Raw genomic sequence first — 72,089 nt, 5'->3', positions numbered from 1 at the left:
GGAGCATTGGGACGGCGTGAAGTGGATATTGAGATATTTGAATGGCACTTCAAAGATGCATTTGTCTTTTAGAAGAAGTAATCTCACTTTACAGGGGTTTTCTGATGCTGATTTGGGAGGTGATTTGGATGGTAGAAAGAGCATAACATGTTACATTTTTACGTTGGATGGTACAACTATCAGTTGGAAGTCTAAACTTCAAGGAAGAGTTTCCCTTTCAACCATTGAAGCTGAGTATGTAGCCATCTCAGAAGCAATAAAGGAGATGATATAGTTGAAGAATCTTCTAAAAGAATTGGGGAAATAGCAAGATGACTCTTTGTTGTTCAGTGACATTCAAAGTGCTATTTGTCTTGCTAAAAATCCAATTCTTCATTTTAGATGCAAGCACATTGAATTGAAGTATCATTTTATTAGAAACATGATAAATGATGGAGACTTGTTTTTGTTGAAGATTCCAGGGGTAGAGAATCCAGCTGATATGTTGACCAAGACTGTCACAACAACTAAGTTGAGGCTTTACATTGCCTCAACTGGCCTTTGTAAAGCTTTATATACACCAAAAAATAAAAATACTTCCTAGTGTAGTCATGGACGTAGGCATACACATTGTATGCCGAACCACATTAAATTCTTTGTGTTGTTTATTTTTCTCTCCTTTATTCTTTCCTTTATTGCCTTACTCCTAACAATGCTCAACCTTTTGTATTTGTTTTTCTTTTATAATTTATTTGTATGAAGGTTGGAAGCTTTTTCTCATTGATGGACTTTTTCTTTTGGGTAATGTTGTTGCTTATGTTGAAGATTTGTACAACCGATGTGATCTTGATTAGTTATACTCAGTGGCGAACTTTAGTTATGGTCCAGGGGGCATTGGCCCCCAAATGTTTTCCCAATATTCATTTTGTGACATCCCATTTAATGGATAACTCTAATAAACAAAATATCACATATTATAATATGAAATAGAGCACACAACAAAATTATAAAGGATAAGCCATTGCAGTTATTCCAAAGTATACTAGAAAGGAAAATCTAAGGCACAAACGAATTCCATAAACTTAATAGAAACAAGAGCAACAATTTTCCAAAAGGATTGCTCGCAAAGCAAGGGATTACAAAATAACACAATTCTGCAAATGGTGCTCTAAAAGAGCATGAGCTACATGCCCAACCCAGACAGCAGCATCACCACCATATGAATGATCCCTAGGAAACTCCATTGCTCACACCAAGTAGTTGGTGATCATTACAAAAAGAAAAAGCCAAGCAGAGAACACATACACAAAAAGAAAAGAAGGGTAAGCTAGAGAAAAATAATTTTTTAACATATAAATGAGCAGGCAAATTATAAACAATTGAATCAGTAAGCATACAAAGCATGTGATAGCAAACAATTAAGACTCTCAAACTCAATTATCTGGATACATGTAAAGAGATCAGATTCACTAGATACTTGCACTTGTGGTGGCCTCTATTGCTCTGTAGAGCCATTACCAATGGGTTTCACCTTACCACGCACAAGGTTAGTCCATGATCATCTAAGGTTATTATCCTATCAGAGACTAGGACCTCCTGCTACTCTCACCACTTGAATTAGTCTTCTCTTTGTGAGTTTGACTAATTCTTTAGAGTGAAAGGATGCAACCTTGCTTGCATCTATATCTAATTACATACACTACAACACCACTATAAGGTCTCCCAAGAGACTCATGGAATTACGTCTAACTCATACCACATGCATGTTCTCACACCAAATCCACATGTTATCACAAAGCATTATAATCTCATGCCAATGCACAAACAACCAACCAATTCTTGTTTCATTTCATACCAAGCACAACAATTCTAGTTCATAACATCCCATAATGCATGCATAGTCATAAGTTCATGCTTCTAAGAATAATTCAATCAATCCACAAGTGAAATCACAAAGTTTGAAGCAAATTTGCCTCATTCTCACTTAAGCTAAGAGGTCTCACTCAGGCGACAGGGTCCCCTCACTTAAGCTAGACTCTCCTTGCTTGGGCGAGAATGCGAATAGAGGGTACAATTCATCACTACGAGTTCTCACTTAAGTTAGACCTCCTTGCTTAGGCGAAATTTCTCTCACTTAGGCAAAAATTCTCACTTGAGCGATAACTCACGCAGAGACAAAGAAGAGTTCTCTACTACTCTCGCTTAGGCTAGAGGATTCTCGCCTGGGCAAGAATAGCAGTTTCCCTCTTGCTCCTGCATGCAACAGTAGAAATCCAGCCATCCACACAAACACTATATTTTCACATAATCACAAGCATCATCGAAGCATTGAAAACGCGAAACAGAACCAAAATAAGCAAAACATTTTAAAAGCGCACAAAACCCTAGCTTCCCTTACCTTGACTGAAAGCTAACTCAAAGAGAAGAAAACCTATAGTGGAGAAGCACTAGGACCAAGAATAGCTTAAGGAGTTGAAACAGAAACATAGGGGGACAAAAATTAGACCATGACACTGATTAATGTAGAACCAGAGCTTAGGAACTGAAAACGAAGAGGGACAAAAGTTGGGGATTGACTTACGTGGAAAAAAATACGCTCAACTAGCTCGAAGGAGGTTCTCTCAAGGGCCCTAGCTAAGCTCCTACTTCAGAACTAGGAGGAAGAAGGTGAACTGTTTTTGAAAAAGAAAACAAAATGAAAGTGAGTGGCTAGAAGGGAGTTCCAAAGGTAACAAGTGGATCGACTATGGACTCTTATTCACTAAAGCTTATCCCATTTACCTAAAACAGAAAATGGGTCTTACACATTTCATTTGTACTTTTATTTTATATATAATATAATATAATATATAATAAAATATATTTTTATTGTTTTAATATATAATAATATATTTTTATTGTTTTAAAATATGAGTTTAAAAAAATATTTTTTTAGATATAAAAATCAAATAACTATTAAATTTAAAAATATGAAGTAATGTGAAAATATTTATAATGATTTCTTTACTTATTTGCTCACTTGAGAAAATTATTTTAAAAATTCAACTTGAATATTTTATCGTTGATACTCTTAACCATTTAAATTTGAAGAATTCATCGATCATATTTGAATTATGTCGATCTGACAAGAATAGGAAATATATTTTACTTAGGCTGAAATTTTTTTTTCTATAATATTTTTTATAAATAAGACTTCAAAATGAAACCGAAGATAATTTTATGTACACAATATGATTATTTACCTTAAAAAAAGAAATAACTTTAAATTTTAGTTTTTATTTAGTTATTGATGAATTCAAATAATGTGAGAAAAAAAAAAGAGCAATTTATGTATTAGATATATGCAATAGTTTAGAGTTATAATTATATTAAAATATACATTCAGTTTTGTTGTGTTAGTGAAATGATAAACAATATATAAATTTTGTCGGCACCCAAAGATTTTTGAATGATCGTTTATTTGTTGATTTATTACGATGTTTGAAGAATTTTTTTCTTTGAATGTTGAAGTAACTAATATATTTAATCCCTTTGATTAACAACTAAATACCATTTTCCATTGTCAACATTTAGTCCCAATTATTAATTAGGATAAATACTTGCCACCTCATCCAACTTTATAATTATAATTAGGGATGGTAACTAATGGATTTGGTCAACCACAAATACTATCTATATGTTAATTGTTCCGCAACAGAAAATCAGATATGTTGTCTGTCATGTTACATGTTGATCTACCTATTTAACAAAATATCTGCTAGTTTTTTAAAAGTTACAAAGAATTCATAGATACTCTTGGATATTTAAAAAATAATAATTTATTGATTTTTAAATTAAAATTTAAATAAAATTACAAAAATATATATATAATATAATGTAAGTTAAGTTAATTTTAATTTTAATTAAATTTAACCTAATAAAATATAAATTAAATTTTAATTTTAATTAAATTTAACCTAATAAAATATAAATTATTTTTTTTTACGGAACAAGAATACGTATAGATACAAGTATTATGATACTCATACTCAACCTTTTATAAGCGGGTATTAAATTATATGTTATCCACATATACCTATTAGAGGAGTCAACTTACCATCCGTAACAGATTTTATCTGCAAATACACACAAATATTAATATTTTTGCAATTTCTAATCATAACTATTTTTTCCTTACAAATATTATAAAGAACCCCACCAACATAAAATCTTTGCAATTTAGTGATAACAGAGAATAATAACCATAGAAAACAACATGTAGAAAAGTACCAGAAACACAAAATAAAAGTACATTGTAATAGTTCAATTAAGAGTTGTAATGTAAAAAACAAGATAGTTATGAACATAATAACTTTTGCATGCATATGCAAGGTCGATAAACAGATCACGATGATGTTGAAGAGAAACATATTTGCTCCTATTCCAGATTTAGGAAAATAAAAAATTATAATCGGTCGTTAAATTAGTTACTAATTAATTAGGGACTAACAAAAATCTTGGTAACTAATGGTTAGTGACCAATTTCTTTTGTAGCTAAATTTTAGAAACCAATTTAAAGATCAATTATAATTTTTCATTCATAATAGGGACTATTTTAGTAATCAATAATTTTTTATTTTGTAAATTGGTATATTGATTAATAACTTTTGGTCACTAAAATTAGTTGTTAATGAGATATTTTAGTGTAGTGTGCCTCTTTGATTTGTCTGATTTAAATTTTATTTAATGATTTATGTGATTCAAACTCTTGTTCACTTGTTTCCAATCAATTATACGATTTATTCGCTTTCCATTGATGTTTAAACATGTCTAGTCTTTGTATGCTTTCAGCAAGTCAGATTTTGCACTTTTGTTCGATGTGAATTTGATTGAGCTTTTGGAAAAACAGAGTTTAGGCAAATGCATAGTCATTACCTTGATTTAGTGAGCATACAGTGGCCACATTTTTACGCTCAAGATGCGCACAATAGCTCTTGAGGAATAAAAAGATAATCTGGTTCACTTGAAGAAAAAGCATAAACTAATTTGGATGTTAATTTTCGGGTTTATGTACTATTTCATTTGTGATTCATTCTTTTATGTGTTTTCTCTGTTGAATCGAGTTTGTTCTATGCTTAATAAGCTTCCATAAATCTCTTGAAGTTAATTCGCAGACACTAAAACTCATAATTCAGTGAATTGCATTTTTATCGTTATTATCGTTATTAGGGTTTCCAATTGGGGATTTTTTTATTTGATTAGAGTTAGATAGAATTATGTGATTTGTTATGTGTTCATGTGCATATATAATTATTCTGCATCATATCCTATTATTAATTAGCCATCCATTGCAGCAAATTCTACATTTTCGATTCAGGCATCCACCTTCATGTGTTCATAGTTTGATGTTCTCGAGTTTTAGTTCGAAGTAGGAGTTTTAGGAAATTTTATACAGATTTGAACATCTAGGTCTTATATGTTGGAATTTTCATCAAACAGTTTGTGTTCTGTCTAGCACCATTTTAGGTTGCATTCATTTTATGTAGTCTTAGATTAGTGTTACTAAGTTTTCCACCCAAAACACATCACATACTCATAAATTACTCAATTGTTTGTTATATTTGCGGATTGATCCTTGGTTAGCTTGCATTAATAAGCAAAACTAAGTATTTGTATAGACTTATGGAACTAGAGACTTATCAGTCCACTTATTTATATAGGTTTCAAGAGAATTTCTTCTTACACCCGTTTATTTTATTCATGCACCCCTATATTTTTTAAAATTCCAATGATACTCATGTTATTATAGTTACGAATTGTGTAATTCATAAATATTTTAAATTGTACAATCTGGAACGAAAATTTTCATTTCGGATTATACAATGAGTAATGTATAATTACATTTTGGATTGTACAATCCGTAATGTAATTTTGTATTAGGGATTTCATAGTCCGAAATGCACATATATTATGAAATCTAGAACTTACATTTCACGTCTTTCATCATTGATTTCCATATTCTTCCTTACACTTCATATATTCTGATATTTCCATTTGTTTTAATGGATACTTGTGAGTGCATATTAGGGTGGAGGTGGAAGAAGATGATGGTGTGGAGGTGGAGGTGGAGGTGGAAAAAGATGGAGATAGAGATGGAGGTGGGAGAAGATGGGGTGAAGATGGAGGTGAAAGAAGAAGATGAGGTGGAGGTGGAGGAAAGTATGGAGGTGTTGTAGGGAGGAGAAGGGAAGAAGAGGAGAGCAAATTTGACTTTTTAACTTTCATATGGATGTGCAATAAGAAAATATTGGGGTGGAGAAAGAAATTTTTTGCTTTCAATTAGGACCAAACAATGAGCTTGAGTTCATGGTTTTGTATTACACAAATTTTCTATTTTAACACTTTAGTAAACCTAAAATCATGTTTTTCAATAAAAAAAAAAACATTTCAAATTACTTTTAACACTTTCTAACGTCTATCTCCATGGATTATTGATGGTTTATTTAGATCTTATTTTTTTGAGATTTTAGAAAAGTTTTTGTGAACTTTATTATTGATGAATTTTGCAACAGAATTATTGATGAAATCCAAAAATACTAAAAACTTTAGTTTAAAATACATAATAGAAATCAAATAAGAAATAAGAATCATTATAAATTTAATAATTATATATTGAATAAATAATTTTCATTGAAATTATGAAATATTTTCAAAAATCATCATAATTAATTAACCAGAGGCCTAATTGTACTTAAAAAAATTAGCAATGGACTAAATTACAATTATTAAAAATATTCGAGAACTGAGTTGAAAATAAAAAAAAAAATTATTTAAGCACCAATTTTCAATTATTATTGAACATATTGGGTCAATTTGTAATTTTATAAAATTTTAAAAGTTTATACAATTATGATTAATTTTATGTAGTTAATCGAGAAAACTCAAATTTATTCGTAAATTATATATTTAAGTCAAAACACTTTCTTAGAAGTTTTTGAGGAGAGCCATTTCTAAGACAAAACACTTTCTTAGAAGTTTTTCTTTTTCTTTTTTGAAGAACAGCCTCTTGGTGTAATCAGTTGAAGCTTAAACAGAGGAGTGTAACATCAAAAGAAATTTATATATACAAATATAACTAAAGTCGGTTCCTAAAAGTATAACGTCAAATATTTTCAGATGATAACTAACCCAAAATTGACCAACATTGTTTAATATGCTGCATATTGACACACAAAATATCTCATTTAACTCTATCTTTACACTCTTTAATGTTACATACTTGCACACTAAAACATTGGTGCCTCTGAAAGATCTTAGCATTAGCCACTAAAATTTTCACCTTCTTAACACTTGGTGATGGTTTAAAGTTAAGAATGTTCAGTGGCAGTAATGGCCAAACCAGCATTGTTTTCCCTGACCAAATTCCTCCTCCACCTCACCCCTGCTATGAATCCACCACAGCAGATTAGACATTGAGTTTCCATCATCAAACACTTTCAAGCCTCTTACCTTTTGTAATGCACTTTCTTTATCATAAGTTCCTTCCAAGGCATAGATAAACCCCTTCCACCCTTCTCCAACACATTTTCTGTTCAAATTCGGCACTGTCCACTCCACAAGTTCCTTCACATAACCAACATCTGAGAACAATGCCTCGGTAATAGGAGACAGTGGCAAAACATGAATACCAAGCCTGCACTCTCTCCACTCAGCAGGTGCAAACCATAGTCCACTATCTCTCTTGTTAGCCCACACAACACTTACCACCTTGTTCTCTTTGCTAAAATCTTCCTCGTACAAATTTTTATGTCCCTCTCCCATATGCCACCACATTTGAGCTGCATGAATCTCCAATGCTGCAAGTGTTGATCCAGTGGCTATGAGTTGAGTGTCACCATATGCTAGACCCATCAATGCCGCAGAATAATATGCATTCACAGCTTCACTAGTACTCTCCTGATTTCTTCCATCTGCAAATTCAGTTAACCCTCCTGCCCAAGAGTGCAGTTTATACAGATCAAAGCACCTCAAACGAGTGTAATTAGAGTCTGATCTTCTTCCCAGGTTCATGAAATCGGCCACAAGTGAATATGCTTGAGGCTTGTACTTCCTTCCCCAAACTGGATCAATCTTTGCAAGCACCGCAATTCCATAAAGAAAATACCCCAAATTGTAATGATGATCATTATAAACACCAAACCCAAAATCTGCTCCTGAATCTTGAGACCCTTGTTTAGTAACAATCCCTCCCCATTTCCCATCATAGAGAAAACCATTTCCGCTGAAAGTTCCATCTAACCATGGCTCAATGATCTCCTTCAAGAAATCCCTAATCATAAGTATGGCATCGAAAAAAGCCACCTCTTCCGCTATCAATGCCAACCTTGCTGCCCTTGCTATAATCTTCCCATAAAAGTAGCATGATGTTGTTGTTATTCCCGACGCATTCAAAGCTTCCACATCTTCAGAAAGCACTGAAAAAATCTCTTCGTGAAATTCCTCTTTTAAACCTCTTGCGGAATGCCAGGTAACTGAAACCGGATCGGTTTTCAGCAACCAGGAGTCTCCAACAACACCAACAAGCTCTCCATCAATACTTCTAAATTTCAAATCATGCAGAATTGTAACACCACATTCACCATCATTCAAAAGCGGAAGGTGAAGAGGGTGAGCTAGTATTAACAACTCCCCCCACCCTTGTTTTTCCCATTTATACTTCACACAGAATGGATTTGTGAATGCTGCATCCCCAGAGACAGGATAACAAGAGCTGAACCTATTGAGGATTACCTCGTACTTAGGGTCGGAATCAGGCAACACTGCTATCCTAATTATGCCAGAAAACTCGCCAGAAGTAATCTCAGAAAGGGTATGGTTTAAACTGATGGGGGAGGAAGTGTGAATGAGCCATGTTTGGCCATTGTTGAGCTGCAAGGTGTGTTTGGTGAGGGAGTTATTGGGTGAAAGAGAAAGAATGGCATGCATGGTGGTGATGGAAAGCGGTGTGGGACATGTCACTGATGCTGTCACAAAAGGGCTTCCCCTGACAAGAAAGAACCTGAGGTTTGAAGAGGGCATGTCCAAGGTAACACTCATATCACTGAAGGAAGAGATCACGTGCCTGGCGTGTGAGCCTGGCGTGGTTTTGCTGTCAGTGGAGGAGATGGTGATTTCAGGGTTGAAAACCTGCGCTATGAAAGAAGAGTTGAAGGTGAAAGAAGGGTAGGAGAGGGAAAGAGAGGAGTTTGAGGATTTGATGAGGTAAGGGTGAATGTATTCAGGTGTGTCTCCATTCTGAAGAACATAGTTTTGGAAGAAAGAGTTTGTAGGGAGCGGAGAAGAAAGAAGGTTTGGAGCAAAAAAAGTTGAAGGGTCAGGGAGAATTGTGGAGTCAGCTTCAGGGAAGAGAAATGGAACATTTGGTTGCTTAGGAGGTGGCGGAGGAGATGGTGGCGGAGATGGCGGCGTAGATGGCGGCGGAGGGGGCGGTGGAGGTGGTGGTGTAGATGAGGGAAGTGGTGGAGGTGGAGGTGGTGGTCTTGGTCGTGGTTTATTTTTGAAGGGTTTTGTAATTTTTCTTTCGATGTTTCTTCCAAGTTTCTTAAACATGGTGAGTTTGGAGTTAGATTTGGAAGTGGGTGTAGTGGAGGTTATGTTAGTTGGAAATGGAAATAGAAAGGGTTGGTTACTGTGATTTATATAGAAGAGAAAAATGAAGCTGAGAGGAAAAGCAAGGAATTTGAAAATTTGTGAAGAAAGGGATTGTTTAAAGAGAATATAAGAATGTTCTTATGAGTGTGCATAGAAAGAAACAGAAAAATGTCAAAAAGAAAGAAATGATTCCATTATTATGCTTGAGTGCAGAAAATGGGGTAGGGATCAGTGAAAGATAGTTTAAGGTTTCTGGTGATTGAATGTGCAAGGAAGAGATGGAATAATGAGGTTGTTTTGGCATTTGATGAGGTACATTGTATTTTTGCTTGATAGTTTTTTTTTTAATATTTAGGGAGTTTATTCAAAATAATTTTTTTATTTTTTTATTAAAAATAATTTAATGTGATTTATTTTATATCAACTCATCCCACCTCCATAATTGTCTCTCAGGAGGGTAGAAACAGATGCCGTTAGAGAAGCTCTCAAAGTCATAAACATGGTTAGTTTACATACACATTTTACAAAAATATCACATTAACTCCTTTAAAATAAAATGAGATTTGAATTGAAAAATAAATTAAGAAAAATCACATTAAATAACTACTTAAATATCGAGACAAAAAATCTACTCAGCTTTGTATTTTCTTTTTGTAACCTTACAAAATGTTGTTTTTGTTTTATGGAGAATCTACTTTTAGAATTTTCAATTTTAACAATTCACTTATGATAGATCATACAAGATTTTAGAATTTCAACAAATCTTGTAAGAAAATAAAAGAACAAATGAAGGTAAATTATTGAATATTTCATATGTAACGTCTCATTTAATTATTAAGCGAAATTAAGAGAAACGTCACACAAGATAGTAACTAACTCCTTAGAGTGTCAGGATAACCTTACCTTGAATCCTTACCTAGTTATACAGATGGGGCACCACCATGGACACCTACTAACAGGGGCCATGGAATTGGACCATGGAATTACGTCCCGACCACTGAAGCATGACCCTGGGAATCCCACCTAGAGAATCCCAAAGAATTACGCACTGACACGGACCAAACTTCCTTAATCAACCAAACAGATTCAACATGCATACACACAAATATATACATACATCTCATACAGTTTCTCATGATTCATCGCCTTCGTATTCTCAACCAAGCCATACCAACTCCTTATTCTCGAACCCATAATATCTCATATCGTTACCATGCCACATTGATACCAACCCTTTCATGTCTCATGTCGAATTCATACCAAACTCATCATTTCAATTTCATGAATCATCTCATACAATGTTCATGCTAAGTTCGTACCAACCCATTATTCACAATTCATGATTTATCTCACACATGCATACTCATTTATCTCATACTCTCATCACAATACTTAAATTCAAGCCATACATTCACCAACCAAGTCAAGAAAACAATCACATTGCGCCCTGCCTCGCCCAGCACCTCGCTCAGGCCGAAGGATCTCGCCTAGGCGAGGAGGCGAGGTCCCTTCGCCTGGGCGAGAGCTCGACTTCCAGCATAAGGACTTTGCGCGCGTTCTCGCTTAGGCGAGACCCTCCTCGCCTAAGCGAGACGTTCGCTCGCTCAAAAGTGCAGTGGGTCGCTTGGGCGACCATTCATGAAGAAACGCTTAGGCGAGCCCCTGTTAACCTCGCCTAGGCGAGACAGACTCGCATGGGCGAGTTTATCAGACCTCGCCACTGTTCCTCTCTGCCATCAACACATATCCATGCCCAAATAGTAATATAATTCATACCATACACTCACAGTGACATATAAGCACGCAAATCATGAACACACCATCAAAACAACCATCATTGTACCAAAACAATAGGGTTCTAGCTTCCCTTACCCAGGAGGTTTAGCAAAGACCCCAACGACACGACCACGAGCACAACAGCTCTAAGGATGAACTATAGGTTGAAAAGGACGGAATGGAACCAGAAAAATGAAGTTAACGGAGGCTTTTAATCGAAAATACGAAAAGATGGTAAAAGGGAACCAGCACGGCTAGAAAAGACACTTACATGGAGCACAAGTTCCTTTAGCTTAACGTGATAACGGAAGCAAACCCTAGCGGAGGGGGTTGACGACTACAGTCTTAGGTTTTCTTAAAATGAGAGAAAAGTGAAACTTAGGGCAACGAAGGATGGTTTTATCTACTGGGTCAGCTCTTAGGCCCACTCGCAAGGACAACCCCTTATATTTTGGGCAAGAAAGAATGAAACATTTTGAATGGACCTTACATCATACATAAAAAAAATGTTACATAAAAGGATGTGAGATAATAAAAACTTAATAAAATAGTTAAGACAAAAGTTATTTAAGGATTAATATGAAATAAAATGGTTTAGTCAATAATCGATTATCTAATCTTAATCAAATACTCGTTATTCGTAATACAATCATGATTTAGAGTTAAAATACACAAATTTTAAAAAATAAAATTGAGTCGTATAACTCTTTCAAGATTTTTAAGAACATTAATTCAAAAGAGAGTTTGAGAGCTTTATATTTTCCTATGCAATTATGCATTATATCACCAAGGAGGTAAATTAAAAAAAAAAAAAAAAAAAACAGAGTTTCAGCACTTTTACATATGATAATTGATAAAGTTTATGTATTTCTTTTTAAAATGAAATCACATCGTTTAATAAAAATAAAAAAACTAACACCCAGCAACACTTGTCTTAGATACCTATCTATATGCAAGGCAACTTCTTTCTTCACACCATATTTTCTTCACTTCTACAATTTTTAATTTGTCACTGGTTAAAATTCATTTCAGATTGCAGAAAGTTGAAATCTATTCCATTTTATATGTTTAAAAATTTAGTTTGAATTAAGTAATTTAAAATAATATATTTTAAATTGTGCAATTCAAAAATATATTATGAATTATAGAAATAATCTAGAATATGTTTTTGGATATAAAAATGTATTTGGGATTTAACAATTTTAAATAATAATATTTTTTCAGATTACATACTCTAAAAATATATTTTAAATTGTACAATCTAAATATATTTTTAAATTACACAATAAAACATACGGTACAATCCAAAATATAATCATATATTATATAATTTGAAAATGTATTTTTATTATACAATTTATGTTATAATTAAGCAGCGGAATGACTATCGTTTGAACAAAAGTTTCCCTCTTAATCAAAGATCAATTAAAATTATTATTTTTTTATTTTAATCATCACAATAAAATAAAGAGAATAGGGAAAAAAAATTACACAATGTATTTATACGAGTTTGAAAGATCTTATGTCCAGTTGTTAATCTTTCAACAATAAGATTAGCTCAATCACTAAAAGAAATCACAAATACAATCACAGATAAAAAATTTAATGTTTAGAAAACACTCTCTTGAATCACACAAGAGATGAAGACACCTCCCTTATTTACAAGGGATAAAAACACTTTTCTTGAGTCACACAAGAAATAAACACCTCCTTTGAATCACCCAAAGGATGATACTTCTCCTAGTAATAGCAACAACACTCAATCACTCAAGATCTCACTTGATGAAAGTTATCGTTCTACCCACACTAGGTTTTTCAAAGCCTTCCTATAAAGAGTTCTCAAGTATCTTAGACTTCTCTACCTTCTGTATTTTGAAATGAAAGCCTATCACTTTATTTATAGAAGCTTATTTAGAAATTAGGTTAAATATATCAAAAGTTAAGTTACAACTGCAACAAATTATCATTATCGATTATCATAAGTGATAATCGATTATCACATAAATTTTTCTAAAAACATTTAACTCGCTGTGATAATTTATTATCAGCCAGGATAATCTATTATTAATAGGTGATAATCGATTAGTAGTGATAATCGATCATCACAAAAGTTTTTCTCAAAAATCACTTTCAACTGAGATAATCAGATAATTGATTATCACTAAGAATAATCAATTACTCCAATGAGTTATGTTAATAAATAAAATTCTTAGTGCTCTACTACTTGAGCTTTGCCTTTGGACTCTTGACATACTAATTTAAATACTTTAAATAACATACAGAAACCTAAACAACTAAACAACAAGTCTTTAATGTCTTCATTATTTTTCCATGTATCATCATTAAGTCATCCATACTTCTTCATAAGTTATTATCATCATCAAAATACCTTATTGAAAGAAGATGTCCATATTCTTCTTCTTTTTGTCAACTATTTAGATACATTTCCAAATTACTAGAGATACATTCTAATTTATCTCACCAAAAAATTAAGAATTTATTTCTAGATGCAAAAATATATTTTAAATTACTTAATTTGAAGTTTCATAATGCATTTCTGGATTTGGATTCAAAAATGTGTTTTAGAGTGTACAACTTCTCATTTTACGATCTAAAAATTTAAAGCATGAACAATTTAGATTTTTCCAATACTTTGTTTAAATACATGAAAAACCATGAATGCAGAGAAAGAAATTCCTTGACGTCGTCACTCCCTTATTGCAGTCGTCGCTAGCCTCCTTGTCGTTGTCATCACTACTCTTATCTACATGACTTTCAGATAACATAATTTAGAAGTCAAGTCAAGAAATCCAATTGTATAATCCAAAAGTTAAAAATGAATTTTGAATTGCAGAATCTAAATAAAACATTTCTATGCCAAAAAATATTTTTATGGATCACAGACTCTGAAAGTTATTTTTTAAGAATAAGGTTAAAAAAATTTGAATTTATAAATTTGCAGAAGAAATATATTGGAGGTGCAAAAAGAAATTCCCATCTTCAAAATGATTCAGGGTGATAAAGTCTGAGAAATACACAAGGGCCGAAAGATACTAGTAGAAAGGTCATTTCTTCCTAAACGTCCATTTTTTCTTCCTGTACCCCATAAAACATTATACCCATTTTAATTTGTATTTAAAGGTTTAATTACATGGAAAGTCTCTACTTTACTAGACGTTTTTATCAATTTGGTCTCCACTTTTAAATAAGTGTCAATTACATCACTACTTTTAACAAAATATATTAATTAGGTCCTTTTAAAAAAAAATTACTAGTATCATTAACGACGTACCACGTATCAATATGTGATTTTTCTTTTTTTTTTTATTTTTTTAACTTTTTTATTTTTATTTTTTGCAAAAAATTTTGGTTATCACATCAGATCCCTAATGTGACACATAACATTGTTAGTGCCACATGGTAGGACAATGTCACACGTCAATATGACTACCAAATATCATTGTCTTATTTTAATTTAGTTCTCATATACGTCTCTTTGATTCAATTTACTCTCTACTTATATTTCTTTGATTTAGTATTGTCCTTTTTTTTAATAATTGAAATATATCTTTTTAATCATTTTTTATAAGATTAAAACTAATTAAATATAAATATTTTTACAAAATTAAATACTGCTATTTATATTAAAATTAAGTGGTAAAAGTCAAACATCCTTAATATCAAACTTTTAAAAGTCAAACAGTATAGGAATAACTTAACTCGTTTTTATTTCCAACCTATACCTATATAATATATACAACCTTATTATCAATGTGATTTATGTACAAAAAGAAGTTTTTAAACCAATACGCAAATAAAATTTCGTTTTCTATTTATAGAGCTGAAAATTGGTGCTTAGAAGTCTTCAATTTTGATCCCCATAAATAATGATGACTGAATTTAGAATAATTTCACATCTAAGAAACAGTACCAATGATGAAGAGACCACCTAGTTAAGAAGTTTCGTTTATAACAACAAAAAGATTACAGTAACAACAATGAAGTCTCATCAGCTAGTTGAAATTGGTTACATGGATCCCAACATATCATTAAGCTCCAATTCAGATTACAACTTCTAAGAATACAATTAAGAGATCAAACTGGTATGTGTTAGAATGATGTAATGAAAAATTATGCACAAACAAATAGTTTTGCTTTGAAAGATAAGAACATCATCTAGCATTTCCATACACAGATAATGAAAAGAATAAAAGCAACAGATTGAGGACAAGTTGTTGTCACAAAAAAGTTATATAACTTAGTTATCTTTGTTGAAAACAGACATCATAGAATCAGCTGCATTTTATACATGGTAAGACAATGAATCTTAAGCCTAAATCTGTAATGTTTCCTATATCAAACCTATTCAGACTCAAATTCATAGCAAACCAAATGCATTTCAGTCAAAAACAGATTGTTATTTTCTGATAACCTTGATGCTTTTAGAGTCTATTATGCACCTATATTTTAATTTGTATAGGTGTCTGTATATATGCCTAATACTTTAAGATATTTTAAAAATAATTTGAAATTTTTATCTTGATATATTTATCATGTTTTAAGAATTTTTTACATTTTTCATATACATAGATTTTTGTCGTATCCGATACACAGAATCTATCCGTGCATCATTCAAGTTTAGACTATAGAGTGCATTCATCAGCTAACAGCTGCCTGAACTTTTCAAAATGGAAATGCAAAAGATCACAATGATAAAGTGAAGGCAAGATGCTAAGCTAAAAACTAAAGAGCTTAAACCATAATGTCCTCATGACACAATCAGGGATGGCAGAGAATGGTTGCACAAGTCCACACAACACACAGATTTTACCAAATAGAAATTGTAAGAAACAAACATCAGCCATATACAGAGATTTATTCATGTACAATGTAAGACACTATCATAATTTCTTTCTGAATACCTGAAAATCATAAACAATACTAGTGGCAGTAATGACCAAACCAGCAGTGTTTTCCATGACCATATTCCTCTTCATCACTTCTGCTGTGAATCCACCACAAGAGATTAGTCAATGAGTTTCCATCATCAAAACCATTTAAGCTTCTTACCCTCTGCAATGCACCTTCACTGTCATAAATTCCCTGCAGTGCATAAACAAACCCCTTCCATCCTTCTCCAACACCTTCCCTGTTCAAAGCTGGCATTGTCCACTCCACAAGATCCTTCACAAAATCAACATTGGAAAACAACACTTCAGAAATGGGAAGTAATGGTAACAACTGAATCCCAAGCCGACATTCTTTCCATTCAGGAGGAGCAAACCATAGTCCACTGTCCCTCTTGTTAGCCCACAGAACACCAACAACCTTGTTTTCCCTCTCATAATCTTCACCATAGAGATTATCTCCCTGTCTCACATGCCACCACATTTGAGCTGCATGAATCTCCAATGCTGTGAGAGTTGATCCAGTTGCAACAAGGTGTGTGTCACCATAAGCCAGACCCATCAATGCAGCAGAATAGTATGCATTAACAGCTTCACTGGTACTCTCCTGATTTCTTCCATCTGCAAACTCAGTTAACCCTCCAGCCCATGAGTGTAATTTATAAAGGTCAAAACACCTTAGTCTTGTGTAGTTAGAGTTTGATCTTCTGCTCAATGTCATAAAATCTGCCATGAGAGAATAGGCTTGAGGCTTATACTTCCTACCCCATACTGGATCAATCTTTGCAAGCACTGCAATTCCATAAACGAAGTATCCCAAATGATAATGGTGATCATTGTAAATTCCAAACCCAAAATCAGCACCAGCATCAGTGGACCCTTGTTTGGTAACAATGCCACCCCATTTCCTATCATACAGAAATCCATTCCCACTGGAAGTCCCCTCCAGCCACGGCTCAATGGTTTCCTTCAAATACTTCCTAACCTTAGGAATCACATCAAGAAAACACATCTCTTCAGCTATCAAAGCCAACCTTGCAGCCCTTGCAACCAGTTTCCCGTAAAAGTACGACGAGTTCGTCGTTATTGCAGATGAATTCAGCCCCTCAACATCATTCACAAGCGCGGAAACAACCTCATCCCGGGATTCTTCTCTCACACCCCTGATAGAGTGCCAAGTCACCGAAACAGGATCAGTTTTCAAACTCCATGAGTCACCAACAACACCAACAAGGTCTCCATCAATGCTCCCATATTTAAAATCACTCAAAACATTAACATCTTCACAACCACCATCAGCCAAAAGCTGAAGATGGAGAGGGTGTGCCAACATCAACAAATCGCCCCACCCTTTCTTCTCCCACTTATACTCCACACAAAATGGCCTGGAAAACACAGCCTCACCACTCACAGGGTAACAGGAACTGAACCTGTCAAGCACAGCCTCATGCTTCCAATCAGAATCAGGCAACAGGGAAATCCTAATTATGCCAGAAAACGCATCAGAAGTGATCTCAGAAAGCCCATGACTCAACCTAATCGGCGAAGAAGCATACAAAATCCAGGTCTGGCCATTGTTGAGGTGAAAAGTGTGCTTGGTTAGGGAATCACTTGAGGAAAAGGAGAGAATGGCGTGGATAGTGGTGATCGAAACAGGGGTCGGTTGAGTGACAGAGAATGTCAAAAAGGGGCTACCCCTAACAAGGAAAAACCTCAAATTGGAAGAAGGGATGTCCAAAGTGAGACTGAGATCATTGTGGGAAGAGATGGTGTGGTTGAAATGGGAAAGGTGGGATTTTTGAGAGGAAGAAATGGTGAGATCAGGGTTGAAGACCTGGTAAGTGAAGGAGGAGTTAAAGAAGCGAGATGGGTATGAAAGGGAGAGAGAAAAGTTTGAGGATTTGATGAGGTAAGGGTGAATATACTCAGGTTGATCACCATTTTTCAGGGTAAAGTTTTGGAAGAAAGAGTTGGTGGGGAGTGGATTTGAGAGAAGGTTTGGGGAGAAGAAGTTGGAGGGATCAGGAACAACAGAGGAATCAGCATGCGGAAACAGAAAAGGAGAATGTTTTCTAGAATGAGACATTGTTCTTACTGACAGTAATGGAAGAGGTAATGGAGATGAAGGTGTTGGTGGTGGTGATGATGGTTTTTATAGGGTTTGGACCCTTTCTTAAGGCCACTTGTGATGGCTGTGCTAACCTTGCGTCTAAGTTTTTTCAACATTTCTAGGTTGTTGACTAAATCTCTGCTTGCAATATTATATTATTTTGTTAATATTTTAGCAAAATTCTAATAAGGACAATATTCGGAAGCTTAACTTCGATTTTTGAATTTGATATAAGTACGCGTTTGTTTGAAAGTATGGTGTTTTTTTATATTAATTGTATAATAGTATAATTTGGAGATAAAAAAATTCACTTAAACGAAAAAAAGAGTTTTTACAAGTGAACAAGCCCTAGAGAAGGTATGACTTTGGTAAGAGGAATTGGTTAAGCAACAAAGAGTGATTATTGTGAGACTAAATTGGGTGGTGTTGTTGGGTATTTTGGAATTTTGAATGAGTTGTCGAAGAAGGGGTTTGACAACGACAATGGTTTTATTTGGATATGATTTTGCATAGGATAGAGAAGAGAGGAATTGAATTGGATTGGACATGATTGAATGAGATTGGTATGAGGGGTTTTTTATGAAGGTTCAATGGTGTGAGTGAAGGTTAAGGAATTAGGGTATGTTGGGGTGGGAAGGTTTCCGAATAGGAAAGTGCAAGGAAGGTATGACGTAATAATGTGCACTTAGAATTTATGTGGCGTGTCTTGTCCAAATGTGAAGGAAAGAGAAAATCTAAGGAACTCGACGCGGTTAAGGAATTATTATGATTTATGATATCGATGAAAGGGTTTGAATTCTAGGATATACTATACCACTGGGCGCTCTTTGTCTTGCCCCGAGTAAAAGTATTAAATTGCCTTACTTGTTCGTCCATCTTTTATCTTTGGATTTAAAGATATAAAAATGAGAGGATTTGGAAGGAAAAAAATGAAAATGAGATTATATAGATTTATGTTGTACTTTCTACAATTCCTTCAAATTTACCTTTCTAATTTATTTTCATGAACAAATACATGATGAAAATAAAATAAAAATTATGAATAATTTTTTGGATATACTATATGTAAGACCCACTTTTTTGCCCCAATGTTTAAGAGTTTGTCCTAATCAGTTGGGCCAAAAGTTGGCCCGTAGGGTGCTCAAAACCCCTAAATCAGTCCTAACACTCTCATTCTACCACTTTTCAGAAAACAGTTTCCCTTCTCCCTCTCACAACTGAAACGTAGAGTTCTGCTAGGGTTTTTTCTCATTCTTTGTCAAGCTAGCTCAACCCTTTTCTGCTCCACGTAAGTTAGTTCTCGACTCATACTCTTTATTCTCCAGCTTATCCTTCGTGGTTCCAACTAGAGTTCTTGTAGTAATCTCATTTTTGGGTTCTGGTGTTAGTATTCCCAGCTTGCAACACTGTTCCTGGAGCTGCAGTAAACCTCTATTAGGCGCTTGTGTCCTTTGCTAGCATTTTCCAGGTAAGGGAAGTTAGGGTTTTCGCATTTATGTAATATGTTGATGTTTGACTGTTATTCTTGATTTAAAATGCTTGATTGATGTTTATGTTTGTATGAGATTGAATTGGTTGTGGCCTAGTACTATTTTCTTGGTGATTTCTTGGCTTGTCTGTGCGAACAGTGAAGGAACCCAATATTCTCGCCCAAGCGAGTAGGTCTCGCCTAAGCGAGAGTACCAGGAACCTTCCCAGGCTTTAGCTCGCGTTGTCGCTCAAACGATGACCTCACATTTTGAGCGAGGAGACATCTCGCTCAGGCGAGGAGGTCTCGCTCATGTAAGGACGTAATTCAATGACCCTCTATGAGAGAGCTCATGGTGGTGCCTCAGGTAAAGGACGTAATTCTACGAACCTCTTAGTAAGGTTTCATGGTGGTGCCTCAGTATATAATTAAGTAAGGATTCAAGTAAGGATTACATCCTAAAGCCTAAAGAGTCAGTTAGTTTCATGTAGAGAGTACTGACTCAAGTGGTGAGAGTACACTACAAGAAATTTGCTGATTTGCGAGGGAAATTAGCGAGGGAAAATTTTACTCGCTAATCCCTCGCTAATTAGAGACAAATTAGCGACAAACAAATATTGTAGCAAAGTTGTAGCTAATTAGTGAGGGACTAGATACAACATAATATGGTAGCTAAGTTGTAGCTAATTAGTTAGAGATTAAACATGTTGCAACCGGAATCGCGACGGGAAGGCGAACCGAAAAAGAAAACGGGTTTGAAAAGAGATTTGGGAGTCGCCACCATAATTATTCTGGAAAACTATGGAAAACCATAAAGATAAGACAAGTCTGCGAAAAACTAGATTTTGGATTCGGAAGTCGGTTACGCGTAGGGAAGGTGTTAGCACCCTACCCGCCGCCCGAGGGCGGTACCTTTAATTAAAAAAGCAAAGTTGATGTGGTTTTCAAAATATTAATTTCCCAAAAATAATAAGACAAAAATGCTAAAAAGAAACAAAAATATTTTTTAAGTTTTTGGGCCCGACAAGGATTGACCTTGGTCCTACGTATTCTCATTCAAAATGAGAAATCAGGGTTACGTAGTTCTTTAAGAGAAACGATTTGGAAAACAATTGGGAAAATGGTTTAATTTTTTGGAGGTGAACCTGACAAGGACTGGCCTTGCTCCTACGTATCTCACAGGGGAGAATCAAGGATCACGTAGTTCTTAAAAAAAGACTTTTTGCTTGAAAATGTTGATATTTTTGTACTTTGAAAATATTGTATTTTTTTTTTTGTATTTTTGAATTACTTGAAAATATGTGTCATACGACGCGAGCGGTCGGACAGACACTAAAAGGGAAAGGAAATTATTTTTGGTATTTTTTAGAAAATAAGTGTCACACGGTGCGGGCGACCGGACAGACACTGAAAGAGAAAGAAAACTATTTTTGGTTTTTTGAAAATGAGTGTCATACGGTGCGGGCGACCGGACAAACACAATAAAACAAAAGAGAATATTTTCATTTTTTAGATTTTTTTTCTATTTTTTTGTAATTTTTATAATAAAAAAAATTGTTTTCTTTTTTTTTAGAGGGAAAAAATAATAATAGATAAATAACAAAAAAAGGGATAAAATAAAATTTAATAACAAAAAGGACAAAAGTGAAAGAAAAAAATAATAATAATAGGGTGCATAAGTAATGTGTGAGGTGCATGAAGTAAACATAAAACATAGGCCCAAAACAAGATAAACATGAATAGGGGTGCAAGGTTATCAACTATGGTGGTACACGAAGTAAAACATGAAACAAGGGTGGCAGAGGTGCGAGGTTAGTAAAATCATGGGGTACTCGTAGATAAAATTAAAACAGGGGTGTGAGGTAAAGGAAAAGGGGGTGCGCAGAGTAAAGTATGAAACAAGTGAGGCAGGGGTGCGAGGTTAGTAAATATCAGGGGTACTCGCAGCAAAAATTAAAATAGGGGTGCAAGATAAAGGAAAAAAGGGGGTGCACAGAATAAGACCTGAAACAATACACAGAAGGGTGAGAATATTAAAAATGGTGGTGCAGGAAGTTAATGGGAGCAGATTTAAACCTAAACCCAAAAATAACTCTTAAACATAGAAAGCAAAACCCTAAAGAGAGTTTCTTCTCCTTCACACCAACCCTCATTCACGGCCAGACAACTTCACTGCCTCACAGCACCAACAAAACAAACCCACCTACGCTGCACCCGTTCCGGCCGGCGAGGGGGCCCTAGCGACAACGTCGACCACTGCCAGGAGCTTAATCGGCGGCGCATCTCTTTCGCCCTTTTTCTCCAACGCGCGAGACAGAGGTTGTTTCTCCTTCAAGATGCCGCTAACGAAGCATATGTGACCACCGCCGTGAATGTCGATGCCGCCGGTGCTGCCAAGCTTCCCGAATCAACACTTTTTCTTGTTTCTTCTTCCCGTGAGAGAGAAAGGCGTCCTAGTCTCTGCCACTCGCCACCACCGTGCCAGTCACACTGTGACTAGGTCCGCAAACGTCACGCGATCACACTCCACCGTTCAGAGTTCTGACTCGCCGGCGGCATCGCCGCCGCCGTTTCTGTTTTTTCCTATTTCTCCATTTTTGATTTGATGTATGTGATCAGAAGAAGATGAAGAGTGGCGGTGAAGTGGGTTTGCTTGATTTTTCTGATTGCAGGTTGAAGGTGATGGAAGATGATAATGGAGAAGAGTGGGGACGGTGATGATGGTTAATGGAGGTGGTGATGATGCAAGTGGTATTGACAGGCTATGGAGGTGATGATGATTCACGGTGGTATTGAGCTGGGTTATGTGGTGTTGAGAATGTCAGGATGAAGGTGTTGTTTTTGTTTTTTAGAGAACAGAATGCGGGAAAGCCTCCATGAGTGAAGAAGTTCCAATCTGCTGAATGAAGGGATCTCTGATGATATTTGTTGTGCATTTGCCTTGTTCCTTTCCCACCTCGAGACGTGGGATAAGCTGAAAGCAGATGTTGCTTCCTGTTCCTTCCTTCTTCAGCCATCATGACCATGGCCAGCTAGCTACCACCCATAACCATCAGAGACCTTACGTTAACCTCTTGGTCTTCTTTTTTTTCATTTTATTTTTTTATTAAATAATAAAAAGTAAAAAAGGAAAATAAAGAAAATTGTACATAAAATAAAAATAAATAAAATAATATTAAAACAAAATAAAATAAAAATAAAATAAAATAAAATAAAATAAAACAAATAAAAAAATAAAACAAAAATAAAAATAAAATAAAATAAAAGTAAAATAAGATGAAAAGAAAAAAAAAATAATAAAAATAACCCGGACAAAATTGGGTGTTGACAGCTGCCCCTCTTTACTTAGATTTTATTAGATAATATGAAAATGTGACATTTTCAAATTATTGCATTAAAAGATAAGTAAAGATAAAGACACTAATTTTGTCCAGATTTTCAAGAGGAAAAAGATGAGTAAAAATCGATTCACACGGATCTGGCGACCAATTCCGTGAAGAGGCTCATGATATGGAAAGTGAAAACAAGACTCAACCATTCCAGAAGAGAGGGTCTTAATGTGACAAAATTCAACGACCATTCCATTGGAGAGGGCCTTGATGTGACAAAAAAATTAATGACCATTCCATTGGAGAGAGTCTTAATGTGACAAAGAAATCAATGACCATTCCATTGGAGAGGGTCTTGATGTAAACATAAGAAAATCAATGACCATTCCATCGGAGAGGGCCTTGATGTAAACATAAGAAAATCAATGACCATTCCATCGGAGAGGATCTTGATGTAAGGGAAAAAACAATGACCATTCCATCGGAGAGGATCTTGATGTAAGGAAAAAAAAAACAATGACCATTCCATCGGAGAGGGTTTTGCTGTAAACATAAGAAAATCAATGACCATTCCATTGGAGAGGGTCTTGATGTAAGGAAAGAAAACAATGACCATTCCATTGGAGAGGGTCTTGCTGTAAACATAAGAAAATCAATGACCATTCCATTGGTGGAGCAATACGGATTTGGGCTTGGTGGACCAGTACGAAACTGGGCTGGGTGGACCAGTACAAAACTGGGCTTGATGGGCCAGTACGAAACTGGGCTTGGTGGGCCAGACAAAACTGGGCTTGATGGGCCAGTACGGAACTGGGCTTGGTGGGCCAGTACGAAACTGGGCTTAGAGGATATATAGGTCTTTGAAGATGATCCTTAATTTGAGAAAACTCAAGATGATTTTTGTAGATTGATTCCTTCAGAAGAAACAATGGTTGAAGATGTATGTTGCATGAAAATGTTCGCTTATTCACGATGTCAAGGTTTTTGCTTTTCAAATCTTGTGTCAACACACGACATGATGATATGACATGCAAATGGTTATGCATGATAGAAAGCATGTTTTCTTATTTTTAAGCACAAGGGATCAAAACATTATTGTAGAGATCAAGATCATGAAATGCATGAATGCATGATGAAAAACTTGTTATGCTCTACCTTTTGAAAATTTTTGCTAGAGTCAATTATTCTCTTTTCAATGATCAAACTCATTGTTGTGGAGATATGTAGGATGAAAATCAACTTATTTTGAAATGCAGTAATGATTGCAAGAGATAGTTAACAAGGCGTTCAAACATTGGTAGCCATGTTTTCAAAGAGAAGAAACAAGTTGTTGAAACTTTGACAGAATGTTGAAACCCCAACTTAATAAGGAGAAAACAAGGTGTAGAACCTTGGCAGAGCATAAAAACCCTGACTTAAACAAGAGAGACAAGGTATTGAAACCTTGGTGCAATGATTAGGGTGTTGTAACCCCGATATGTAGGAGAAACAAGGTGTCGTAACCCCGATATGCATGAGAAACAAGGTGTCGTAACCTTGGTGTAGGGATCAAGGTGTCGTAACCCCGGTATGCACGAGAAACAAGGTCTCAAAACCTTGGTGCAGAGATCAAGGTGTCGTAACCCCAATATGCAAGAGAAACAAGGTGTCGTAACCTTGACGCGGAGATCAGGGTGTCGTAACCCCAATATGCAAGAGAAACAAGGTGTCGTAACCTTGACGCAGAGATCAGGGTGTCGTAACCCCGATATGCGTGAGAAACAAGGTGTCGTAACCTTGACGCGGAGATCAGGGTGTCGTAACCCCGATATGCGTGAGAAACAAGGTGTCAAAACCTTGGTGTAGAGATCAGGGTGTTGTAACCCTGATATGCATGAGAAACAAGGTGTTGTAACCTTGGTGCAGGGATCAAGGTGTCGTAACCCCGATATGCATGAGAAACAAGGTGTCGTAACCTTGGTGCAGGGATCAGGGTGTCGTAACCCCGATATGCATCAAAAGTTGAATGCTTGATGAAAACAATGTTGGTTGTGTTTTGTCTTTTGATTATTCTATGCAAGTATGAGCCAACTGTTTCATTTGCAATCATCAAACTCATATTTATTTTCAATGTTTCATGAAAGTGAGGAATGCCACATTTATCGAGGTCTAACATCTGAAATGAGTACATCTTTGACTTTCTCTTTTATGATATTAGTGCACGCATGTTTGAATTCACAAGTGAGTGATATGCATGAGAAACAAGGTGTCGTAACCTTGGTGCAGGGATCAGGGTGTCGTAACCCCGATATGCATCAAAAGTTGAATGCTTGATGAAAACAATGTTGGTTGTGTTTTGTCTTTTGATTATTCTATGCAAGTATGAGCCAACTGTTTCATTTGCAATCATCAAACTCATATTTATTTTCAATGTGTCATGAAAGTGAGGAATGCCACATTTATCGAGGTCTAACATCTGAAATGAGTACATCTTTGACTTTCTCTTTTATGATATTAGTGCACGCATGTTTGAATTCACAAGTGAGTGAAAGCTAGAAATGTTTGGAAAAAGTGTGCAGGGGACTAAGATAGTCGTGCAGGCATGTTGTCTCCACACACCCTTCAAAGGAGAAGAAATATGTGAATGTCAGGTTGAAAAACACAAGAATCCCGAAAATTGCCCCAGTTTTGGTGTATGGAAAAAGGGTATGAACGAGGGCTGTTGTTTCAAAAGGGGTAGTAGAAATGGAAGGATTAGGTGAAAAGGATTGCCCCAGTTGGTTTATTTTTCTTTCACTTGCCTTCGGTTAGATAATAGGTGTTCCCTTCTTCACGAGACATTATTTTTCTTTCATTTTTTCTTCACTTTTGAAATCAACTCTTTGGTTTGATCAATTTATTGAAAAACTTTTTATTTTATTTCTTTTGAAGCATTATCCAAACAACATGTATGAAATTTTAGATGGCTTAGAAGGGGTCGGATGAGATGACGAGGACCGACTAGGGAGCTGACCCAGTTTGATTTAGTCTCAGGGCACCAAGTATGTTTGGGCTTGCCCCAACTATTGATGACATGAAGAAAATGATATGGACTTCAAAAGTTGGCCCAACTTGAGAGTATGGATTGGCTTCAGGGTACAAAATATGTTTGACTTCCCCATTTATTGATGAAAGGGTTAGACAAATTAAGAGGACTTCAAAGATTTCTCTGATTTGAGGACCTGGATTGACACACAGATTGTGTTTGATCTGCCCCAGTTATAGTAAGGCATGAAGAGGTTGAAATGTGATAAGGACTCTAGACATTGCCCCTAGTGTACCATGATGGTTAGGGTGAAATTGCCCTATCTTGGATAAATGACAAGTCATATGAATGGTGAAATGAAGCAACTGTCTAGTTTGGATTTTAGAGAAAAAGGTTGGACAATTGTATGAAAAGGTTGGACAAGGTTTGGGCTGAGAGAGAGGATATGGTAGGAAATGAAGATGAAATCCATGAAGAGGGTGAGAATGAAACAACGAAGGAGGATGCCCCTTATCTAATTGATTAACCAGGCTTATTTTAAGGAGCTTTAGGCACATTCTAATGAAAAACTGTCTGAATCACTGAAAGCAAATCTCAAAACCTATTTTTCAATTTTTATTTTTCCCTTTTTTTTGATTAGGGACAAACCTTTCAGCACGTCAAAATGATTTCCATGACTTAAACTTTTTGAAAGGTATCGACAATCAGTCTTGGATCTGTGTGGGCTTTATTATGCTTGTATCGTGGTCAATGCTAAGGGTATGAAAGCAAATGTGGATAGTAAAAACTCAAAAAGATGTGACGGTATCTTGGAAGAATGATCTTTGAATAATGATGCATCATAAATTCATTTGCCTCTTATGTGTTCACCATTTCTCTTTTTTTTTCTAAACATCGATTCTCCTTTTTTTTGTTTCTTCTTGATGTAACCAAATCATCATCATCATTTTTTTTGTCTTTTTCAAATTTTTTGATTCTGATGGATTTTTTTATGGTGAACCGTCTGTCAAACAAGAGTGCAAACCATCAATGTGAGGTGACCCTTGTTCAAGGTAAGAAAAATATTTGCTCTTTTAAGTCTCAAAGGGGTAACAAAGGATCACACTTTGTGTTTTATGATAAAGAAACATGGCGACACATCATTTCCAAAACATAATTATTTTTCTTTCAAGAAATTTTAACTCAAGAAAAAAAAATGGTTCATGTTAAAGTTTGTCCCTTGCTTTTTTCTTTTTTTTATTCTCTCTTTTTTTTTTGCCTAAACCACCATTTCAGGTTTTCAGTCTAGCAGACATTTTTTATTTTTATTTTCAAGCTAAGAGATTTGCTCGCAGTCTATCCAGGCCAGCGTGCCCCTTTTATGTTGATCCTCCATGAAATTCAAAATGTAGGCTTTATGGTGAAAATGTAATGAAAAAAAAGAATGAGTTTGAAAATCTCATGCTATGCAGATTAGACAAATGTTTCAAAAGATATGATATCAAACATTATCTATTCATTCAACCTACTGATTTGACCAAAGCATGTTTTTTTTTTTTTTGCCAAAACTGCCTTTTTTGGTTTTGAGTCTAGCAAACTTTATTTTCTTTTCTCATTTTCCTTTTTTTTAATGAAATTTTTTTGTCTCGATGGATTCAAGGACCACCCAACAAGTGTAGACAAGGATAAACTTAGAAAATTTGCAAACTCTAAGGGTTTATGTTTATCAACTTGGGTAATGTCAATTTTGATAGGACAAATCCTTCATTGTAGGGAAGCCGAAGGATGGACTGTTTCAAACCATGCGCACACGAACGTCTCAAAAGAAAAAGTCAAGTCGTTATTCTTGATTAAACATTTGACCCCAGAAAAGCGTGACACCCCATTATTCTCTCTTTTGTTTTCAAGAAGTGAATTTGATGACTTGCGAGAAAAACAAGTGACTCAAAATGTGACAACCTTTTTTATTTCCTTCCTCTCTTTTGCAGAGTCGGTTTATTCATATGAGGTGAGATGCATGATATGGATTAAAAAAACTATGTAAATGCCACTATGACTAAAAACAACAATTGCAACGCAAGTTTGTGCCCAAGAGGCACCTACTCACTTGTATGTCGATGCGATTAAAGAGCACCATGCATGATATGCAATTAATTAAAAACAAAAACCTACATGAGATGTAATGCATGTGCCTCAAGAGGCATTTGTTCCCATGATATGATGATGAAATGTGATACAAGTATTTGGAAACATCATGCATGATATGCAGAGTGACATAATGAAATGCATGAATGCAGAGTGACATAATGAAATGCATGTTTATGCCTCAAGAGGCGCTTATTTTCATGAGATGTGATGTATGATATAAAAATGTTATGCGTGATTGCGCCTAAATAGGCACTTATTCACATGTACATTAAGCACACAAACAGATGATGATTAAAGTAAGCAATCTCCCTTTGTGCTTAATAGAGGTTTGGCGCTTAAGGTCTAGGGTGAAGTACATGCGCTTACCGGGATGGTTCCCTAAACTTAAGGATCAAGGTCACTAGAGTTATGGCTCACTTCATGATATTTCCCACAACAGTTGGTATACAATAAGGAGTGAGCGTACCAAGGAAACAAACAAACTCTAGTTGGAGTTCTCACAATGACCACTTGGGAAGTTCATCCACTGTCGCACTGCTACACAATCCCCTCTAATTCTAAGTTACACAGACCCAGGTATAGGGCCCCACTCATGATATGCACAATGTGTGTGTGAAGGGAGGTTGATGCATACCAAAACCCCACCTGCAGAATAGCCAGAAACTTCCCAGGCAAATAGAGCAATTCCAAAACATCTATCAACATAAGCAAAATAATTCACACACAATTTACCCAAAAAGAAAATATATACAAACACATATGAAGACAAGAATATACAAATAAAAGAAGGGGGAAAGAAAACATTAGGAAAAATCACATCAAGTTTGCATATCTAATTAAATGGCTTGACTCTCTAGCGTCCCCAGTGGAGTCGCCAGCTGTCGCAACCGGAATCGCAACGGGAAGGCGAACCGAAAAAGAAAACAGGTTTGAAAAGAGATTTGGGAGTCGCCACCATAATTATTCTGGAAAACTATGGAAAACCATAAAGATAAGACAAGTCTGCGAAAAACTAGATTTTGGATCCGGAAGTCGGTTACGCGTAGGGAAGGTGTTAGCACCCTACCCGCCCGCCCGAGGGTGGTACCTTTAATTAAAAAAGCAAAGTTGATGTGGTTTTCAAAATATTAATTTCCCCAAAAATAATAAGACAAAAATGCTAAAAAGAAACAAAAATATTTTTTAAGTTTTTGGGCCCGACAAGGATTGACCTTGGTCCTACGTATTCTCATTCAAAATGAGAAATCAGGGTTACGTAGTTCTTTAAGAGAAACGATTTGGAAAACAATTGGGAAAATGATTTAATTTTTTGGAGGTGAACCTGATAAGGACTGGCCTTGCTCCTACGTATCTCACAGGGGAGAATCAAGGATCACGTAGTTCTTAAAAAAAGACTTTTTGCTTGAAAATGTTGATATTTTTGTACTTTGAAAATATTGTATTTTTTTTTTGGTATTTTTGAATTACTTGAAAATATGTGTCATACGACGCGAGCGGTCGGACAGACAATAAAAGGGAAAGGAAATTATTTTTGGTATTTTTTAGAAAATAAGTGTCACACGGTGCGGGCGACCGGACAGACACTGAAAGAGAAAGAAAACTATTTTTTATTTTTGTGAAAATGAGTGTCACACGGTGCGGGCGACCGAACAGACACAATAAATCAAAAGAGAATATTTTCATTTTTTAGATTTTTTTTCTATTTTTTTGTAATTTTTATAATAAAAAAAAATTTTGTTTTCTCTTTTTTTTGGAGGGAAAAAATAATAATAGATAAATAACAAAAAAAGGGATAAAATAAAATTTAATAACAAAAAGGACAAAAGTGAAAGGAAATAATAATAATAATAATAGGGTGCATAAGTAATGTGTGAGGTGCATGAAGTAAACATGAAACATAGGCCCAAAACAAGATAAACATGAATAGGGGTGCAAGGTTATCAACTATGGTGGTACACGAAGTAAAACATGAAACAAGGGTGGCAGAGGTGCGAGGTTAGTAAAATCAGGGGGTACTCGTAGATAAAATTAAAACAGGGGTGTGAGGTAAAGGAAAAGGGGGTGCACAGAGTAAAGTATGAAACAAGTGAGGCAGGGGTGCGAGGTTAGTAAATATCAGGGGTACTCGCAGCAAAAATTAAAATAGTGGTGCAAGATAAAGGAAAAAAGGGGGTGCACAGAATAAGACCTGAAACAATACACAGAAGGGTGAGAATATTAAAAATGGTGGTGCAGGAAGTTAATGGGAGCAGATTTAAACCTAAACCCAAAAATAACTCTTAAACATAGAAAGCAAAACCCTAAAGAGAGTTTCTTCTCCTTCACACCAACCCTCATTCACGGCCAGACAACTTCACTGCCTCACAGCACCAACAAAACAAACCCACCTACGCTGCACCCGTTCCGGCCGGCGAGGGGGCCCTAGCGACAACGTCGACCACTGCCAGGAGCTTAATCGGCGGCGCATCTCTTTCGCCCTTTTTCTCCAACGCGCGAGACAGAGGTTGTTTCTCCTTCAAGATGCCGCTAACGAAGCGTATGTGACCACCGCCGTGAATGTCGATGCCGCCGGTGCTGCCAAGCTTCCCGAATCAACACTTTTTCTTGTTTCTTCTTCTCGTGAGAGAGAAATGCGTCCTAGCCTCTGCCACTCGCCACCACCGTGCCAGTCACATTGTGACTAGGTCCGCAAACGTCACGCGATCACACTCCACTGTTCAGAGTTCTGACTCGCCGGCAGCATCGCCGCCGCCGTTTCTGTTTTTTCCTATTTCTCCATTTTTGATTTGATGTATGTGATCGGAAGAAGATGAAGAGTGGCGGTGAAGTGGGTTTGCTTGATTTTTCTGATTGCAGGTTGAAGGTGATGGAAGATGATAATGGAGAAGAGTGGGGACGGTGATGATGGTTAATGAAGGTGGTGATGATGCAAGTGGTATTGACAGGCTATGGAGGTGATGATGATTCACGGTGGTATTGGGCTGGGTTATGTGGTGTTGAGAATGTCAGGATGAAGGTGTTGTTTTTGTTTTTTAGAGAACAGAATGCGGGAAAGCCTCTATGAGTGAAGAAGTTCCAATCTGCTGAATGAAGGGATCTCTGATGATATTTGTTGTGCATCTGCCTTGTTCCTTTCCCACCTCGAGACGTGGGATAAGCTGAAAGCAGATGTTGCTTCCTGCTCCTTCCTTCTTCAGCCATCATGACCATGGCTAGCTAGCTACCACCCATAACCATCAAAGACCTTACGTTAACCTCTTGGTCTTCTTTTTTTTCATTTTATTTTTTTCTTAAATAATAAAAAGTAAAAAAGGAAAATAAAGAAAATTGTACATAAAATAAAAATAAATAAAATAATATTAAAACAAAATAAAATAAAAATAAAATAAAACAAAATAAAAAAATAAAACAAAAAATAAAAATAAAATAAAATAAAAGTAAAATAAGATGAAAAAAAATAATAAAAATAACCCGGACAAAATTGGGTGTTGACAAAACACAACTAGCTAAGTAGTAGCTAATTAGTTAGGGATTAGACATAACATATATATGGTAACTAAGTTGTAGCTAATTAGTTAGGAATTAAACATAACATAAATATGATATTTAAGTTGTAGCTAATTAGTTAGGGATTAAACACAACATAAATATGGTAGCTAAGTTGTAACTAATTAGTTAGGGCTTAGACATAACATATATATGGTAACTAAGTTGTAGCTAATTAGTTAGGAATTAAACATAACATAAATATGGTAGCTAAGTTGTAGCTAATTAGTTAGGGATTAAACACAACATAAATATGGTAGCTAAATTGTAACTAATTAGTTAGAGATTATACACAACATAGATATTGTAGCTAAGTTGTAGCTAATTAGTTAGGGATTAGACACAACATAATATGGTAGTTAAACTGAAGCTAATTAGTTAGGGATTAGACACAACATAATATAGCAGCTAAGTTGTAGCTAATAATTAGGGATTAGATACAACATAATATGATAATTAAGTTGAAGCTAATTAGCTATGCTTTTAATTATAAAATGATTTTATTGCTAATCCAAAACTAGTAAATAAAATTTCTAATTAAAAAAAATAATATACAAATTATTTTATAAAAAATGAATTTATTAAAGAAATTTTAAAAACTATCGATGTATTTAAAAATCTTCAAAAATATATTTTATTATTATATAAATTAATCCCTTATTTGTAAATTATTTTTATTTATATATATATATATATATATATATATATTTTTTTTTTAAATAATAACTACCATTTAACTAACACAATATTTTTTTCCATTTAACACTACAAAAAAACTATGTGTTAGTAGCAGTTATTTTGTAGCGATTAAATAAAACCATTAGAATTGTTTTAATTTTTTTTAATTTTAGTTAACCGTCAGAAATTATTTTTTGACTTTTATTAAGTACTTATCTTTCGAACCCTTATTTTCTATACCGTACCATTTTCGAAATGAAAATCGTGTTCCGTTGAACGTTTCACTTCAATTTTCCATTAAATTTCCTTTGATCAACAATGAGCACAGTTAGCTATGTCAGGTAGGATGATCTAAATCTAGCAGCGACTGCACCTGAATCCATGGAGATGATGAGGCTGCACCACAATCAAGAGGCAGAGGTCGTTGTTTGGGGACGAAGAACCCTAAAGACCGTTCTAGACGCCGCATTTGACTGATGTTTTCCTATCGATTACTTTGTGATAAATTACATAAACTAGTTCTTTTTATCGATTACTTCTTCATTTTCCTCCTTCTTTTAAGTTCTTTGGAATTTTCGATAGAGTATTTCTTTTAGCTATTTTCCATGTGTCAATTTAGAGGTCTGATTTTATGAAAAAAGCTGTGGACCTAGCAGCCAGAGAATTAATGGCACTCGCATCACAAGGACAAGTTTAATCTTCAATTAATTAATAATCTAATTCAGGAATTTGGTTTAGTTTTTTATAATGTTGTTGCAATGTGCTTCTATTGCAATTATGAATGTTGCAATGTGCTTGTGTTGCAATTCAGGCTCGATGTATGGCAAACATAGTATTACAGTCACATTACCCCAGAAGCTCACGGGGGCTTAGAAACCAAAGGTATCTGCGTGAGTCTGCCCCTAAGAAAGGAAAATCTAGTAGGAGATAGGCTTTATGAGAAGATCTGCCCACTAATATTGACCAGGAATGTGTCGAAGATCAAGCTGCTTGGTATTAACATTTTTGAAAACGTAGAACACGTGAAGCTCCATTTTCCTGGTTCTAGCACGAAGAACAGGATTATGAGCCAAATTAAGAACAAATTGTCACACAGAACAATAGGAGTATTGTGAGGAATTGAAAGCTTCTTAAGAGTCTCTATCCATAAGATGTCAGCTGTAGCAACATCTAAACTCCTATTTCTAGTTTGTTTTCTTGATCAACATGAAACTAAATTAGGTTCCAAGTAAATGGAAGCCCCTGAGATTGAAGAAGATAAGTCATAAACTATCATATTCATACCTTGTTGACAACAAAATTTTTAAACTCCTTGTAAATGTTATTTCTTTCATGTAAAAATTCTATCAGGCCATGTCTAGCTACTCTTATTTGTATCATTTTTTAGGATTCTTGTTAAGGCTTGTTTCCCTTTGTATTTCACAACCTCTCTTACATCTATCCCCACTCCAAAATGAACTTACCTTAAAAGACTATGATTGTTTTGGGCAGGCAATAAGTAATATGAAAGCTAATGCAGCTGGATTAACTCAACAAAACAATGTGTAGCCTGTTTCAGATGCCAACATTCCCAAGGCTAAACCAGAACATCCTTTGGGCTTGCAATCAAAACTTCTAGAAGGTTAAGGAGAAGTGTCTAAGCCTCAATCTTCGTTAGTGCTTCCACCAGGTTTTTTTGATGACAGTGTTTCAGGAAAGAAAAGTTCTGGTAAGAATTTGATTTAGAAAATTAAGTACGTATTTCTACTCTTGTACATTTTAATAAACAGAGTAGGAATTACATATCACGAGCAGTGATAGTAATAGGGAGAGAACGCTTTCCATGATTTGCAGCCGCATCAAACGCTTTCCAGCACTTCTATGTGCTGCTGAATTCCACGAGGATGATGTGCTCTATAGCGAGAGAACATCTAGGGTACGTTGATTAATTAGATGAGTTTTTGTTTGGGCATTTGAACTGAAAATGAATTTTGCATGTCAGTTTCTGAAGCCTGCTTTCACTGTTATACGTGATCAAGAATCGAAATGTTTGTTGGTGTTCATCCGTGGAACGCGTAGCATAAAAGACACTCTCATAGATACACTGTGTGCTTATGTCTCCTTCGATCACAACATGGTTTCAGGACATGCACATCGTGGTATGGTTGTTGTGGCTGATTGGATTAGCAAACATTGCATTCCTGTACTACTTGAAGCTCTTCGTCAATACCCCCACTTCAAAATCAAGGTATTTATTAGTTAGTGTTATTTACCATGTTTCTCATCATCATAATAATAATAATAATAAAAATATTTTCATATAGATTGTTGGACACTCGCTGGGTGGTGGTACTGCTGCATTATTGACTCATAAGCTTAGAGAAATGGAAGAGTTGTCTTCGACAAGGCCAACTTGTGTCACGTTTGGCTTAGGTATACAAACTCTCTAATTCACATATATGTTCAGTCCAGTAACTAATTCAATATGGTTTCATAATTGTAATTTTTGCAGCTGCCTGTGTGACATTGGAGTTGGCTGAGTTAGGAAAACCCTTTATCACTTCCATTGTAAATGGTTCTGACATAGTGCCAACACTCTCAGCTTCTTCTAGTCATAATTTCATTGCTGAGGTAACAACCTACAATATTATCACCAAATATTCATATTCTCAGGTATATCTTTACTCAAAATTGGTGGAAGAATGGTTTATTCAACCTGCTCAATGAATCCTATTGAGAATGAAGCTGTGGTTGCTGAGGTAATCTACCTTGAATGCTCTATACTTAGATAATCTCTGGTAGTTCTTATGTTTACTGATAAAAGTACTTTCATATTTTAAGATCAACAAATTGACTTGGATACTTGCTTTCAGAAAAATGACTTGAATATAGACCTGCAAAATCTGCCCAAACAGGGGAATATGGCCCAAGCAATTACTTTTGAGAATGAATGTCTCTTTGGATTGAGTATAAGGTGCCAAAATAATATATGTGATCTTGTTTTGGTGCTGGTCATCTGATCTGAAGTCTAACCTGTTTAATTTTGTTGTAGGGGCAACAATGCTTAAGTAATGATCAAGTGTTAGGAAGTATAGGAATACTGTTTGATATTGACTTGTAGATCTTTAGGATTTTCCAGAGGCTATGCTAGTAGTGAATTTTCAGCTTTAACTTTGATCTTTGGTCTCTTAGGACATTGTTGATTATGCCACTAGCAAGCTCCCCCCTGATGTTCTTGCTGCCTGAAGATAGTTGTACTTGTAGCAAACTCATATAGACCTATTGGAGGGGCTAAAGATGATCTTGAAATAGGAATTTCGTCCTACAAAAATCCAAGATTGCATCTTTTCCATCAAAGGTAATATCTTGGTCTTGGAATACATAAGGGAGTTAAGTTAACTACTAAAAAATATTTTAGGTTAGAGAAACCATAATAAAATGGCCAGGGTTATATTTTGAGGTTACACAAGATTGGTATTTGTAGAGAAGTTCAACAATCTTTCCAGAAAGCACTAACTTCTAGGTAGCCTCCTATATATGAAAAGGATCACAACCTCTGCTAACTATAAACTGAAGATATTAAGAAAAGATAAAAAGTTCAGTTTGCATTGAAATGAAAATAACAACACTATTAATAAAAAAAAAAATTGATGTGTTTTTCTAAAGTACTTGCAATCTCTGACCTATAGACAGTTTTTCTCCCTTTTGTTTTGGTGGATTGCTCTATTTATGATGATGTCTTAACTTGATCTGATGTTTTGTTCATCATTTGTGTACAACCTGTTATTTTTTTAGATATGATTGTTAATATTATGATACATGGTTTTGTGCATTCCCAATTAGGCTTAACCATTAAAACCTTGGTTTTGACAGGAAATTGCGAAAAGACTGCCTCACCCATCAGTTAGTTGAAGTAGCCACAGATAGCAGCTGAGTAAGGGTCTGCATTTGCTTTTCATCCTCCAAAACTATAGTGTATGGATTGTGTTTATGTATATTGTGATTATTATTAGATATTATTAGATATGAATCTAATGAAATATTTTATAATATTTTCTGATGCTTGTTTTTTGTTTGGTAATATCATCCATTATAGATGCTTGCAATGATTGATTTTTTAGTTTCGGTCTTTGTGGTCAAATGCTGTAAAACATATGCATATATCAATACCCTTAACAACATTCCCTTGAGTTTGCTTAATAGACATGATTTAGGTGCAGTGATTAATTTGCAACACTATATGATTGTTCCTTGAAATAGAAAGTTTGTTAAAGGTAGTTTAGTTTAGAGATGAGTTAGTTTTAGTTGTGGTTATTTAGTGGTTATTTTGTCCTCTTTTTAAATTATCATTTTCAGACCTCCGTAATTGATATTTGGTCTTGCTTGAAATTTGATGATTATCTTGCTCTATAGTTCTTATAGCAGCAAATCTAGAGTAGTTCTTAAAAGTTACTCTAAGTTTATCATCAATTATTTTAAGAATTTGGTGACAAATTAAACGTTGGACTAAAGTGAATAAGGCCAATGCATGTGCAGCTTTTGGCTATGATTTAGGAATCTCACCACCTCAGCGATGTTCTACCTCTTTATCCAACTACTGCAAAGGAAATTCCTCAATTAAACCATATTTGGCAGCCCATCATATATTGTTAGTACATGCTTCAACTGGGATTTAGGGATAAGTTTGCTAGGGATTAGCTAGGGAATAGCTACAACTAGTTTGCTAGGGATTAGCGGGGGATTAGCTACAACCTATTTGCTAGGGATTAGCTAGGGAATAGCTACAATCAATTTGCTAGGGATTAGCTAGGGATTAGCTACAACAACTTTGCTAGGGATTAACTAGGAATTAGCTACAACCGATTTGCTATGGATTAGCTAGGGATTAGCTACAATAGATTTGCTAGGGATGAGCTAGGATTTAGCTACAACCAATTTGCTAGGGATTAGCTAGGAATTAGCTACAATCGATTTGCTAGGGATTAGCCAAGGATTAGCTACAACCAATTTGCTAGGGATTAGCTAGGAATTAGCTACAATCGATTTGCTAAAGATTAGCTAGGGTTTAGCTACAACCAATTTGCTAGGGATTAGCTAGGAATTAGCTACAACCAATTTGCTAGGGATTAGCCAATGATTAGCTACAACCGATTTTCTAGGGATTAGCTAGGATTTAGCTACAACCGATATGCTAGGCATTAGCTAGGGATTAGCGACAAAGTGGTTCTCTAGCTATTTAGCTACCTCTATTTTAGCTACGGCATAGTGTCTTCGCTATTTCCTCGCTAATCCCTCGCTGAATCGGTTTGCGAGAGATTAGCTAGGGATTCGCTAGGGATTATTCCCTCGCTAATATGTAATTTTCTTGTAGTGGTAGCAGGAGACCCTAGTCTTTGGCAGGATAATGACCTTAGATGCTTGAAGGCTAACCTTGTGTGTGATAGGGTGAAACCCATTGGCAATGGCTATGCAGAGCAGTAGAGGCCACCACAAGTGCAAGCATCCAGTGAATCTGACTGATTATATGTATCCGGATAATTGAGTCTTAAAGTCTTATGGGTTGTTATTGCATGCTTAGTTAATTCATGTATTCTTGACTTTTAAATTGCATGCTCAAATGTATGATAAAACCTTTTTACTCTAGCTTACCCTTTCTGTTTGCTTGTGTGTTCTGTGTGTGGTTTTCCCCTTTCGTGATGATCATCAATTTATTGATGTGAGCAGATGTGGGAACCCCTGGTGGTCATCAGGGTGATGGAAACTCCGCTGCATAGCTAATCTTGGGTTGGACTCCCTACTCCAAGTACTCTTCAAGGCACTGTGGCCTATGTACTATCTTGCTCTATGAGAATGTATTCTGGATAACTGTCAAAAGTTTATTCTTGTTCTCTTCTTTTGTTAATGGCATCGTGGTGTGTCTTAGTTTTGTCTCGAGTATTTTGGATATTTGTAAGGAGTGACCCTATACTCCATGTCATTGCTTTTTATATTATATTCTAAGTGATGTTTCATTTAAATAAGCTTCTTTATTAAATGGGACGTTACAATATATAAAAAATTATATATAAAAATAATAATAATAATAAATAATAAATTATTTATAATTTAAAAATAAATTGATTTAATTTAATTTTTTTATAATTTTTTTAATTTTTAACATAGTCAGCATAGCAGTTAGTAGTATCTTAATACGGAATAACTATTGAATAATATAAAAAATATTGTACTTGACATAAAGCTAAAAAATTTACAATATTAGTTTTTATAATTTTGTAAAAAAATTAATATTTCTCAACTGTGTAAGCCTTCTTCGCTAGTGTTAGCCGTGAAGAAACATGTAGCATTGTTACAAACTTCAGTAAAACTCATCTTCATTCAACATCTTCCATAATTTTACTAATTAAAGTCAAAAGTTAATTAAGGTTGCCATAAATATCTCAGAATAATTATCATCCCATACCTTGGACTAGAATTTCTGCAGCAAACCACTAAGAAAGTGAAGGTGATACAAGATAGGATGCATGCAACTTAGAGTCGGCAGAAATCCTATGCAGATAAGAGGAGGAGGCCGCTTGAGTTTGAGGCAGGTGACCACGTGTTCCTCAGGGTTACGCCTACAATAGGTATTGGGAGAGCACTCAAGTCGAGGAAGTTGACTCCTCGATTCATCGGTCCATACCAGATCACGAGGAGAATTGGACCTACAGCGTACGAGATTGCCTTGCCACCACATCTGGCGAATCTACACAATGTCTTCCATATATCGCAGTTGAGGAAGTACATTGCGAATCCTACTCATGTGCTAGAGGAAGACGATGTTCAGGTGTGGGAAAACCTGACGATTGGAGTCGGACCAGTGAGAATCTTGGATTCTCAAGTTAAACAACTCAGAGGGAAGGATATTCGAACTGTGAAGGTTCTCTGGGACGAGGCAACCCCGGAGATGACATGGGAGATGGAGGATCTCATGAGGAAATCTTATCCTCACCTATTCCCTGGTAAGTTCTCTTTTTTGAGGATGAAAACTTTTAAGGTGAGGGAAATGTAAGACCCATGAAAATTAATTAATTAAATAAATAAATAATTAATAAATGCGGGTAACCAGAGCCTTTATGGCATTAAATATTGATTGATGTGACGTGAAAAAGTACTAGCTCAAGTGGTTGAGAGTACTTAATTGTGTGAGAGGACTTGGGTTCGAGTCTTATGTATGGCAATTGTGTGTTATTTATTTATTATTATTTTAAATATATGTTGATCCTATTGAGAGATAAGATAATCGTTGAACTATGTTAGTCATCATGAAATATGAATTGGTTTGGTTGAATGGTTGAGCATTGATTTGGCATTGACATGGTTGTGGGTTTAAGCCTTGGAGAAGCCAAATTAAACTTTATTTTTGCTAAATTTAGTTTTGGCTTGAATGTGAAAAGTTAAAGGAAACCCTAGCTGAAATAGCAGCCAAGAGGGGCTGGAAAATAGTCCATAATTAATCATTTAATGGCAATTATCACATGCATTAAGCTATTTTCGTTTTGGACCAATTAACCAATTAAGGTGCAATTAAATAGGGAATGAGGGAGTGAGAGAAAGGTTTTGTGAGCTACCATTGATCTGCAACTTTAAGAATGAGAATTTAGAGTGGAATTGGTGTTTAGAGTGAAGTATAGAATTAGGAAAGGACCAAGGCAAACCATTTGGGGAGCAAAGAAGAGTGAAGAATAGTCAAGTTTAAGCAAGGAAATTGCAGGTTAAGGGAGTTAGACTCTGTTAATCCTATTCTTGATGTTAATTGCATGTGATGTATGATAAATTGGATGTGTATACTATGTTTGTTCATGTAATTTTCGAATTTCTGGAATTTTCCAGAAACCACCTAGGGGGTGATGAACCACCGTCAGGCAACACATCAATTCCTGCATAATTTTGCGTTTCTAAAGCGGAACTGCTTGGCGGTAAAATCCCGATCGCCAGGCGACGCGTGGTTGATTCACCCAGTTTCTGGGTTTTTGTTGAACTGCCTGGCGGTGATGAACACCCGCCAGGCGACGCAAGCCTTTTTATTTCAATTTTGATGTTCTGTGTGATTTGGGTTGATTCTGATCGGAGGTAAAACTAAGTTTAATTGTTAAATGATGTTTTAATGTCAAACGACAATTGATTTCATGTCATAGAGAGCGTAATTGAATGGAACAATGGAGGGATGCTCTTAGGGTTGGAAAAATTGGGATTGTTGTTCTGAGGAAAATTCGTAGGTTAATTGTACTGGAAAATGTCAATAATGTAAGTGGAATGTGAATCCTTATGATGATGAGTGATTTCAATTGAGAATTGGATGAAAAACACAAAGATGTGAGGTTGGGAGTTGTTGGGGTTTCGAGGGTGCTAGAAAATTCTGGGAAATTCCCAAAATGCTATGCACCGCCTAGCGGTACATAATGAGCCGCCAGGCGCCAACGCAGGATAAGTAATCTGCGTGGCTGGAAGGTGCATATGAGGCACTGGGTCTGTGGAAACTAAAGTAATACTAAGTTAGTATTAGGAAACGTGATTGAACAGAGACCTAGGGTGATTGATGTATGGGTTACACTAGGGAGAATTGGAATGGTTTAGTAATGCTGAAGGAATTAATTATAATGAGATTGTGGCTGAAGTCTAGGATATCACAACAATTGGTATAGGTCCTTATAAGAATAATTAGCCAAGTTGAGGGTTGACTTAAAGTATTTTGGACTAATTGATAATTAGATTAACATAGAGTATGTTTAATATTAAGGAAGGGAGAATAGTGTGGTGCTAGTTTGGAAGAATTACTTAGAGTTCTATTATTAAATGATCTGTGTTAGTGCTTTGGATTGAGGCAGCAAAGAGAAATGGTAGTAAGTTTAGGAGGGATTGTGCCTTTAGCCTAAAGTAGGGTAACATAGTTGTTCTTTAGTTAATTTGGAAGAGTGTGTATGATCTAGAGAGTGAAATTCAGAATTGAGTAATTGTGATAGTAAGGTACAAGAAAAGCAAGTTCGGAAATCTAGGAAACAACAGAATTGGTAATCATGTAGTGGACCTTGGAAGAATTAAAGAATTTTAAAATCAAGTATGAAAGGTTTAAACCGGTACAACTCGAGATACTGGTATAGTGCCTGGCGGTAGGGGCTGGACCGCCAAGCGATAGTAAGGATAACAGTGGGATCTCGGAGCTTATGCGCTTGGCGGTGAGGGGAGGTCCCGCCAGGCGGTGTCTGCAAGTGTTGGTGATTCTGAGGCACTATGCGCTTGACGATATGCGTCCCCCGCCAGGCGATCTGGAAGCGGTAGCGCCTGGTGCCTCATGAGCAGCGCTAGGCGATCTGGTGGCAGTAGAATGAGGTGTTTTGCTGTTTGGTTTCGTGATCTACAAGGCTTAGTGATACTTCAACAGTGGGTTTGCTGGTGTTCCTTGAGTTGAGCTCAGAACGTATCCTTTGAGTTGAGCTCGAGATAGGGGTTAAGCATGTAGCATTCCTCGAGTTGAGCTCAGAATGACATCCCTCGAGTTAAGCTCAAGATGGCGGATGAACACGAGGAACCTCTGAGTTGAGCTCGGGTTGGCGAGTGTTACCAGTGTGAGTGTGCTGGTTGTGGCCAATACGGATGGGTCTAGATAGATTTCCCTCCTGAGTAATTAGCTAACGAGTTTGGTAGTCTTGGGACATTACGAACTATGTTCATATTTGGGAACTCCACCTGCGTTACGGTGTGTGATCCATAGCATGATTTTTCCGCACGTGCTCTATCGATTGTGGCTGATAGGTAGAGCAGCAAGACACCTTGAGGTACTCACTCGAAGATGTAGAGCACGAATAACATGGTTGTGGCCATGTGGTAAGGAATCAAAGGAGGGAATTCTGGTCTGATTGTATGATATAAATATATAAGTGTTTTATATATGTATATATATATATGTTTATTCTGTTAAGCTCACCCTATCTGTTTGTGTTTGGCAATGATCGTGTGCGCGGTACACGTTAGCAGATGATGTTGTTGCAAGTGGATCTGGTGAGGCTTAGCTACGAAGCGGGGATAGCCTGGGAGTTTTATATTTTATGATTTTGAAATAAATTGTAATCCTTTTATTACACAACTTTTGGATATTATAATAGTGTTTATAATTATGGTTGTTGGTTTATTGTTGACATAATAAAAAATTTTAAATTTCCTGCATTTTGGGAAATGATGTTATATCATTCATGTATATCTTCATACATCATATTTTTAACATTAACTCAGTCAATCACAAGTTAAAATAAGGAATTAAAATTCTGCAGCAATTCTCGCTTAAGCTAGACTGATCTCGCTTAAGCTATACTGGTCTCGCTTAAGCTAAACTTGTCTCGCTTAAGCTAAAAATCCTCGCTTAAGCTAGACTGATCTCGCTTAAGCTAGAAATTCTCGCTTAAGCTAAAATTCGAACAGAGAGCAAAGTGGAATTCTACTATTCTTGCTTAAGCTAGAAATTCTCGCTTAAGTTACTCTGATCTCGCTTAAGTTAGAAATTCTCGCTTAAGCTAGACTGATCTCGCTTAAGCTAAAAATTCTCGCTTAAGCTAAAATAACACGTTTTCACTGGTTTTAGCATGCAAAAAAAAAAAAAAACAAACAACAATACTAAAAAACACAACCACGAACATCAAACCATCATTTTAAGCACGATTCAAGACAAAAAACATACAAGACACTTAAAAAAAGTTTTAAAGTCCTAGCTTCCCTTACCTTAGACAAAGATTAACTCAGCCAAACAAGCTCCAACAGTAGAGCACCACAACATGACTACTACTTAAGGAACTGACAACCATGATCAAGAAAGGAACAATGAGGCCATGACCATAGACAGAATCATGCCAAAACTTCGAAACAGAAACAAAACAGATAAAGGGATGGAGGTTTAGTTCAACTTACATGGAGGAGAAGCGTTCAATAAGCTCGGAGGAGGTCGTAGCTCAAGCCCTAACAAAGCTTCTGTTTCAGGAGGGGGAGAAGTGATGTGATCCCAACGAGGCTTATAGCTTGGGCCAACGCCTAGGCCCAAATCAGGCTCAAGGCCCAAATGCATCAACAAGCCCAAGCCTACCTAGAGGCCCAATCACTAGAAGCATATGAAGAAGATCCACATGGACCTCTCATAAGATGATCAAGTCAATCATGGGCTTTTCACTTTATTCACACGGGCAAATGAAATCTCCAAAATATGACTTGATGCATGGAAGACGTAGTCTAGATTTAAATTGGGCCATTGTTTAAGCTTTGCTTTCAATAAATAAGCTAGAACACTTGTGATTACATGGTGCATAAAATTGGGCCAAGCCCAATTTCCTTCTTGGTCGAGAATCCTTGGTAATGTTCTAAATATGGAGATAAGCAAGCAAAGCATGACCACAACAAGGAGAGTGTGACAATGGCAAGGAGTGTGTGACATGCCACTTGGCGCCATCATACCTCATCACCTATATCACACGACCAAGAATTCAGCTTACTCTTCAAGCTACATCTCCATTACATTTGTGCTTAATTTGAATTGCATTAAGGAAGCTAATCTACTATAAATGATAGCTTCCTATGCACATGTAAGGGTTACTCTTGAATTTGCAAAGTAGAAGCATAGTTGTTGAGAGCACTCCACTCCTTCTACTCTTATTTGAGAGCACACTTGGCTATCCTTCTCCTTCATTTCCTCTAGCCACCTTCCATATCATAGCTCCAATTCTTCTCTTCATCTTCACCAATTCTCCATTTTTGAGAGCAAACCTCATCTCCTTCTCCAATTCCGCTACCTCTCCACTCATCTTAAGCATTCGCCATGGATCTCCTTCTACTTCTCCACCAAGGACATCCATCAATTGGTATCTAGAGCCATCCAAGTCTTTTCTGCATCCATCTCTTGGTTTGGGTAAGGTTCTTGGTCCATATTTGTGTTTGTCTTTAATTTCCATGTTGTTCTCTTCTTCTCCATTGCCTTCTTCAAATTTTGTTGTTGTTTTTTTCAGTTCTTATTGTTTTCCATCGTTTAACATTGAGACTACATGAATCCCCATTGATTCATCTTGTAGTACTCCTTGCTTCATTGGTGTAAATGTGTTTTTAGGTTCCATTTTCTGTTTTCCAACACTTGTTCTTTGATTCATTACTGTTTTTCTTCATTTTAATCAATGCATCTTTTAATTTTTAGTTCATTATATTGTGTTTTGTCTAAAGTCATGTTTAAGCACTTTAATTCATTTTTATTTTCGTTCATATTACTGAATTTTGTACTTGCTTGATGAGAACCAAGTCCTACATCACACAAAATGAGCTATGAACTTCAAGTGATGCTTGTGGATGTGTAAGGCAATTGTCTCACTATTTTTCTTCCATTTCACTGATTGGATTGTGCTTTTGAGTGCTTAAGATGTTCTTCTATGATTCATACTTGATTTTAGATCATAATCAAGTTCATTCACCTTGAATTTCCATAGAACATCTTACATAATTTCAGAGAGCATTTATGCTCCAGTTTTCCTCTATTTTCCATTAAATCACTGAACGCACAGTCTTTGTTTTTGATTTATCGTTAGTAACTGCGTGCACCAAATTTCAATCTGATTTTTGCCTCATTTAGCTAACATTCAAACGAAAAAAAAGCATATAAAAATGTTCAATATAAAAAAATGATAAATCGTGAATGATGAGGCTGATGTTTCCATTTTTTGGAACTGTAGTTTTTGATATCCACTATTTCATTGTTGTTTTATGTGTTTTTCTCTGTTTTTAAGTGCTCTTTGTTATTCTAATTGATTGCTTAATTGTGTACTCTATATTGCTTTGAGTTTTCCTTCATTAGAAGTGGAATTTATTCCCTAATTTGGCACAAAATTGCAATGAGTACAATGGCTATTTCTGAGCACTCTTATTTGAGAGCAAACTTGGCTATCCTTATCCTTCATTTCCTTTAGCCACCTTGCATATCATAGCTCCAATTCTTCTCTTCATCTTCACCAATCTTCCATTTTCGAGAGCAAGCTTCATCTCCTTCTCCAATTCCGCTGCCTCTCCACTCATCCTAAGCATTCTCCATGGATCTCCTTCCACTTCTCCACCAAGGACATCCACCAAGAAGGAAGGTGAACTGTTTGAAAAAGAAGACAGAATAGGAAGTGAATGGCTGGAAGGGGGGTCTTGGGGGTAAGAAATGGGCTGACCCTAGGCCATTTAATAACACTAGGTCCAAAATGTTTTTAAGACAGAAAGTAAGTCTTACAAAAACTATTTTATTTTAAAAGAAAATTAGGACTAAACTGAATATAAAGCACTGACATTGTCATGTGACACTGTCACTATCATGTGACACAATCCAAACGAACAATCATTTTTAAAATTAAGAAAAAATTAAAAAATAACAAAAATTTACCAACTAATACATGACATATATTGTTCACATGTCGTTAACCATTTAAACGACGGAAAAAAAAAAGACTTAATTCAATAAGCTTAATAAACATTAGAACTTGATTGAAAAAAAAAACTAAAAATACATGGTAAGAACCGAAAAATAAAAAGATCAAAATAATGTTTAAACCTAAAATTTAAGTTAGTTAATTTTATTCATTTATTATTTTTATATTTATTTTAAATATTTATTTACAAATTGAGTATCTTTGAAAATATTATTTTATACTTATATATTTAATGAAGTAAACTGTTATATTTATTCACTTTCCTCGTTTTTTTATGCAATTTAGAAGACAAAATTTTACCAACATTTCATTCTTTTTGCGTGTTTATTTATTTATTTTTTCAATATTTCTTCTTCAAGAGTAAACATGTTATTTTTTATCAACTTAAGCAAGCTAAAAAAAGTAAATCAATTGGTCCACATGACTTAATGCACACATGACGGCAAAAGAATACAATTAACTATTTTGTCTTTATTTTTAGTGTTAAATATATTTTTAGTTTCTTTTGGCCCAATAAAAAAGTCTTTCAACTTTAGAAATGTATGAATTTAGTTCTTTTAATCAAATTTTATTAACTTTATTTAACGTTTCAATCATATTTATTAATTAACATTGAAGCAAAAATGTGTCAAATAGTGTAATAAATATTGTCAAAATTGTGATCTTAGCATTCAACGCAAGTTTTGTATAACTTGAGGTGTTGTACAAGTCCTCTATTATAATATGAATCAAATAATGTTAATCATAAAAGAGCAACAAAACTCTTTAATCAAAAGAATAATTCCCACAACCTCAAAGAACGATATACGGAAGCATATTGGATTGGCCATTGAGAACAACGGAGATGAAATTAGTATTTGATCTTCCAATCGTAAAACACCTGAAGGTTCCCTCTTGATTTTCTCTTCTGATGTGGATGAAGAGAACGAAAGAGGAATATAACGTACATGCTTACAGATCGAGCCATAACCCTTTATGTAACCTTTGTTGGTTATTTTTTTATTGGTCCCTCATCAAATTAGAATGTGTGTGTGTGTGCTCTTAGCCCTAAATTTGACTAATTAGATCACTTTAATATTTTAGCTAATACTATAATGGCCCTAACAGATTTAATTATATATATATATATATATATATATATATATATATATATATATATATATATATATATATATATCCTTATAAATGTATTAGACTTTATGAGTTGAAAATTGTCATTATATGCCTTGAGGATATTCAAAAGACGTTGTCCACTGATTACATCCGTATATAGAAACAAAATAGTTTTTCATTGCATTAAGTAGTAACCGGTAAGACTAGGATATTATTTGACAAGAGACTCGTGTACCAAATAATCACACAATTAATAACTACTTTAAAATAAAGAATAAATCCATAATTTTAGTTTTTGCAAGAAAGTAAATTTGTGTATAAACAAGTGAAAGGTGAACTTTGATAGTTAAGACACTTAGATAGTGGAAAAGACAAGAAATTATAGGAATGTTATTGTTAGGGTTAGATTTCACCAACTTCACTCTTATGCATATAAAAACTCACCCCCTCTCCATTAATATACTAATTGCAACCCACAAGTCTACTCTAATCCCTTAGTAGAATGAACATATGTTTCCATATTGAGAGTCAATTCCTTAAGCCCTTAACAAACAAACCTGCTTTATGAACTTAGGTTTAAGACAACCAATGGATTAAGCTGTATTTTTAGACACAAGCTCCATTAGGTATCTTGTTTCATTTCTAGGTTTCAAAAGATATTTTCCAACACCCAATGAACCAAGTATCATGCAATGGGTGATCAAACAAAGCAAACTTTAAGCAAGGAAATAAGAATACTAGCATTTAATGGAATAGGCATATATATATTCAAAGCATTTTCAAAATATAAGAGAGTTTAGTGGTTACATCTACCCTCAACAAAATAGGTTTAGCTCTCCATTGTCATGGAGAGCCTAAGATTAGGAAATGGAAGATGGAAGAAGATGAAGATACAAGGAGGAAGAAGGGATGGTTCCCACAAGCCCTAGCAGACCTCCAAAAGTGAGAATCACGTCCCAAACTGCCAAAGATCCATTTTCCTTCAAGAAATAAAGTTGAAATAGGGCAAATTTTCATATCAGCAGAAGCAACCCCCGACCCCATGTATCTGGTGTTGGTATAGCGCAGCGGAATGTTTAAGCGTTTGGACAAAAACCAAGAGGGGGTGAATTGGTTTTGAGTAATAAAATTAATACTTTAAAATTTTTACAAAATTTATTGATTAAATCAAATATTGATTTCTTTAAACACAATAATAGATGAAATAAAGAGATAGAGAAGAAGATTGAACAAAGTATTTATACTGATTCGGATCAAAAGACCCTACGTCCAGTTGTTAATCTCTCAAAAACGAGATTAACTAAATCACTAACAAATAACAGATTTACAATCAGATAGTAAAAGAGTAAGGAAAGAAAACACCTCTCTTGATCACACAAGAGATGAAAGAGATGAACACCTTTCTCTGAATCACACAGAGAACCTTGACCTTAGCTTTCCTAGCAACAACAACAGCACTCAATCTCCTAGAACACCTCTCAGGAAAAGTTATCACTCTACCCACACTAGGTTTTTCAAAGCTTCTATTGAGAACACTCAGAGAACTCTCTTGCAGTCACAACACTAGCACTCTAGCTTCTCAAAAAGGTAGTGAGAAGTAACTCTGAGTTCCTTAAATAGGGTTCCAGAAATTAGGTCAAAAAGTGAACAGTCACGCCCAACTGACCAAGATAATCGATTATCACTAGTGATAATCGATTATTCCAGTGTGTTTTATGAAAAACAAATTTTGAACAAATAATCGATTATCAGAGGTGATAATCGATTATTCCAGTGCTTTCTTGAAAAAAATGGTTTAGCTCAGGATAATCGATTATCCTAAGTGATAATCGATTATCACTTTAATTTTTCGAGAAATACCAGAATTTCCTTGTACAATATTGATTCTAACTATTCTAATTACACTTTACAAGATAGCTTTAAACACAACAACACATGTTCTTCATATTGACTTCCAGATGGCTTTCAGGCTTCTTTTATCATCATCAAAATCTTGCTTCAACATTTAGACTTGTATTGCTTTTGCCAACAATCTCCCCCTTTTTGATGATGATCAAAACAATATGTTTAAAGTATCTGCAATCAAAATATCTTACAAGTAGATTTGTTAGTAGCATTGTTTGGTTTAAACTTTTAAACTTTTTCTCCCCTGTTTTGATCATATGAAAAAAATTTTAATAGAGAAGCTCCCCCTCAATTAGACAATTGTAAACAATAAAATAGACTTTTATTAAGAAATAATAAACTGGAAAACATTTACAATAGCAATAAAAAAATAACTATGATGTAGACTTTTAAAAGTCTTGACTCATGTCATCATCTTCATCATATTTATCAAACTTATGTTCTAAATTAGAAATCCTAGAATCTAGTCCTCTAATTAAGCCAGTGACTTCTTCATGTCGGGAGTGGAGAGAAGAAAGAATTCTTCAAGTCTCTAGTTTAGGTTTAAAATGTGATCCTCTAAAGAAGAGGATGAGCCACCAACACCACTGGATGATCCAATATTTGTGTCAACAGGAGGAATAGGAGCAGTGGGAGGATTCTCTTCTTCTTCATTGTCCGAGGAAGGCATATCATCCTTGTGAATGTAGGTATTCCCAAAAGGAATAAATTTCATCTGCTTCAAGGAGTTTTCTGCAATTTTGTTTGCCTCAGTGGTTTTATGAGATTGTTCATCAGAGTTTACCCCTTTGTACTCACAAATACGAGAGATGAGCAAGGAATACGGGAGTGGATATTGAGGCAATCTCTTGGCTTTGAGCATGGTGTCAAGAATGATGCTTGGCCAATGGATAGGAATGTATTGAGCATAGCATAGATGATCATAAGATCTGCTTCACTGCACTGTGCGTGATTTGTACCACGTGGACATAAAATCCAAACAATAAGATAGTGAAGTAGACGCTCATCAACTTTGAGAGGTCCTGCTAGCAATTGGCGCCTATTTCTTGATCTGGTCGTCGCATAAAGGATCTATAAGCGAATATTCTGTTGAACCCTTCAATGCCAGCAGTGAGGATTGGAGATGTGCCATCATGAATGGGAAATTGAGCAACATTTTCCCAAATATCATCATCCAGAATATGTCAACACCTTTCACCTTTGTAAAACCCACTCCATCTCTGAATTTGTAATTGAAGTAGAAGGCTCGTACCAAATGGGTAGTAGGTGCCTGCATCTCTGTGAAGAATTTGACCCTTGTTCAGCAAGAAAAGTAGGAATTGTGAAATGGCGATTGACAAACCATTGAGACTGGATGAATTTCGGAGTGATAAGGGGCTTGTCTTTCCATAATGTGATGAATTCAGATCTTCTATCTTCATCTGAAATCCTCCTTCAATGGAAGTAGTACTAGGTGCAGTTGAAGGTTGAGAGGCACGAGATGCAGTCCTTCTGCGGGTAGGAATCTTCCTACGAGAAGCTTCAGCCATTGTTGAGGTAAAGGAGAGGAAGCTTGAGAGTTTTTGAGAATTTTGAGAAAATGAGAGGTTCTTGAGTGTGAAGGTGAGAAAAGAGTGTACCAGCGACCAAAATGGCTAATATTTATAGAGAATGTCTCCAACGGCCATATACACGATTTTAATGCAAATCTAGCCGTTACAACGGCTAGTTTTTGAAATTTATTTGGTCCAACGACGTGTAATAATCGATTATCAGAAGGTGATAATCGATTATTGTTTCAAAACTGTGTAAAATATGAATCCTGACGAGCTGATAATCGATTATCCTAAGTGATAATCGATTATTCCAGAGAGTTTTTATTTGGCTCAGAATTAAGGATAATCGATTATTGCCCCAAATAATCGATTATTCCAGAATGTTTGGAATTTTAAGAGTGGCTGATAATCGATTATTGACACTGATAATCGATTATTGACGCTATTTTTCGGATTTTTGAAGGAAATTGAGTTTTGGCAATTTAAGAGATCTCTAATATGCCTAAGTCTCTTCTTAGTTCATAAAATCTATCTTTAGCTAAAGGTTTGGTAAAGATATCAGCTAATTGATGCTTTGTATCTACGTATTCTATCTCACAATTCCCTTTATTATGTGATCTCTTAGGAAATGATGTCTTATTTCAATGTGCTTTGTCCTAGAGTGCATTATGGATTTTTGGTTAAGTTAATAGCACTGGTATTATCACATTTCAGAGGTATATGATTTAGAAAGATATTATAGTCTTCTAATTGTTGTTTCATCCAAAGAATTTGAGCACAACAGTTTCCAACTGCTATGTATTCAGCCTCTGTAGTTGACAAAGCCACACAAGCTTGTTTCTTAGAGTGCCAAGAGACTAATGAACTTCCTAAGAGGTGACAAGTACCACTGGTACTTTTTCTATCTATTTTACAACCACCATAATCAGCATCTGAATAGCCTATCAAATAGGAGATGCTCCTGAAGGATACCAAAGTCCAAAACATGCAGTTCCTTTTAAGTATTTTAAAATTCTTTTCACAACAGTAAGATGTGATTCTTTTGGATTGGCTTGAAAACGAGCACACACATATACAGATTGCATAATGTCAGGCCTACTTGCAGTAAGATACAACAAAGAACCTATCATGCCTCTAAACATAGTCTGATTTACCTCTATTCCTGATTCATCTTTGTCTAAATAGCAGGAGGTTCCCATAGGAGTACTTGCTTCCTTAGATTGAGAAATGAAAGTTCCATTTTCCATTTGCTTAATTTGTAGACCCAAAAAGAATGTCAATTCTCCCATCATTGACATTTCAAATTCTCCCTGCATTATGCTTGCAAAGCCTTTACATAGTGAACTATCAGTAGACCCAAATATTATGTCATCTACATAAATCTGAACTAGCAAAATATGCTCATTTACTCTTTTAATAAACAGAGTTAAATCAATTTTACCTCTTTCAAAATCATTTTCTAACAAAAATGTACTTAATCGTTCATACCAAGATCTAGGTGCTTGTTTTAATCCATACAATGCTTTCTTTAATTTATAAATGTGATTAGGAAACTTATAGTCTTCAAAGCCAGGTGGTTGTTCAACATACACATTTTCTTTTATAAATCCATTTAGAAAGCACTTTTGACATCCATCTGATATAGTTTAAATTTCATGAGAGAAGCATAGGCAAGAAGTAAACGTATAGCTTCTAACCTGGCAACTGGAGCATATGTCTCATCATAGTCTATACCTTCTTCTTGTCTGTATCCCTTTGCTACAAGTCTGGCTTTGTTTTTAGTGATGTTTCCATCTTCATCCAGCTTGTTTCTGAACACCCATTTTGTTCCTATGACTTGGTGTGAATCATCCCTAGGAATGAGTTCCCAAACTTCATTCCTTTCAAATTGATTCAGCTCTTCTTGCATTGCTATACACCATTGATCATCTTGAAGAGCTTCTTCTACACTTTTGGGTTCTATCTGTGAAACAAAAGCAACAGTCATACAGAAATTTGACATATTTCTAGTAACTACTCCCTTTGATATATCTCCAATGACATTTTCCAGAGACAATCCTCTAGGTGATTTCCAGCTTTTGGCAAGATCTTCAGGTTCAATGGATTTTCATTTAGATACATCTCATCAAGAGCTTCTTTAAAATATTCTTCATCACCTGCATTTGTTTTATTTGACTCAAGAGGGTTCTCCTCAAGGTCCACAATTTCATCAAAAACAACATGCACAGATTCTTCCACATTCAAGGTTCTTCTATTGAAAATTCTATAGGCTTTACTAGTTAATGAATATCCTAAGAAAATAGCTTCATCGCTTTAGAATCAAATTTACCCAAATTTTCTTTTCCGTTATTTAGAACAAAGCATTTGCATCCAAATATTTTTAAATGTGCTACATTAGGCTTTCTTCCTTTAAACAATTCATAGGGGGTAATTTTTAAAATTGGTCTAATGAGCATTCTATTTAATACATAACAAGCTGTGCTCACAGCATCAGCCCAAAAATATTTAGGCACATCATATTCGTTCAACATTGTGCGAGCTAATTCTTCTAAAGATCTATTTTTCCTTTCTACAACTCCATTTTGTTGAGGAGTTCTAGGTGCAGAAAAATTATGCATAATTCCGTTTTCTTCACAAAAGTTTTCAAACAATTCATTTTGAAATTCTCCACCATGATCACTTCTTAAAACTTTAATTTTCAAATCTTTTTCATTTTGAACTACTTTTGCAAATTTCTTAAAAGCTTTAAATGCCTCACTTTTTAGTGTGAGAAAGAAGTCCATGTATATCTTGAGTAATCATCAACAATAACAAGAGCATAATAATTTCCTCCAAAACTTTTTGTCCTTGAAGGACCAAACAAATCCATATGCAAAAGTTCTAAAGGTTTTGATGTAGAAATCACATTTTTTGAATGAAATGAAGATTTTACTTGTTTTCCTTTTTGACATGCATCACATAGTTTATCTTTTTCAAACTTTATTTTTGGCAATCCAATTACTAATTCTTTAGAAATTAGTTTGTTTAATTGTTGCATGTTAATATGAGCAGCTCGTTTATGCCATAACCAAGGATTTTCTTCTTTAACAACCAAACAAGTTATATCACTAGATGATGCATTATCAAGATCAATCAAGTAAATGTTATTGTGTCTCATACCTTTTAAGGTTACTTCTTTGGAGTCCTTTTGATGAATAGTGCAGTAGTCACTCTCAAATATTACTTTGAGTCCTTTATCACATAATTGGCTTATACTGAGAAGATTGTGCTTTAGTCCTTCCACATATAGTACATCCTTGATCTCCAAAGTATTTCCTCCACCTACATCACCTGTTCCAAGTATTTTTCCCTTGTTGTTATCCCCATAAGTGACAAATCCTTGTTCCTTTCTTTTAAAGTTCTTAAACTTCTTTTTGTCTCCAGTCATGTGTCTTGAACAACCACTGTCAAGATACCACATTGATCTTCTGGATTTAGAAGTCATCTGCAAAATAAGGAAACAATTCATTTAGGTCCCCAACAACTTGTTTGGGTCCTTGGGGTTAGAAAAAAATATCTACTTATGAACAGGCACCCAATGATACTTCCCATTAGGAACACCAAAATGTTTAATATTGCATTTGTTTGAAGTATGACCCTTTTTCATGCAATAAAAACATGTAGCAGTACATGCATATGTATTCATAGAATGATATGTTCCTTTTTCTACCCAAACTCTACGAGTTCTTTTAGTTTTATTTTTAAATTATGATTATGAGCATGCTTGGTCTTATTTGGATTTTCTTGAGATCAAACTTTTCACAGTTTTTATTTTCTAAGGCATCTTCAAGATGTTTTTCCAAAATACATATATCAAACATGTAACTTTTACATGAAGCACATTCAACAGTTTCTTTTTCTTTATTTTCTAATATTGAAATTTTATTTTTCAAAAATTTTCTTCTTCAAGAGATTTTTCAAATTTAAAATCAGTTTTAACTTTTTATGAGCAGTATCCAATTTACTAGATTTAACAAGTAATTGTTGAAAAGCATCATACAAATCATCATAGTCATTTTCATAGCAAGTAGAATTTACCTCACTGTCAGAATCATCATGATTAGCCATCAAACATAGATTTGCTTCTTCATTTTCAGAATCGCTAGAATTTGATGAGCTTGAGGCATTATCTTCCCATGCTATGTATGCCTTCTTTTTAAAGAATTTTCTGCCCTTCTTTTCTTCACTTTTCTTTGAATTTGGGCAATCAGCTTGACGTGTCCAGATTCTCCACATCCGTAGCATTTGAAATTTGAGGATGATCCTTGATTATCCTTCTTGTTGCTCTTGAATTGATTTTTACCTTTGGCCTTCATGAATTTTGTAAACTTCTTAATCATAAGACTAAGATTTTCATCGTCATCCGAATCTTCTTCTTCCTTTTGCTTTTTGCCTTTAACCACTTCAATCTCCTAGCAACACCAGCAACACTCAATCTCCTAGAACACCTCTCAGGAAAAGTTATCGCTCTACCCATACTAGGTTTTTCAAAGCTTCTATTGAGAACACTCAGAGAACTCTCTTGCAGTCACAACATTAGCACTCTAGCTTCTCAAAAAGGTGAGTGAGAAGTAACTCTGAGGTTCCTTAAATAGGGGTTCCAGAAATTAGGTCAAAAAGATGAACAGTCGCACCCAACTGACCAGGATAATCGATTATCACTTTGATTTTTCGAGAAATACCAGAATTTCCTTGTACAATATTGATTCTAACTATTCTAATTACACTTTACAAGATAGCTTTAAACACAACAACACATGTTCTTCATATTGACTTCCAGATGACTTTCAGGCTTCTTTTATCATCATCAAAATCTTGCTTCAGCATTTAGACTTGTATTGCTTTTGCCAACAACTGGCGCCTGATGCAGGCCTCCTAGAATGGTCTGAACTTTCCTTGAAGTCATTCTTATACTTTACTAGACTCACAAACTCGTGTAGAGGAAGGGGATCTAAGTGGTGAAAAGGAGGTTCATATAGCTAGTTCTAAGATCGAGGACCTCTTTTCTTTGAAACTATAGAGAATTTACACTATCACGAAGAGGGGCAAACCAAGTTCTATTACTTGTATGTAACATTTGACATTTTAAGGGTTTTAATTTCATTAAGTGACATGTGCATGACTTTTGGAGTCCGAGTTAATGAATAATTTTGGATATCGAGTCTAGTATTATATTATGCTTATGTATTTATGAATGGTTTGATGACTGGATCATTAAATGCTATGTTTTGGTTGGTTGAGATATTGGGTTATAAAGTATTTATGTATGTTCATGTTAGCATTAGTTTACCCTCCTTATTTGTTGGTTGTTTACACTTATTTTGCGATGATCTCTTTTATGATGTGAGCAAACAAACTTGCAGGTTATAGTAATGATAGACTCTTAAGGAGAGACAAAGTATATGAGTGTTTGGTCTTATGTATAATAGCGATTTCATGTTGTGTATCTAGTCTATTTATGACAACATTAAATTTTGTATTGAATTTCTTCTTTTTTCTTCTATAATGAAAATTTTTAGATGTGGACTATTCCTACATCTATGAAATTTGTTTATGTATGTCTTCTGTATTCATGTGATCAATCTTTTCTCAAGAATCATTAATGTATGATCGTTAGAGATAAAATTTCTCTCTATTTTTGGGATGTTACAATAATAATATCAAAATCAAAATGATAATGGGCTTTTTGTAGTTGTACTGACATTTTTATCATAATCTAGAATTATAATCCTTAATGTTGTTTTATTTTCACTATAGAGTTTGTTACATAAATTGTCCACATGTAATGTATATGAATTTTAAAAATTATAAGATATTTATTACATTAATTTGAGATTATAAAAATATAAATACAATTTAACATAAAAATTTTATTTATAAAATTAAATAATAATATTTTGGTTGTTTTTATAATAGAAATGTATTTAAGCTATTTATATATATTTGAAATAAAATACATTGTATGTAATTATTTTAAGTAATGATTGAGTTAATCAAAATTAGAAATTTAAATTTAATTTTAAGAGAAACATTGTTTAAAGAATGTAGAAAAATGTAAACAATAGACTATTTAATAAAATAAGATGAGCTTAATTGTTAAGTAAACTCTCTCAAAATTCAAAGAATAGACGATACAAAAAAGTGAAGAATATACAATGTATAACTTGTTGGAAAATTTTCAAATATGTGATATGTGGGATAATATGAGATATTGACATGGTCAATTAATTCCATAGATGTGGTCTATTTGTCAATCAATTCATAATTGTTGCATAATTTTTTATATTGTAATCCCATATAATTGGGAACAATTTATTATGGCATCTCTTCTATGATGGGCATAGAACTTTATAAACTTCACATGTGTTTTGTTCTTTTAGTTATCAAATCTTCTCTCTTCTGCATTATACCATCAAAGTTTAGAAAGTGAGGGTTTGAAACGAAAAAAACACATCAAAGGATTATCGTGACAATGGCAATGACTAAATGTTAGTCCTTATTTCTTTTCCATATTACTTTTACATTTGTATCAGAGCAAGGTTCAATACCTCTGCCTTGTTTTGAATCTATCGTGGTTATCCTTTTGGATTCTTTATTGTGTTTTTTCTTTGTGTTTGATGTCAAACCTAATATTATTGATGTTGAAGATGTCGTCATGAGGTGACACTAACCATTATTGGTCGTTGTTGTAATAAGTACAAAAAATATTGGATCACCGACATTGTGGCCCTTCAAGAATTTATCGGAATCGCTATAAGGAATGTAATATTTGTTTTGTGTACTGATATAATGTGGAACGTTGTCACTTGCTTATGGCAATTGACACCATATTTTCTAGACAGTGGGTATGTTGATTATTTTGAGGTGGAAGATTAACTAAAAATGTACCTTTTATTTTGTCAAAATAAAAAAAAATGAGGAGTATATAATTTTGTTTATATCCATATGTTAACGGCAAAAATTTTATGGTTTGATGATCAAATAATCCTTTTATTTGAATTACTGTACCGGTTCATTAAGAATTTTGACATATGATTTTTTTTTTAAATCCTTTTGATTAAAGTACTAAATCAAAGAAAACAATCTCCTATTTGTTTTTGTACGTACTATCAAATTTTGTACTTAATATATGAATTATATGTTTAAATTATAGTATATTTAATTTATATAATGAATATTATTATTGCATTATAAATAATGTTGATGTAAATATTTATTTAAATATTTGAATGGTGGATATATTTTAATGAATTATTGATAAATATTTATATTCATGTACTAAACATTATGTGATGTGATGAATTTTTATCCATATAAATTTTTGTACGTACTATCAATTTTTGTATTTAATATATAAATTATATCTTGTATATTATTATTGTGTTATAAATAATTTTGATGTAAATATTTATTTAAAGGTTTGAACGGTGGATATATTTTAATGAATTATTGATTGATATTTATACTCACGTAATAAACATTAATTTATATGTGATATCATGAAATTTTACCTACATGAATTTTCTAATATCTATATCATTAATTAGGATGAAATATTGGATTATATTTCTCAAAGTTTGAACAGAAATATAGAAAAGGAACATAGTATAATAGTTTTATCTTTTGGTTAGATGAACCTAATTGAGTAAGACTTTAGTCCACATGTAAATTTTATGTCACTAAATTTATTCATTAAGATGCATGTTTGCATTGATAAAACATAATAATATAATAGTTTTATCATTTGGTGTTGTGAGTCTAATTGAGTAAGACTTTAGCCCATAGACAAGTTTTTTATCACTAGAACATTTTTGCATTGGTCAAACATAATCTCAGAAACTATCATTCCATGGATGAAAGAAACGAACAGTCAAGAATGAGAGATGGTGAAGGGCAACGGAAAAGATTGTTACATTAATCACAACAAATACTCATTTAAATCATTTATTTATCCAAACATTATATAAAATAATTTCTTTAATCCATAATCATGGACCAATTTAACTCTTATTATCCATTTCAATATGAAAAATGTCTAGATATATTGTTTTTAATATATATTACCATATAATAATATGATTTTTTTTTTACATTTTTCAATTTTTTATTTCTATATCACACTTACATGTTATATATAATTATAATAGTTAAATATGCATATCTTAAACTTATTTATACAAATATAATAATAATAATTATATTATTTGAAAAAAAAATTGAAAAACAATAAAAGAAGTCCATACATACGGAGGTCTTCGTTGATATGTTTAGGCCTCAGTCAGGATGCTTACAAATCTGAGTAAACCATGATCTTTGATCTTGTCCAATTTAGTTATACTTTTGTGGGTTGGATCGATTTATCTTGTCAACACCATTAAACATTCAATTTCTTAACATGTTTATGAAAAGGATAATAATATTTGCTAACTAAATTTTGATAATTTTTTGATATCTTCTAAATGAATTTAAAATATAAAAAAAATAAAAAAATAAAAACCACTTAAAATAAGTACCTTTAAGTTGTAAAAAAAAATTCTCAAAATTTAATTATTAAAAAATATTTTCGTTATGAAAAACTCAACTTCACAATTATATATAATAAAAGATACAAGTAATATTACAATACCATTGACAATTTTAATTATTAAATAAATATCTACTTGAAAAATTTTCTTTAATAAATAATGATTTTTCAAATTACTCAATCCGATTATAATATGTTAGACCGATATTCAATAAAAAAAAATAGATTAGATGGGATCCAATTAAATTCAATTAAATAAAGATGATAAGACTTTTCCAAGATTAATTTATTTTGGGCCGCCAACTAAATTTCCACAGCTATATGATTAGGGATGTCAAAAATATTCGTACCCACGGGTATCTGCGGATAAAACCCGCAATGGGTAAGAAACATATATTAAAAATGAATATCCGCTACCTGCGGGTACGAGTATTTTTGATACCCACATATTAATGGAGCGGGTACGGGTATCATAGTATCTGTACCCATGGATACCCCGTACCCGTTAAACTTTAATTCACAAAAATACTCGTGGGTATTCATAGATATTAAAAAAATTTGCAGATATCCACACAATAGATACATGTACAAATATAAGTACGGATACAGAACATATATTTATCTAGCGGTAGGATAGAGGAGAAGCTACTCACAATCTGATAATCCAACATTTCCAATAAATACAAAATACAAATATTATATATATATATATATATATATATATATATATATATATATATATATATATATATATTAGTAAAAAACATTATGAGCTAATTTTTTCTAAGCTTCACATTTTGTCTTGTCTTCTATTTTCATCCTTCTAGTTTCAAGTATTGGTACGTTGTCTTCTTCCAAGTACACTCCTTCACATTCCTCTCTTCCCCTTCTTAGAAATTGGGCATATACATCAAACCCTATATAAATAGTGACATTTATGGTATGCTTGTTGTCAAATGATGAAATCAAAATAAGAATACTTGACACGTGACACTTGAGGTTTATTATTTAATTATTTTTTAGGAATCAATTGAAGAAAATGGACTTGTTGATCAAAACACTAATTAAAGAATTTTCATTGTGTTGAACATCATTTTATATTTATTTTTATAAATTATTTGGACGTATATGTTGACATGAGAAGCCAAGGTGGTTTGCTTCTTGAAGATTTGATGAAGATTGAATGAAGCTCTTTTGAACTATCTTGAAGCCATAAACATTGGAATGAAGTCTACATTGATAAAGGAAAGGAGATTTGATGATATCCATGGTGATCAAGGCTAGAATGTGTGCTCTCCATGTACTTACATCATTAAGAAAGTGTGCTTGTAGTTTGTAATTCATGTTGTAGACCTTAAAACATTAATTAGATGTAGTTTGGTCTTTTGTGTGTTTTTAATCTGTTGAATGGTTTTCAACAGGTTAAAATGTCTCTTTTAATCTGTTGAATGACTTTTTAACAGGTTAAAAGGTTGGCTGCAGTAGTCTTAAACTGCAACAAATTCAATCAGTTGATTTAGTTTTTAATCAACTGATTTCACTTAAGTTAAGTGAAATCAACCGATTGATCTGAAAATCAACCTGTTGAATTTCCTAACAGTTTGACTATAAAAGCTGTGATTTTCGAAAGAGAGGTATGTTGATCATTTTAGAGCACGATTTGGTTCTGGAAACGTGTGGAAACTCTCTCCTTCGTGATCATAGGTGTTGCAGCTGTTGAAGATTGATCTTGGATCAATTCTTGAAGCTTTTGGCTTGGTTTGAAGCTTGGAGAAAGTGGTTTGTGGTAGGCAAGGTTGTGCTACCACTAAGATTTGATCTTTCTCAAGCTTTGTGTGTGTGCCTAGTGGTTTTCCAGGTCTGCAAGAGGGTTCTTGTTGTGCTGGTGTGATTCTTGTGTGATTCAAGAGTCTTTTGTGGTGTTTTTGCATATTTTGGAAGTGTAAGGGTGGATTCTTTGTAAAACTTTTGAAATAGTGCAAAGTCAAGTTCAGGTTGCCTTGACAAACTGGATCTAGCTCAGGTTTGAGTGAACCAGTAAAAAAATTCGTGGTGTCCTCTCTTCTCTATCCTTTCTCTCTTGCATTTTCATTTTAAAGTTTCAAGAACTAGTGTTTTAATCATCTTTTTCATGTTCTTGCATGTTTTCATAGTATCTGAAGCATTGAACATGTTTGTAAAATCATTTGGAATTGATCTTGATCATTCTTGAGCATTGTTTCTGGTTTAAAATTCAAATTCACATTTCTGCATTTTTCCCAGTATTTCAGTCGATTGTTTTTCAGTTTCAATCGATTGATTATACCATAACAGAATCTGTTTAGTAAAATCAATCTGTTAACTCTGTTTTTGATCGATTGAAAATGTATAGTTCAGTACTATTTTCATCCTAACTTGGTGATCTATTTTATTCAATTAAAGGAGGTTTTTAGTTTGTAAAAATAGCCTAAATTTTAACTAGCCAATTCAACCCCCCTTCTTGACTTTTCAACCATTTCAAAACTAACATTATATGGATTTGAGTTTGTTTGAACTTTATCTAAAATTTATGACAGTGATGTATTTTATTTGAATTTATGATTAAATATTTACTTTCTAAATAATTTTATAAATACCCGCAGATACTCGTAGATATGAAAAAAAAAATATGGGTACCCGCATAACGGATACTCGACAAATATGAGTACGGATACGGGACGGATATTTATCCAACGAGTAGGGTACAGGGGAGCTACTATCCGTACCCTACCCGCCCCGTTTACATCTCTGTATATAATTCATGTATATAATTCATGTGTATTGAACCCTAATTTGTGTCTATATATTCAAATTTTCCAACTGTCTGCACATATATCTGCATTTATGTGAGGTACTGAATTTTTTACTTTTGCATCTGAATTTGGTATGTTCCCATTGAGAAACTTCTGTTTTTCTTCTTGACATAGTCACACTCACTCACCTTTCTTCCCAAGTTTCACTTCCTTTGAATCAATCATTAAATACTCTTTACTCACACCCTTCCACCGTTCATCTCAAATTTAGAATCATTGATCCTCTCTAACATCATCATCAACACACCAAGATAAACCTTGCACCTCAACTTGCACCAAAAGCCAGTTCACGAAATCAATAAACTATGGTCAACTATCCACAAAGTATCCCAAAAATCCAAAATCCAAATCGCACTTTCCTACTCATAACACTTTAATAATTAACCAGCTTGTTGATAGAGTAGCCGCCAATAATGAAAACACACCAACTCTAAGGAACCCAACAAGTACATTCACCTCATGCTCTCCAAAACCCATATATACATCACACCATTCAAGCCTTCACCATCACCACAACACAACCAAACACCAGTTCCACCATCTTCAGAACCAGCAATGGCTAAGCAAAACAAAACTCATTTCATCTTCCCAGAGGCACAATCCACTGTTCTTCCTGATCCCTCTGAATTCTTCTCCTCAACCCTTCTCTCAAAACCACTCCCCACGAACTCTTTTTCCAAAACTTTGTCCTAAAAAATGGTGACCAACCTGAATACATTCACCCTTACCTCATCAAATCCTCCAACTCTTCCCTCTCTCTCTCATATCCTTCTCGCCAAGTGAGTTCTGCTGTCATATACCAAGTCTTCAATGCTGATCTAACCATCTCATCCAAGCAAGGTTCAAGTGGCAAACACGTTATCTCCTCCTACAGTGATCTCAGTGTCACTTTGGATATCCCTTCTTCCAATCTTAGCTTCCTACTTGTTAGGGGAAGCCCCTTTTTGACTGTTTCTGTCACCCAACCAACCCCTCTTTCCATCACCACCATCCATTCCATTCTCTCATTCTCTTCAAACAATACTCACACCAAGCACACCTTTCAGTTCAACAATGGTCAAACATGGATCCTTTATGCTTCCTCCCCCATCACTTTGAGCCACACTCTTTCTGAAATCACTTCTCATGCATTTTCTGGCATAGTCCGGATAGCCTTGCTGCCTGATTCTGATTCAAAACACGAGGCGGTTCTTGACAAGTTCAGTTCTTGTTACCCCGTGTCAGGTGAAGCTAAATTCAGAGAACCCTTTTGTGTGGAGTATAAGTGGGAGAAGAAAGGGTCAGGGGATTTGCTTCTCTTGGCTCACCCTCTCCATGTTCAGCTTCTGTCTAATGCAGACAATGATGTCACTGTTCTTGAAGATTTTAAGTATGGAAGCATTGATGGGGATGTTGTCGGTGTTGTTGGGAATTCATGGGTGTTGAAAACAGATCCCGTTTTTGTAACATGGCAATCAACCAATGGAGTGAAAGAAGAATCCCATGATGAAATTGTTTCAGCCCTTTCTAATGATGTTGATGGCTTAAACTCTTCATCAATAACAGAAACCAGGTCCTATTTTTATGGGAAGTTGGTTGCAAGGGCTGCAAGGTTGGCACTGATTGCTGAGGAGCTGTGCTACCCTGATGTGATTCCAATGGTTATAAGGTTTTTGAAGGAAACCATTGAGCCATGGTTGGAGGGAACTTTGAAAGGGAATGGATTTCTACATGATAAGAAATGGGGTGGCATTATTACCCAACAAGGGTCCAATGATGGAGGTGGTGATTTTGGATTTGGTATTTACAATGATCATCACTACCATTTGGGGTATTTTCTTTATGGAATTGCAGTGGTCACTAAGTTTGATGAAGGCTGGGGTAGAAAGTACAAGGCTGAAGCCTATTCCCTTGTGCAAGACTTCATGAACTTGGACACAAAAAGTAACTCCAATTACACACGTTTGAGGTGTTTTGACCCTTATGTGCTTCACTCTTGGGCTGGGGGGTTAACTGAGTTCACAGATGGAAGGAACCAAGAGAGCACAAGTGAGGCTGTGTGTGCATATTACTCTGCTGCTTTGATGGGTCTGGCATATGGTGATGCTCATCTTGTTTCCCTTGGATCAACACTAACAGCATTGGTGATTCTGGGGACTAAAATGTGGTGGCATGTGGAAGAGAAAGGGACTTTATATGAGGAAGAGTTCACAGAAGAGAACAGGATCATGGGAGTTCTGTGGTCTAACAAGAGAGACACTGGACTATGGTTTGCTCCTGCAGAGTGGAAAGAGTGTAGGCTTGGTATTCAGCTCTTACCATTGGTGCCTATTTCTGAAGCCATTTTCTCCAATGCTGAGTTTGTTAAACAGCTTGTGGAGTGGACTTTACCAGCTTTGAATAGGGATGGTGTTGGTGAAGGATGGAAGGGATTTGTGTATGCCCTTGAAGGGATTTATGACCATGAAAGTGCATTGCACAAGATAAGAAACCTTACAGGTTTTGATGGTGGAAACTCTTTAACTAATCTCTTGTGGTGGATTCACAGCAGAGGGTGAATAAGAAGGATCACTCAACATCAACATCAAACACTGCTGCTTTCACTATTGTTATCATTACTGCTATCATTATGTATTAAAATACCAATAAGTCGATGATTTCTATATGTTAAAAGAAAAATATAATGAAGTTACAATACTATCATACTTTATCACATGTCTGTTTCTTACGAGTCATTACTATATGAATGATAATATATTTAATTATCGATGTTGCTTTCATTTTGGCTCAATACTTTGGCATTCATTGGTGTTGTCAATAAAGGGATCCTATAAACATTTAAATTGTATTATTGAATTTCAATGTTAAGTGTTGTAATTTGACATAAAAAAAATATAAATTATAATACATCCGATTGTGTTATTATATAAAATAGGTTGATAAGTCTATCGATTGAGCTGGACTAGACTTATTTATGTCACTAAAAGTTTAACTAAAACTAATTGAACTCAATTTAGATCATAATTACTTTTATATCTTAATAACATGCATTTAACTTATTTTCACAACTCTATATTTTACATAAAAAACTTTATTGAACTTATATCAAATTGCAGCCTTCCACTTCTTTTTAAAAATAAAAAACTTTATTATTATTAATATATATATATATATATATATATATATATATAGGAAATAAAAATAATTTATTAATCGTTCTTCATTGCAATAAGAGATCTCATATCTAATATCTTATTAACAGTTTTAGAATGATAATGGAAAAGTCAACTAAAAAAATTATGAAAAGCAAATATGGAAATTTCTTTGAAGTTGAAAGATTAATAATAATAATAATAATAATAATAATAATAATAATAATAATAATATAACAACAATAACAATAACAATAACAAAAATAATTATAATAATAATAATAACAATTATAATAATAATAATAATAATAATAATAATAATAATAATAATAATAATAATAATAAGGTATAATTAGTCGTAACGTACCTAGTTTCGTCCCAATGTATCTAAATGGTACCCGTTTTTAACTTTGCATCTACTTAGTACCCAAATTAGTTAATTTGCATCAATGTGGTCCATCCCGTTAAGTTTTCAGAAACGCCGTTAACAGAGCAGTGATGTGGCATTGCAGAACGGATACCTGTCAATGAAAATAATTGTACAGTGGCAATTTGTGGATAACATGTCATGCCCTATTTGAATTGATTGCCCCTATTCAAAAAGCCCTAATTTCTCATTCCCATCTTCATCTTCTTCTTCATTTTTTGGCCAGGCAGTTGATTTACTGCAGGGGTAAGGTGGCTGGTGAAGTGGCAAATGTCGCATGGTTTTAGTCATCCGTGGTCATCTTGTTTGTGTGGGTCACATAACCACATTGTTTCTTCTCCTGCTACTATATGTGGGTCAATGGGTGGAACATTCAACCATTAACCCTAAATCCCACCATCCCAACAACAAATAATGCAATCAACGACAAAAAAAAACTAGTTTGTGCACCTACAACCCCAAATAGCTGCCAATTTGATGTCAATTACACCTTCAATTTTGTCCACAACGCACGAAATGGCCCAAATTCAGTAAACCCTAACTCTAGAAAACCCCTCTTTTATTGCTACAAAACGTTCCAATTTTGTTCCCAATTCGTGCCTGTTTTCTTTTCAAATTCCTCTTATGCTGCATTGTTCCACATCACACACCACTCTTGTGCCACGTCATAACATTTTTTCTCACTTAACTGGTCAACACAGTTAGACATTATGTTATTTAACGGAGTGAACGAAAAGGGACCACATTGATGCAAATTAACTAATTTGGGTACTAAGTAGATGCAAAGTTAAAAGCGAGTATCATTTACACATTGGAACGAAACTGGGTATGTTGGGACTAATTATAATAATAATTAACAACAACAACAACAATAATAAGAACAATAACAATCACATTAACAATAACAATAACAATAATAACAATAACATTAATAACAACAATAATAATAATGATATAGGGTGGCCTGATTGAGGCGGCTGCCGACGAAGTGGGTTGTGGAAAGGTGGGAAAGGGTATCGAAAAAGTCGATGGAGAAGGGAGGAAAGAAGGTGAACCATTCCAAGGTTGGGCCTCTGAGGGTGGTGAAAAAAGCTTTGCAGAAGATGGCGTCTACAGATGTATATACGGCAACATGGGTGACATACGTGTTCGTCAGGGTCTCTGTTTCCTGCATAACAATCCAGTGTGAATGGTTCCTACTAGCTAGGGAGGGGGGGGGGGGGGGGGGGTGATGATGGTGTCAATGAAGGGATGACGACGTCTGGATTGGGGTGGTGACAAGGGATGCGGTGGTAGAGGGTGGCAGATGATGGTGGGGAATGTAGAGGTATAGTGGTGATGGGGTATGTGCGCGGCGGTGGGGAAGGTAGCAGTAGGGAGTATGTCCTAATACAACTACTTCTGTTTATCTACGATGACGACGCCATATTAAGTGTTCTAACAAGCACTCATTTTGACCACATTATTGTTTGCTGACTTGGTAGTCCTATTCATAATTTTTATTGTTTAAATTACGTGAATGTTTTATTTAAATTAATCAAATTTATTGTTTTGTTAATATCTATTATTCATTATTTATTATAATATAAGAAAATAAGATATCAGGAAATTTATTTTATTATCTATTTTATTTTGTTGATAAATATTCTAAAAGTTAATTCTTTTAGTTATTTGACTTTTTTAATTTATATTTATTTTGTTGTCACATATACATGAAAGTTGTTTTACTTTTTTATCCATTTATTTTATTTTTTTAATTTTTATATTTATATTTTTGTTAACCTGCCACATATACATATAATTTATTTAACTTTTTTTATCTATTTATGTTATATTTAAACTATTTTTCTATTCTTAATTTTATCTTTTTATAACTTTTAATTAATTGGTCAGTTTATAAATTATTAAAGAATACATTATATTTAAATTAGAATTTTTTATACTATTTTCTTTTTCATTTTTAATTTAATATTTTTATGATTTACACTTTTATAAAAAGTTGTTTCTCAAAATAATTATTTTACTCTTTAATCCATTTGATTTGTTTTTAAACTAATTTAATGTAAAATTAACAATATATTTCAATCCTATCATTTAATATTTTTATGGTTTACACTTTTAGAAAAATTGTTCTCTAAAAAGTTATTTTATTCTTTAAAAAAAAATTTTTTTAGGGGTTATTTTTTAACAGTTAAGATACACCGCCGAAAATGTTTAGCATTTGTGATAATTCTTTTAACCGCTACAAATGTTAAGATACTTTACACCGTTAGACATTCTTTAAATGTATGTATCTTTATTTTAACTTAATTGTTTTTTAATGAATTTTACTTTTAAAAAATATATTTCTATTGCCGTACAATTCAAAATGTTTCGATTTCCTCTATTATCATTTTTCCTTGAACGTCACTCGTTGCTTCTACTCCTTTGTGAAGACTACCTCGTTCACCGTCTCATCCAAATCAAGATCAAACTCTGGTATGCACAAAATTTTCGCATGAGCTCTGTTTTTTTGTTCTGAAATCAATTTTTTATTTTTGATTTATTATTATGTTCACACAAATTCTTCGCATGAGATTTTTTGTTGTTTGAAATCATTTTTATTTTCGATTTATTATTAGGGTTCTTGTTCACAATTAGTAATTAGTGTTTTCATATCTATATTTATCTAGTTTTTGTAAGGCCCCTTTTATTTTGCCATTTTAATCTTTAGGACTGCCCTGCAACAGTGGGCCTAAAATGCTGGCCCATGATATAAGTACCCTTCGTGTTGTCCTAATTCCACATTTCATTCACTTTCAGAAAAGATCCAGCCGTCAACCCTTTTCTCCCTCTCACAAAGAGCTCTGCTAGAGTTAGGTTTCTGCCATCTTCAAGCTAGCTCGGAGCTGTCCTCTACTCCATGTAAGTACTATGCTAGCCATTCTCGTCTCCATTGTTCCTTTTTCGTTTCTTTCACAGCTAGGGTTCCAAGTAACCCATATCGTGCTCTTGTTTCTCTATCCTTTCAGTTCTTCCATTCGCTTCTTGAGCTGTTGTGCTCGTGCGTTCGGTGTCAAGGGAGTGTTGGGTCGTTTGCTAGCTTATTCCAGGTACGGGAAGCTAGGATCCTCTGTTTGTTTGGTGCGAGTATGCTGTTTTGTGTGCTTGGTGATTCTCTTTTGTATTTACCTGTTGATTTGGATGTATGATACGGTGGGATTGTTGCTTGCGGTATGTCTTTGCATCTGTTGCAGGTGAAAACAGTGGTGGGCACTGATAAACTCGCCCAAGCGAGCTAGTCTCGCCTAGGCGAGATTAACAGAGGTTCGCCTAAGGCTTTTCCTCCATGAATGGTTGCCCAGGCGACCCGCTGTGACTTTTGGGCGAGCAGGCAACTCGCTAAAGCAAGAGGGATCTCGCTCAAGCGAGAGGGATCTTGCTTAAGCGAGATCCCGCGTTGCTTATGCTCTTGTTCTTGTGCCCTCGCCTAGGCGGAGGGGGTGGCTCGCTTGAGCGAGACCCCTCAGCCTGAGCGAGGTGTTGGGCGAGACTATGCTGTGTTTGAATGTCTATTAGTCCCTGAATGATCTGTTTTGGTTGAGTATGATTGTATGGGGAGTGATCTGTATATAATGGAGCATGAAGTATATTTTTGGCATGATTCATGAATTGTGGATGATGGGTTGGTATGAGACTTAGCATGCGAAATGAATGTGTGGTTTGAAATTTAAGGAACATGGTATTGACATGAGATGAGACCCTAGACTCATGGGATGGTGATGATCAGTGGTATGGATTCAAAATGTGAGGCGTATGAGGAATAAATCTCACGGATGGGGATGGAATTGTAAACATGCTTTTGATGTTCTCCTAATGTTGTTTTATGAATGTTGGTCCGTGTCAGCGTGTAATTCCTTGGGGTCTCTAGGTGAGATCTCCGGGGTTACGCTTCAGTGGTCGGGACGTAATCCCATGACCCCTGTTAGTGGGTGTCCATGGTTGTGCCCCATCTGTATAACTAGGTAAGGATTCAAGGTAAGGTTGCATCCTGACACTCTGAGGAGCCAGTTAGTCTCACCTAGAGCGGACTGACTCCTGTGGTGAGAGTAGCAGGAGGCCTGAAATCCAGTAAGGGCTAACCTTGTGGTGAGGGAGATTTGATTCATCGTAACACTTGTAACACATAGCTCAAGATCGAGCAACTCAGGGTCGAGCAGAGGTATCCACCACAAGTGCAAGCATCCGCTGAATCCGACCAAGTTATATGTATCCGGATGAGTCGAGTCGAGTCGTAGTGTATTGAATGAAGAGTCATAACATGTTTGGTTGTTATATGGATGTGAGATGATGAAAATATATTTGACTGTATGATGAGTATGTGTTGGCTCTAGCTTACCCGTTTTGTTGCATGGTTGTGTTGTATGTGGCTGTTCTTCCTTGCGATGATCATCAACTTGGTTGATAGGAGCAGATGGGCGAGGTTCTCGTGGTCAGCAAGGGAGTGGTGATTCAGTAGCTTAGCCATCTGGGCTGGAGTCATTTTATCCATGATTTCCTTCCCTGTATCGTCTTATGATTTCTTACTCTACACACCTTATTAGAATTGTATCTGTTTTATGTTGGCATCGTGGTGTGCCAGGTTGTAGGGGTTGCGTTAAGGACCCCAAGACTACGCTGTTATACTTTATCGCGTGACGTTTCCTTTAATTTCGTTTAATAATTAAATGGGACGTTACAGTTTTCTCATTTTTGATTTGCTAATTTAGGTAAATGAATGTATTTGCTTGTTTTTTTAAGCTTAGTCTTCTACTTATGAAAAATTAATAGGGAAGTCTTTAGAAAAAGATTCTTAACAATATTCACTAACATTCAAGCATCTTTGTATTTTATTTGTTCTATTTTGTATTTTATTTCTTTCTTTTATTTACTTGTTTATTTGTGTTTGAATTAAAGATTCTGAAGAAGCATGCCTTTAGGTATTGTTTGGTTTATACGAGACATGTCAAAGTGCAAAGATCCTTAGTTTTTCAAAATATAGGGAAAGTGAGTGTGGTCTCAATCACATACATACGTGTGGTTAGTGTTCAATGTTATGTTACATAACAAAAAGTAATAACATTATATGTGTGTTTCTTTTTTAACAAATTTTTGTATTGCCACATGTCCTCGACCTCATTAAGAAACTCAATGTTTAAAAGGTATTGATATGGTATGCACTCTGGTCATAAAATATTGTGTTTCTATGCAGAAAAATCACTTCTTAATGTTTTAGTTTGACTTATTTCTTGTATAGATGTGTAGAATCTGAAATCCTATAAAAGTTGGATGACATTTGCAATTAAAAGCCTTGAGTTCAAATGTAGTTTAAAAAGTTATAAAATTTTTTCTAAATCTGTTTGCTGGTTTAATTCATTACCCTCGCAACAGTTCTCAGGTATGTGCAATGTCTATGTTATCATCATCATATTATCCATATCTCTGATTCATCACCATCTTCATCTCTAATTCATACATGTTCAACAGATACATTTCAAACCTCCTCTCATTCATGTGTGTTCTTTACAAGCACATTTCATATAGTGACATGCTTTCTAATAAAAATAATTTGGCTTTAATTTTAGTAATTGGTGTACACAAATATTATATTATATATATAATATATACTATTCATGTACCTCCTTTTTATTACATTGGTATATATTGTTACATGTACTCTTTCTCTTTTCGTTCACTGCTTGTTGCTATCTTGTATCCTTCAATGATTCTATTAGCTTTGTTGGATTGATGCAGTTCACAACAGTGATATTCTAGCTGCTGCTTAGTTAGACATTTCCACTTGCTAATAAGGAGCAGAAAGTTTTATAGTTGTAAAATGGTGAATATATTATATTCTTCTTCAAAGTTTTATTTATATCCATCATTATTTTTTATTATAGGATTAACTTCACATAACATTCTGATTAAGAGATGAAATGATAATTTATCCAATAAAAAATAAGTAATCGTTTCCCTTTCATTTTTATTTCTCTCCTTTTCATTCATCGAATATCTCATCATTTTGTATTTTAGTTCATTTGCATAGATACAAGTAAATGCAAATTATAAACAAATGGAAGAAAGTCGTTATCCATAAATAATCAACATGGAGTGTAACATCCTATTTAAATAATAACATAATTAAATGAAATCTTACACCGGATAATATAAAGAGTCAAGTTGTGGAGTATAAGGTCACTTCTTACAGTTATCCAAGATACTCAAAAGAAAATACTAAAGCTCACTACAATTCCTACAACCCAAAAGGAGTAAGAGATAGTCAGTATTCAAAATAAAGCCTTAAGGACAATACAATACACGGGACTTAGCCCTAAAGAAAAGCCTAAATAAAACGTGAAGTCCAGCCCAAGTAGACTATGCAGCAGAATCATCTCTCTCCTGTTGACCACGAGTACCTCTCGCATATGCTCCCATCAATAAATTGATGATCATCGCAAAGGTAGAAGAACAACATACAAGGCAATCAAACAAGCAAATGGTAAGCTAGAGCCAAAAAGATTTCATCATGCAATCTGATATACTTTCACAATCCAATATACACAGGTC

The 72,089-nt window shown here is 34.6% G+C and overlaps 3 protein-coding genes and 1 pseudogene across 19 annotated transcripts; 2 read left to right on the top strand and 2 right to left on the bottom strand.

The window, feature by feature from the left end:
- Positions 1 to 7,141: 7,141 nt before the first annotated feature.
- On the bottom strand, positions 7,142 to 9,608 carry LOC114181658 (probable endo-1,3(4)-beta-glucanase ARB_01444). The gene has a single exon (XM_028068169.1). The coding sequence runs from the start codon at positions 9,565 to 9,567 to the stop codon at positions 7,336 to 7,338; it is 2,232 nt and encodes a 743-aa protein (XP_027923970.1). The 5' UTR covers positions 9,568 to 9,608; the 3' UTR covers positions 7,142 to 7,335.
- Positions 9,609 to 16,103: 6,495 nt separating this feature from the next.
- LOC114181874 (probable endo-1,3(4)-beta-glucanase ARB_01444) lies at positions 16,104 to 18,508 on the bottom strand. Its single transcript, XM_028068489.1, has one exon. The coding sequence runs from the start codon at positions 18,376 to 18,378 to the stop codon at positions 16,327 to 16,329; it is 2,052 nt and encodes a 683-aa protein (XP_027924290.1). The 5' UTR covers positions 18,379 to 18,508; the 3' UTR covers positions 16,104 to 16,326.
- Positions 18,509 to 32,777: 14,269 nt separating this feature from the next.
- LOC114181984 (sn1-specific diacylglycerol lipase beta-like) lies at positions 32,778 to 42,563 on the top strand. 17 transcript variants are annotated; one of them, XR_003603983.1, is made up of 10 exons: positions 32,778 to 32,974; positions 34,046 to 34,262; positions 34,349 to 34,469; positions 34,536 to 34,781; positions 34,858 to 34,966; positions 35,207 to 35,292; positions 35,407 to 35,507; positions 35,726 to 35,891; positions 36,407 to 36,467; positions 38,258 to 38,553. XR_003603983.1 is itself a non-coding variant. In XM_028068715.1 (8 exons), the coding sequence occupies exons 2-7, from the start codon at positions 34,377 to 34,379 to the stop codon at positions 36,465 to 36,467; spliced, it is 696 nt and encodes a 231-aa protein (XP_027924516.1). In that variant the 5' UTR covers positions 32,778 to 34,262; positions 34,349 to 34,376; the 3' UTR covers positions 42,545 to 42,563. The 17 variants fall into 17 exon arrangements, 7 of the variants coding, with proteins under 7 accessions (XP_027924516.1, XP_027924512.1, XP_027924513.1 ...); XR_003603991.1 differs by having other exon boundaries at positions 34,388 to 34,469; positions 34,678 to 34,781; positions 35,046 to 35,292; positions 35,407 to 35,891; XR_003603982.1 differs by having other exon boundaries at positions 32,778 to 34,262; positions 36,407 to 36,473.
- A 19,811-nt stretch (positions 42,564 to 62,374) lies between these two features.
- LOC114180277 lies at positions 62,375 to 64,653 on the top strand (annotated as a pseudogene).
- Positions 64,654 to 72,089: the final 7,436 nt, after the last annotated feature.

The sequence above is a fragment of the Vigna unguiculata genome, chromosome 4, assembly GCF_004118075.2.
Source record: "Vigna unguiculata cultivar IT97K-499-35 chromosome 4, ASM411807v1, whole genome shotgun sequence".
NCBI classification, from domain to species: Eukaryota; Viridiplantae; Streptophyta; class Magnoliopsida; order Fabales; family Fabaceae; genus Vigna; species Vigna unguiculata.
This window is presented reverse-complemented; position numbering and strand designations above follow the sequence as displayed.

Bases quoted from the DNA above. Each gene is read 5' to 3' on its own strand.
- LOC114181658 (XM_028068169.1), bottom strand. From the start codon at position 9,567: ATGTTTAAGAAACTTGGAAGAAACATCGAAAGAAAAATTACAAAACCC.
- LOC114181984 (XM_028068715.1), top strand. From the start codon at position 34,377: ATGATTTGCAGCCGCATCAAACGCTTTCCAGCACTTCTATGTGCTGCT. The intron at 34,782-34,857 runs GTATTTATTAGT...ATTTTCATATAG, and splicing joins ACCCCCACTTCAAAATCAAG to ATTGTTGGACACTCGCTGGG. The intron at 35,508-36,406 runs GTGCCAAAATAA...TGGTTTTGACAG, and splicing joins CTCTTTGGATTGAGTATAAG to GAAATTGCGAAAAGACTGCC.
- LOC114181874 (XM_028068489.1), bottom strand. From the start codon at position 18,378: ATGTCTCATTCTAGAAAACATTCTCCTTTTCTGTTTCCGCATGCTGAT.